Source organism: Medicago sativa, chromosome 7, assembly GCF_051527215.1.
Source record: "Medicago sativa cultivar Bolivia chromosome 7, Bolivia_mono, whole genome shotgun sequence".
In the NCBI taxonomy this organism is placed as follows: domain Eukaryota; kingdom Viridiplantae; phylum Streptophyta; class Magnoliopsida; order Fabales; family Fabaceae; genus Medicago; species Medicago sativa.
In genome coordinates this window covers 51,315,936-51,388,024 of record NC_140755.1, presented here as the reverse complement: position 1 = coordinate 51,388,024, position 72,089 = coordinate 51,315,936, and the positions used below count along the sequence as shown (strand labels likewise).

General features: G+C 37.6%; 3 protein-coding genes and 1 pseudogene across 4 annotated transcripts; 3 read left to right on the top strand and 1 right to left on the bottom strand.

Moving 5' to 3' along the window:
• Positions 1-17,188: 17,188 nt before the first annotated feature.
• Positions 17,189-19,323, top strand: LOC146906568 (hydroquinone glucosyltransferase pseudogene; annotated as a pseudogene). The gene has a single exon (XR_015017696.1). The product of XR_015017696.1 is annotated as a hydroquinone glucosyltransferase pseudogene (transcript).
• A 2,744-nt stretch (positions 19,324-22,067) lies between these two features.
• Positions 22,068-24,606, top strand: LOC146906567 (uncharacterized). The gene is made up of 3 exons (XM_085728881.1): positions 22,068-22,589; positions 22,807-23,574; positions 23,708-24,606. Exons 1-3 carry the CDS (start codon positions 22,068-22,070, stop codon positions 24,482-24,484), a joined length of 2,067 nt encoding a protein of 688 aa, XP_085585007.1. The 3' UTR covers positions 24,485-24,606.
• An 18,128-nt stretch (positions 24,607-42,734) lies between these two features.
• LOC146906566 (uncharacterized) lies at positions 42,735-43,628 on the top strand. The gene has a single exon (XM_085728879.1). It carries the CDS (start codon positions 42,735-42,737, stop codon positions 43,626-43,628), a length of 894 nt encoding a protein of 297 aa, XP_085585005.1.
• A 26,949-nt stretch (positions 43,629-70,577) lies between these two features.
• On the bottom strand, positions 70,578-70,991 carry LOC146906565 (uncharacterized). The gene has a single exon (XM_085728878.1). It carries the CDS (start codon positions 70,989-70,991, stop codon positions 70,578-70,580), a length of 414 nt encoding a protein of 137 aa, XP_085585004.1.
• Positions 70,992-72,089: the final 1,098 nt, after the last annotated feature.

Below are 72,089 nucleotides of genomic sequence, written 5' to 3'. Positions count from 1 at the left end.
TCTGTTGTTGCATTTATTTTGCAACAATTTCAGGTGTGTGTAGATGTTGTCATGTTTGTTGCAACATCTTGATGTTCTTAATGATGATCTGAGAATATGTTCTCAGTATTTTTTTTATTGTACATGTTCCCTGCTGATGTTCTCTAGAATGTTGGAACATGTCTGAGAAGACTTGTGTAGATGTTAGCACTAATGTTGTAACATCTTGATGCTACTCTGAGAATTTATTTTTCTCAGTATTTATGTTGTACATGTTCCCTGCTGCTGCTTTATAGAAAATTGGAACATCTATGTGTGACCTTGATAGGTCTGCTAGCTTAGGTCTGCTAGTTGGTGAATATTCCATGAAAGATCATATGCCCTGAACCTGAAGTATTCATTTATCTATGCATTAGAAATGTATCTTTCATATGCATGTATTCAGGGGGAGTAATGGAATAATTCTGTAAGTAGTCACTCATAGGTTCATATATTCAGAGGGAGTGATACTTCTATGTGTGCTTGCGCTAGTTCAAGCTGTTTGACATGATGTTGAGTCAGATGTTTAAACAATCATGTCTGTCACTTGTAAGTATGGGAATTTATTTTTCCCCTGCTTCTATATGTGGTTGGTGATAGTACTATGTAGACATCCATGTCTGTCATTTTTCCCTTGCTTCTGTGATTGGTTGGTGACAGTACACTGTAGGTATGGGAAATTTATTTTTCCTTGCATCTATGTGTGACAGGTACTCCTGTCTGATGTTACGAAGGATGTTGAAACATCCTATCTTGTGTGGGAATTTATTTTCCCTGAGTGTAGCATAGGAATTTATTTTTCCTCTGCTCTATGTGGTGAAGGATGTTGGAACATCCAATATGTACGGAAACTTATGTTTCCTAGTTGTAGCATAGGAATTTATTTTTCCTCTGCTCTTGTGAAACTATGCTATTTATCTTATCCGCTGCTGCATGTCTCTGATAAGTGTAATACCTCTACAGTTGAAGCTGTGATTGAAGATTATGTGAGGTATTCTTGTATGCACACTTCTGACATCTCTTTAGTGATACTGTTTGCTACTTTTTCTTCTTGAATATGTGTTCGTGATGACTTGAGGAAGTGTATCTAAGGTATCTCTTTAGGCTGTGTGTGCTAGTTGTTTCTTCATAGGTATGTGTTCATGCTCTTGGAGAAATGGTTGTCTTCTGAATCCCTCTATTCTTTTGTATTTGGCCTTAATTTGTTTTAGCCAAAATTTTCCAAAGGGGGAGATTGTTGGGTATTTGTATTGGCTGCATTGTTGCTAAAACAAATATCCTTGTTTGTGTTGTTGGAACCAATGTTCCAACATGTGTTTAGGCATCCCTATAAGATGTTGGATATGATGTTCCAACATCCTGACACGGTTCAGTGTGCTTGGGTTCATGTCTATTTGTACGCGTGCCCTTTATTGTTTAAGGAAACAATATTTCCTTATCTTATTGACCAAGCAACGCACATATCTTTACAGAATCAACTGTGGAATATTTCTAAAGAAGTATTTATATTTTAGGAAATATTTGTTATTGTTTTGGACGATCCTAAAGATGTTTCGACATTTCAGGACTTTCCATATTTGCTTCTGAATTCTGTTTTGCAGATTAGCTGAACCGATCTGCTTTGTGCTGAAGCCCAACAAGAATATTTAGCCCAAGCTGCTTCAGGATATAAGGGAGACTTCAAGACCTAATTGATCATTCAAGCCATCATACTTAAAACACTTTTTGGGATATTATTGAAGCTGATGTTATTCAGAGGGTTCAGGAACTCTTTATCAATTGTATTATCTCGCCTAATATTAATTCCAATATGATTGTTCTTATTCCAAAGGTGACAGGGGCGTAGGCTATAGGGGAGTTCCGACCAATAGCTCTTGCAAATTTTCAATTTAAAATTGTTACTAAGCTTTTGGCAGACAGACTCACTATTATTACTATGTGCATCATTTATCCGGAGCAGCGGGGATTTATTAGAGATCGGAATATTACAGAATGTATTATTCTTGCATCTGAGGCCGTAAATATGCTTGATAAAAGGCATTTTGGCGGTAATGTGGCTTTGAAAATGGATATAAAAAAGGCATTCGGTGCGTTGGACTGGAATTTTTTTGATTGCGGTACTCCAGAAATTTGGTTTCTCTACTGTGTTTACTGCTGGATTCTTACTATTCTGCATTCCGCTAGGCTTTCTATATTGGTGAATGCTAAGGCGGTGGGGTTCTTCTCTTGTTGTCATGGTGTCCGTCAGGGGGATCCTCTATCTCTGCTTCTCTTTTTTATTGTTGAAGAGGTTCTGAGCAGAGCGCTTTCCATGGCGTGCTATGAGGGGAAAATTGAGCCTATGTTTTATTGTAGTGGTGTGTCTATTCCAACGCACATTTTGTATGCGGATGATGTTTTAAAATTTTGTGCATGTACTAAAAAAAATAGTAGGTGCGTGCTGAATATTTTTCATGACTATTCTGAGGTGTGCGGTCAAATTATTAACAATAGCAAGAGTCGTTTTTACTCGGGGGCCATGACTACTTCTCGCTCTCAGATGATTGCGGGGATGCTTGGCTTTAGTGCTGGTACCATTCCTTTTACTTACCTTGGCTGCCCAATTTTTAAAGGCAAGCCGAAGGGTGTGTATTTTTAGTCAATTGTCGACATAATCAAGATGAAGCTCGCTACTGTGGAGTAGATTTTCTTCTTAGACTTGGCTGGGTTTTGATGATAACAAACTCACATCACAAAAGAAGAAAAACTATGAAGGCACAAGATGAAGTTGAAGAATGAAGATTTTTGCTTAGGCTTTATTGTTATATACTTTGTACGTATGACTTGTCTTTTGATTTATCATTCTTAACTTATGAAACAACTTAGAATGCTCATAAAATAATTACAAACATTTTTTTCTAAGTCCCCATATGAAGCAATGCCTAAAAATCTTTTGAAAATAAATCACACATTCAAAATGATTTTCATTTAAATATGATTTTGCATTAAAATGTTTTTGAATGAAAAACAATAATTTATTATGGCAATTTTACAATATATTTTTAACATAAAAATAATGTCTAGCATGCATTGAGAATTATAAAAATGGCACTTAATCTTTTTTGTGACCATTGATTGGCTGTTATAAAGAAAATATTTGGCCTAATAAATCAAAGTGTGGAAACGGCTATTTCTCAGATAATGGCCAACGGCTAGTTACTATATTATTCCAACGTCAACATATTTTGAGTTAGGAGCCAAACAGCTGGTATTTTTCTCAAATGCATTTCATACTTTTTTTATGAATAGGTACCGTTTTAAATATGTGTTTATTTATTGGTAATTCTTTTTTGAAAAGCAACATTGCTTCATAAACATTTTTTGTCTCTATGAATTCAATTGAGAATCAAAGCAATTTACACATAACAACTTTCATTATCTCAATTGACATTTTCAATATCACTTGCATTCAAACTTTCATTCAAATTGTTTGGAAAACTTTGCCTACACTTTAACATTTATTAAAATGTTTTCTGAGCACTAAGTCCATTTTTAAGAGTGATATTGATCAAAGATACAACCATATACATTTGCTATTATTCAATCACTGTATTGTAAAATTTCTCGCCATTGTTGGTGGGAATTGTTGTAAAAGATAGTGGGGTGCTTTCTTGTTTCTTTGTGAGAATTTCATCATAGGTTTGTTGAAGATCCTTGTTGTAAATATAGTGGGGTGCTATCTTGGCGTGTAGAGAAATATTGTTAGGGGGCCTTGGGATTAAGGATGAGTGGAGTACCCTAAGGTTTAGAGGGGAACCACTATAAATTGTCTTGTGTTCTTTTCTTCTTCCCTTACTCTTTTATTTTTTTGCATTCATAACTTCATCATTATTTACCGGAAAAAATTTCAACAACACTAAACTAAGAAAAATTCAATCATGGGCAGGGTGCAATCTGAACTTACAGCTACTTGGAAAGGTGCAATGCTGAACTTACAGCTACTGCTACTTGGAAAGGTGCAATCTGAACTTACAACTACTTGGAAAGGTGCAATGCTCTCAATCATGGGCAGGGTGCAGCTTGTAAAATCCATTATACATTGGATGTTTGTTTATTCTTTTCATATATACATGTGGCCAAGACGTCTTCTCTGTCAGTTAGATACTTGGATCAAGAATTTCATTTGGAGTGGTGATATTGGCACTCGTAAAGTTTGCACTGTTTCTTGGAAGATTATGTGTCGATCATGGGGAGCATGTGGTCTTGATCTTAAGCCGACGCATCTCATAAACGAGTCCTTGATTTTACAGCTTGCTTGCCATTTTTTATCGGATGATTCGCAATGGGCGGGGATGTTAAGAAAGCGGTTTATCAAATATGGCACACTGGTTCAACACTATCTTCAATCTTCGATGTGGGATGGAATTAAAGAGCACATGGCTACAGTTATGTCTCATTCGATTTGGATTGTGGGTTCGGGGGAAATCATTGATTTATGGACAGATAATTGGTTTGGTACTCGCTTGGTTGATTTATTGAACATTCCGTCATCTCTTCACAAGAACCTAATATCTTCGGTGGCAGGTGTTATTGTTGATGGGGGATGGAATCTACCTTCTGTGGTGATGGTTGATCCTGGTGTGGTGGGTCGTATTCATTCTATTGTTCTGCCGACTAATCCTTTATTCGACTCTCTTGTTTGGTCACACTCTTCTGATGGTAAGCTTACTTCGAATCAAGCTTTTGATTTCTTGAGGCTTGTTGATGTTGTTATTCCTTGGGCTGCTATGATTTGGAAGACTTGCATCCCTCCTTCCTACTCTTTTATTTAATGGCACATTTTGCATGGAAAAATTCCCACGGATGAAAATCTTCGTCAGCGTGGTTGTATCATTGTTGCTATTTGCAATCTTTGTTTGAAAACGGATGAATCGTAGGATCATTTATTTCTTTGCTGCTCTTTTGCAAAGGACCTTTGGCTTTGGTTGGGCGGTACCTTGAATATTATTTTGAATCTTGCCTCATTTCAGTCCTTGCTTGATTCTTTACCACTGAATTGCTCTTCCCAAGTTCATGATGTCTTTTTGGCTGCGGTGGTTCACACAATTCATCATATTTGGTTGTCTCGGAATGCCTTGCAGTTTACGTGCTTACGGTTTCTTTGAATTCTTTTCAGGTGCGTATTCATGCTGATATTAGTTTGAGTGGAAAAATTTCTAGTGGCAAATGTGTTGCTTTTGATGCTTCGCTTTTGGATGTTTTTTCGGTCTCCCCCGCATAATTCAACGCGGACGTTCATGCTTTTCTTATTGCTATCGAGTACGCCGATCATAACGGATGGAGACATGTTTGGTTAGAGAGCGATTCGACAAGTGCTTTGATGGTCTTCAAGAATCGATCTTTGGTCCCGGTGATGCTCCGTAATCGACGCATAATGCTTGTAATCATGGGATCCAAATGCTTGTAACCATGGGATCCCAATTATTACATCTCACATTTCCAGGGAAGGTAGTTGTTGTGATGACTTGCTTGCTAATATGGGTCACTCGCTTCAGGGCACAGTTTGGTTCTTGGTGTTGCCTCAAACTCTTCAGAATGACTTCCTCTTGGACCGGAGAGGGTTCCCTCGCGCTAGGTTCCCGTAGTCATCTGTTTTCTGTTTATTGTTTTTTCTTTGTTTTTGTTTTGAGGGTTTTAGCCTAGTCTTCCCTCTTGTACTCTTTTTCCCCTTTTTTAATATAATTTTTCTTTGAGGTTGATGACATAGGATGGGAGTTTTGTGGGGTGGCAACCTATTTGGGATGTCGTTGCTTCCCCTTGATGCCTGTCCAACCTCCTGACTTAGCAAAACAAAAAAAGTAATGGTTTTGTTTTTTAACGTGAAAAGGACAAATGGCTGTAGGAGTTGAAAATAAAAGCGGGTACTTTTTTTTTTTTGAGGGGAATTGGGTTGTCGAAAATGAAATGGGTGTATGGTTGTAGGAGTTGAGAATAAAACTGGGTAGTTTTTTTTTTTTTTTTTTGAGGGGAAGTGGGTAGGTTTTTTTAATCCATTTTTGAAATATATATATATGAATAAATAAATATGTGATTTTTTATTTTAAAAGGTTATACATTAGTTTTTCTTTTTTATTGTTTTTATCTTAGACGTGTTGCATGTTTGAGTAGGAGATATGCTGGAAAATGTTTTTATGTAGGATTATAATTATAAATGATGATGATGGACAATGATTTTTTTAATTGTTTAATTTAATTAAAGAATGATTGTTTTTTCTCATTTTAATTGTTAATTAATTAATTAATATGTGAATTAGTAGAAATAGAGTTGTGGAGGAAAACATGGGTAGTGAGTTTTGTCTTTTCATTTTTTATTTAATTAATTAACATGGGTTGTGGAGGGAAAATTTGGAGGGAACTTATAGGATTATAGTAATTAATCCTTATTTATTAATTTTGTTACGTCTGCAGCAACTTAACCTAATTTTTTCCCGCTCATTTGCTTTATTAGCTTTGCAATTATTTAACCTAACAAATTTCATCTAAAAAAATGCATTGCACACCAATTTCATTCCTATCTGCTTGCCTTTTTTTTTTGGGTTAATTATGTTTCTAGTCCCTATAAAATAGCGACCTTGTAAGTTTAGTCCCTACTTAATTTTAATAGCATTTTTAGTCCCTAATTTTGTTTTTCAGCACTGAGTATTAGTCCCTACTCAATTTAAATTTGTTTAATTTATGCTTAAACTCTTAAATTTTTGAACAATTTTTTGCAGACATGTTTAGAACATTACTAAAAGTTCGTCCGCAAAAAATTATCGCAAAATTTGATTTCTACATCCAGATTTTATTACTTTTTATCTTTAACTTTTGTCGTTTTAAAAAATTCATATTTAATTCATTTCATGTCAGAAAATTCTAAATTTTAGTAAACGAACCTTTCATAGTGTTCTAATCTTGTCTCAAAAAAATCGTTCAAAAATTTAAGAGTTTAAGGATAATTAATCAAACTTTGTTTTAGCAGGGACTAAAATTATAAGTAAATTTTTTTTTATAGGGACTAAAAATGCTATTAAAATTAAGTAGGGACTAAACTTACAAGGTCGCTATTTTATAGGGACTAGAAACATAATTAACCCTTTTTTTTTTGAAGAAAATATTTTCTACCATATCAATGATCTTACGGGTTAAAGATTATTTATTGGTCTCTATTATAGTCGAGAAAACTCGTGCGACGCACGGGTCAAAAGTCTAGTTAATTAATTAATAGGTGAATTAGTAGAAATAGAATTGTGGAGGAAAACATGAGTAGTGAGTTTTTTCTTTTCATTTTTATTTAATTAATTAACATGGGTTGTGGAGGGAAAATTTGGAGGAAATTTTTCTGGAGAGAACTTATAGGATTATGGTTATGAATGATGATTAAGGATCCAAAACACTACAAAAATAAATAAATGAATAAATAAATAAATAAATAAATAAGGATCCAAAGGGCCATGGACGGCTTCACAGCTCACGGTCTTATTTACATCCTCACATACTCTTCCGACTAGTTTGATGACCACTATTGAAGCAAGTACAAAAGACTTGGAATCTTGTTGCAAATCATAAATTTCTTGCATTAATTCATAAATTCTTATCAAATAACCTTGAGCAAAATGTTCTTTGAGATCGTTCCAAACATCCATAGTATTTTTCATGAAAACGATGGATTGGAAAATTGAAGGAGAAACATAATTCAGGATCCATGAATGTATCCAAGTCCATGTACTTTCTTTATATTATAATATAGAAAAAAATGTATTCTGATTTTATATAAAAAAGTAGTATTGCGAATAGACAGACACTAACGTACTCATCTTGACGCTAGTATTATCGAGTAAAAATAGAGTTGTCAAAATAGTCTACCCAACCTGGTTTGAGATGGCCCGTACGAGTGTCATGCTCTATCGGGTCAGACTAAAATGCTCTGTTAAATATACGGGACTTAAAATACAAACCGATCCTGATCGTACGTGGGTTGCGGACTAAACAACGATCCCGACCCATGATACAATATTTTTATTTAAAATAAATTAAGAAAATAATATATTTTTCGTAAAGTTTTAATATTATCGAAGTTTTTCTTGTTTAACATAAATTAGTTATCTCACCCACACATTGTCATGATGAAGCATACATATAAAATTGAGGACAAAAATTGAGACAGGTACTTTCAGTATAAGATAATCATATATATTATGAAGAGTTTTGTTGGAGATTGTTCAAAATCAAATTGCTTTTATATTAGCAGCACTAATGTCATATGAGAGTGGAATGAATTTTGCTCTCCACCCAGCACATTTTGCTCCCACCCTGCAGCCCTTCCATATTTACCCTTACGCATGTTAACTAACGCAAGTGTAAATTCATGCGTTAGTTAACATGCGTTGCGCAACTTAAGTAACGCAAGTGGTAAAACACTGTGTGAGTTAACTTGCGCACCCATTAAGCACTGCGTGAGTTAACTCACGCACCCATCACGCACCCAATTACACATGCGTGAGTTAACTCACGCACACTCTGTGCATACAACCAGAAGAGGCAGAAACCTCTTTTTTCCCTATTTTTTCAATTCTTCTTTCATACATTCATTCAAGAACAGCATTTTCATCATTCATTCAGTAATACATTTAATCAAGAGCAACTCATAATTATATTACGAAAAATAACAAAATAAAATAAGCGAATAACATAACGGATAGTGTCATAAAACCGCTAAAAAGCGCAAGTGTAATAGGATTACAACCAAATCCAACAAAATGCCAAACAAAAAAAAAACAACACAAGTCATAAAAGCTACACAAGTCATGCTGGTCCATCCCGTGGACTCCTACTCCTCCTCGCAGAGTCGGCACCTGCTCCATAATGCTCCACTCAGACTGTATGCCCTGCATGATGCGAAGAACCTCTGGATTACCAAACACATCTGGATGCCCAATTGCACTGTCCACTCTAGCTCTGATGTTGCTGATGATCTTGTATGGGTCGGGAGGATGTCTGGCCCACTGCTGCTCAACAAGAACCTCCTCGTAAGGAGGGACAGGACGAGGAGGGGCATCAGCTGCGTAGTCAGGAATGGCCGCAGGGGGTTGCACAATAGGATGTGATACTCTAACGAACCATTTCATGTACCCCCTAGTATGAGCCCACGGCTCGTTATCCGGAACCGGATGACGCCTATGCTGATGGCCGAGGACATGTAGAGCAAACTCCGTGAAGGCCTGGGCCACGTCATCTGCCGCAAGATCCTCTATGTCTGTAGGAGGCCTGGGAATTCTCTGGACATACCCGTACTGCCTAAGAACCCGCTCTGGCAAGTGACGGACCATCCTGTCTCTGCCGGCCATGATCCATTCGGAGTACCAGCATATATCCTGAATGGGCGTGATGTGTCGTCGTCTCTCGTACGGCCTCCAGGTGACATGAGAAAGGTCCATCGAATCGATGGCAGCTCGGTAGTGTCCCGGATCAGTAAATTCCCTGGGAGGTTTCCATTTACTCACAAGCGGGGAAACAGTAGGGCGTAGGCATCATCATCAATCCTCGGAATGATGTTCGAGAAGTGCGCCAAAGTCCATCCCTGCAAACACAAAGAAACAAATATTTATATCACCGCAAGAATTATACAAACAACTAAACATTTACGATCCAATAAGTAAAAAAGAAGAAAAACAAATATTACCACAAGCAATGTCATGTAACCACCACAGGAGGCCACATATGAGTCGGAGGTAAGAGATAGCTGCTCATATAGGAAAGCAAGTCCCATCCCACCCCATGACCAGCTGTCCAACTCGTCCATATCTTGCAGTGCAAGCAGCCAAAGAAGATTAATGTTTTTGCTGTTCTTGGCGGAAAAATTGTCCAGCCAAGCAAGAGCAACAAAAACACCTCAACACAGGCCAACCTAACTACAGCTCGCTCGTTTTGCTCCTCAACTGTGTTAATCTCAAGAAGCTGATTACACCTATTCAAGAGCTCCTCGTATCGCCTCTTAAGTAAACAGTAGGTCCGCCTGCATCATCTCTATCCCCTCCTCACGGGTTAACTCTCTATCAGGAAGGAGTCTCCCAGTGATGGAGATGCCTAGGACACACGCCACATCATCTAGTGTGATGGTCATCTCTCCAACAGGTAGATGGAAGCTGCTGGTCTCCTCATGCCATCTCTCTGTCATCGCACAAACAAACCCGTGAGATATGTTCTCGTACCCACTAGTCAGGAGGGGAGTCAGACCGGACATATTCACTTCATTCCAAAACCACTCATTTTGTTCCCCCGGAATAGGCAATGCCAATTTTTTAATGCTCAACTTCTTCTCGTGCGAGATACCTTTCACCGTATGTTTTCTTCGAAACTGAAATACAAAAACAAAACACAACAAACAACACCGTTAAATAAATAACAAGTAAAACAAACATTAAATATATGCTAACATAAATGTTAAGTCTAACATTAAATAAATAATTAGAATAAGTTGTATAAATAGTAAAAGAAGTAAAATAAACACTGAGTAAGAATAGCATAGACATTTAACAACATTAATTATTTTAATTGAATTTCAAAACAAAAAAGAAGTAAAATAAACATTAAATTATACTTACATCGGCATCAACCCATATCCTGCATGCCACATGTCCACCAAAGTTAGGTAAAAGCGTGAGATCAGAAGGCCCCCCTGAATAGCCGTCTGGGCTGGTGATGACAGTCAGTCATGCACTATTTTTAGAGTCTTTTTCATGATATTTTTGGGTTCACAAGCAAGTTTAAGCAGCAAAAAGAGCAAAAAAATAGAAGATTTTGAAGAAACAGCTGTGCTGATGTTTTTATTGAGTCTGTAGCAATTTTAGACAGACTGGGGGTGTGAAAAGCAGAAAATCTGGAAGTGCTGGAAAACCAGAAATCGTAGCGCGATTTTCACAACCGTAGCGCGATTTTGGCTTGGCAGAATGCATGTTTTTGAAGCAGTGAGATCGTGGTACGATTTTCACAACCGTAGCGCGATTTTGGGCGATCCAGAAGTTGCCTATTTAAGCTCAACTCACTCTCAAACATAAGGGTGACGATTTTGGAGAGCTAAAGTGCGATTTTAACACCTGAAGACGGCTAGGAGGGCGATTTCATCATCCTTTTACCAATTCATGTATGTTTTGATTTCATTATTGATTATGCTATTTGTAAACTCAATTCTGAGTAGCTAAATCTCTTAGAGATTAGATCCGAGATGAATCTTTGTAACCCTAATTGACACATGTTGCTGTGAAACTCTATTTTGTTTATGAATTCAATTCTAGTTTATTCAATTCAATTGTTCTTAATGCTTTTTATATCTTGATCACATATAACCTGATTTTGCGAGAACGAATGACCACTGACCATGGCTTTCGACTTAGACCTAATTGAATTGTTCTAATAAACAGGGTTAGTCTAGGAATAGATAATCGTTTGTTAGTGATAATAGGTTAACGTTCGGTAAAACCTTCAAGAATTATTAGATCACCTAAGGAATTAGGGGCTGTAGTTTAAGAAGAGGGTCCTAACTCAAGGGATTGATTAGGGCTATTTTGTTAATCATCGTAAATTAGAAGAGGATTTATAACAAATAGGTGCAGTAGACCAATTAGGGGAACTTAGAGGATTCGAAGGATCTGATCTCATCTCTCTTATTTTCTAACCAAATCTTTATTTTATGTTATTTAATTTTATGCAATCAAATCTACTGCCTAGTGGCAAACCAAACAAAATATTTTACATATCCTAAATATTAACCTTATTGCTGAATTGAGATTAACACAGTCCTCGTGGGATCGATATTTTTACTACTTCGATGCATTTTTAGTACACTTGCTAAAAGTCTATCAAGTTTTTGGCGCCGTTGCCGGGGACTGTTAAGTCATTTCAATTTGGCAATTTTTTTTTTATTTAGGATTTCTGTCATTTATATTTTTGTATATATATATTTATATAAAAAAAAGAGATTTATGCTCTTCTTTTTCTTCTCATTGTACTGTGCTACTGAAAAGTTTATCCAAGTTTTGCAGCTATGATAGACAGGGTACTCCTCTATGACACAGAAGAGATTGCTAAGTTGCAGTATGAAAAATATATGCTATCTTTTAAGATCAAAATTTTGGACAACAAAATCTCGAGTTGTGGTCATTATGAGGCGAATCAACCAGATAGTGATGGTGAAGGGAAGAAAGAGGTGATCAACATCGATTACAATACTCAACTTCAAAATATTTTAGATGATCTCTTGGTGTCAAATCAAGTTTCATTTGAGAAGTTTGATGTTCAGTGTGGTGATCTTGTTGAGAAAGCACATGAGTCTCAGAGGAAGCTGGTTCAGATGGAGATTGAGTGTCACAAGGTTGTGGTGGAAGAAAATCCAAAAGTGAGGAGTGCTGACATTTTCCCGAAGTCTGAACAAACAGGGGTTAAGGAAATCACTCGTGTGCAGATGGTTGCATGTCCTTCTCTAAGGTGGGAGAGCTTAAATTCCAAAGGTATAACTGTGAGCGCATGGGAGCATCTACTTCTTTGTTACAAATTCATGGAATTCCTACCAAACAAGAGAAAGAAGAAGGATGATATATTCTTTTTATCATATTTGCCACCCTAACAAGTGGTTGAAGCGTCAAGCTCAATGACGTAAAAGAAAGCGCTTGGTGGGAGGCAACCCATCCTTTTTATTATGTCTTTATTTTCAGTATTTTATTTCTACTGTTGAGTCAAACAATTTGTCTTTAATTTTCATTTTGGTTTAACTCGGTTATACCCCCCGTTTATGTAATTATTCCTGCACTTGTTTATTATTGATGAATTTGCTTGTTTAGTTGACTCTTTACAGTTTAGTAACAAGTGTTTGATCAAAGTGGTATTCCAAAAGTTCAAAAGGAGGAGTGACTTGGTATTTCAAAGGCGAAGTGTACGGCAATAAAGATAGGTAGTCACAACTCCCAGAAATCTCAGCCATAAGGTTCATTGCCAAATTTTGTTTTTCAATTTACATATATTAGAATATTCCATGCATCTACATTTCTAGAACTTGCGATTTTTCTCTATTGTTGATTGATCTTTGTCATTAGCACACTGAGGCAAAAGTGCTTGGTCCTGTGAGCCTTTTGAAGCCTACCCTGATTTTAATTGTTATATATTATCCATTTCTTAGCCAATTTGAGCCGGTAGGATTAGAACTTTTTGTTCGGTGACAAACTACATTACAAGCTTAGAGACTTTTAGGACTTGTCCCTCATTGTTTTTTCTGAGTTAGGCATTGTAGAATGTTGCTAAAGATTAAGTTTGGGGTTGCTATTGGAATTTGCAACCAACTAAGTTTGGGGTGGGGGTACTAGAGAATAATAGAACAAAAGAATGAACTTTATCATGAAAAATACACACAAAAATGGTGTATCAAAAAAAAATGAAAATGAATGATGAAAAGAAAGGGACAAAACATTGAAAATCCGAGTAACTTCAAACTCGATTGTCCCAACTGTTAAACATATTCTCTAGTACCTTTGCATTGATTGTTGTTCCATAAGGTGAATGAATGAAGATTGAATTTTGTGCTTTAACGTCCGTAGGAATGTCTAACTCAAATTTTGTGTAGCCTACTTATCCAAATATTATCCCACCTTCACCTAAGCCCCGTTATAACCTTTAAAGACCTCAAAGTGTGCATTGACATTGATTTTGATTGACGTTTAGAAACTTTTCAAGTGTATGGTAATATGTAGATTGCATGTCGACTGTGAACCCTATTCAATTTGTTGCGTGGAGTTGTGAATTGGTGGATGCAAACAAGTCAAACTAGCTCATCTTTAGCTAGTAAGGTGTTGAACTTTTGGGTACTATCGCTTGATCAGGTAATTGTTATTTTACTGTCGATTGTCAATATTGCAAGTAGATTCCTTGAGGACAAGGAATGGTTTAAGTTTGGGGTTGTGATGACAGTCAGTCATGCACTATTTTTAGAGTCTTTTTCATGATATTTTTGGGTTCACAAGCAAGTTTAAGCAGCAAAAAGAGCAAAAAAATAGAAGATTTTGAAGAAACAGCTGTGCTGATGTTTTTATTGAGTCTGTAGCAATTTTAGACAGACTGGGGGTGTGAAAAGCAGAAAATCTGGAAGTGCTGGAAAACCAGAAATCGTAGCGCGATTTTCACAACCGTAGCGCGATTTTGGCTTGGCAGAATGCATGTTTTTGAAGCAGTGAGATCGTGGTACGATTTTCACAACCGTAGCGCGATTTTGGGCGATCCAGAAGTTGCCTATTTAAGCTCAACTCACTCTCAAACATAAGGGTGACGATTTTGGAGAGCTAAAGTGCGATTTTAACACCTGAAGACGGCTAGGAGGGCGATTTCATCATCTTTTTACCAATTCATGTATGTTTTGATTTCATTATTGATTATGCTATTTGTAAACTCAATTATGAGTAGCTAAATCTCTTAGAGATTAGATCCGAGATGAATCTTTGTAACCCTAATTGACACATGTTGCTGTGAAACTCTATTTTGTTTATGAATTCAATTCTAGTTTATTCAATTCAATTGTTCTTAATGCTTTTTATATCTTGATCACATATAACCTGATTTTGCGAGAACGAATGACCACTGACCATGGCTTTCGACTTAGACCTAATTGAATTGTTCTAATAAACAGGGTTAGTCTAGGAATAGATAATCGTTTGTTAGTGATAATAGGTTAACGTTCGGTAAAACCTTCAAGAATTATTAGATCACCTAAGGAATTAGGGGCTGTAGTTTAAGAAGAGGGTCCTAACTCAAGGGATTGATTAGGGCTATTTTGTTAATCATCGTAAATTAGAAGAGGATTTATAACAAATAGGTGCAGTAGACCAATTAGGGGAACTTAGAGGATTCGAAGGATCTGATCTCATCTCTCTTATTTTCTAACCAAATCTTTATTTTATGTTATTTAATTTTATGCAATCAAATCTACTGCCTAGTGGCAAACCAAACAAAATATTTTACATATCCTAAATATTAACCTTATTGCTGAATTGAGATTAACACAGTCCTCGTGGGATCGATATTTTTACTACTTCGATGCATTTTTAGTACACTTGCTAAAAGTCTATCAGCTGGCCTCGTACACCACCCTCGGCACCCCCTGAAAACGAGGCTCAAGCTGCTTAGGCTGCTCATGCTGCTCAGGCTCATCATTCTGCTGAGGCTCCTCAATAACAGGCGGCTCCTCAAAAGCAGGCTCCGGAATAACAAACTGATACAGCTGCGGCTGAGGCTCCTGAAAATGATAGGCCTGATCATGCGCATGCTCATACACTTGATAATCCTGGTGATACTGTGTCGGGTTCACCGTATGGGATGGACCCGTCTGCGACATTGACCCCCTGCAACATCATCTCTAGCAAGTCTCGTTCCCCCACCTCTCCCTCGACCAGCCATAGGAGGGCGTAATGCTTCTTTCTCCCTCCGTGCACTACTAGTAGGGGCCATCCTCCCTGCCCTAAATCTGTCACTCATATCCTGAGGCGGCTCAGGCGGTATCTGAGACGTATTCCTCCGAGGCATATCTGCACAACATTTAACAAAACACAAATTCAATATACATTTTCACACGCACATTGTGTCATTTCCAACAATTCAACAACAACACTAAAATTCCAACAATGTCATTTCAATCCGTAAACTACCACATTGCAGTCAAACATGTTATAATAAAAATTAACAAACCATATGCTAACTAATTTGATAAGTCACAATCCAAAAAAACAAAATAATTACCATTGAGACATTTTACCAAACACATGGTTTGCAATTTTCAAACAACTACCTTAATCTAACAATTTGTAGACCCTAAACTACCACATTCTGCTCTAAATAACTTCTAAACAACAATTCCTAAGTTAATTCGTCACTAACAATCATCAAAACTAACATGCAAGCCAAATTTATAAAAACCTAAAAATGTTATATTTCTTCAAAAAAAACTAAAATTTCTACAAGTTAAATGCAATTAAGTAGGGTAATCATCACTTACTTGATAATGTGGGAGAAATTGGCTTTGAATGGCGCAAGAATGATGAAAATCGGATATGGGGGGAAAATTTTCGAAGTTGGGAAGTTGGAGAAATGAGGGAAATGTGCTTCTGTGTTAGTGTTATATGACTTAACTAACGCTGCGCAAGTTAACTCACGCAACGCATGTTAAGTCATGCATAAAATATAACTTGCGCAAGTTAAGTTGCGCAGCGTGACTTAACTTGCGCAGGGGTAAAAATGGAAGGGCTGCAGGGTGCGAGTGATTTGTGCTGGGTGGAGAGCGAAATTCGAGTGGAATTGGTTTTGGGCTTTTAAGATAAATTGCTCTGCAGGTCGGCTAAAAAGCCCAATTCAAATTTAAAAGGTTGAATCTTTTAGGAAAAATGATGTTACCAATTCAACCTTTTCTATGAAATACCAGTAAATCACATATTTATTCCCAAATAATGTCACTTCGACAGTTAATGGTCGAGGGGCAAGAAATATCGGCAGTTAGCTGCCACCGTGTGAGTCTTTTAGCAGTCCCAAAAGTGGAAACATTAATTTTCTAAATCTTTTTGAGTTTGAAATTCTATGCTTTATCGGGCTTTTGGGTCAACCCAATCAGGCTAGCCCATTTTATCAGGAATTCTGCTCTTTACCCAACATAAATTGCTCCTCCCAACTGAAAAGACCGAAATGCCCTTGCATGAGTTAACTCACGGTAGTGTCAATCTATGCGTGAGTTAACTCACTCTAGTATAAATCTCTGCGTGAGTTAACTCACGCTAGATCCAAAAATATCTCTGTGTGAGTTAACTCATGCAGCGTGAGTTAAGTCACGCATATTTAACACTAGCGTGAATTAACTCATGCCGAGATATTTTTGGAATTTCAGTTGGGAATGAGTAAAATGTGTTGGGTAAAGAGCAGAATTCTTTTATTAGTTTCAAGTCAAACACATGTAAATTCTACTATGTATGATTATTTTTAAAGTATAAAATTTACATTAATGTAATCCATTAAAATATTCGTGTTAAAAGAAATTATCTTTATACTCCTTTTAAGACGATATTTTGATGGTGATAATTTTTTTTATAACCATTTTGATGATCCATTAAACTTTTAATAATCATTTTGTAACTACCGCATGTATGAGTGATTAATCTTTGTTGAAATATATGTTAGGCACGCAATTTGGATTCTTCCATCAGACATCAAACTACTCTTATTGACTAAGGTGTTTGAATACCTTACGATGACTGACTCGGGTCAACAATCAATTATATTTTACAATTTTTTATGCAAAACAAAATGATAATAAATAGAAAAACCAATGTAATTACATCATATAGTAGAAATCAATGGAAGAAAAACCACACATAGTAGTTGTTCCAAGTGCAGGATTCACCCACCTAGTACCAATCCTTGAATTCTCCAAACGCCTTGTTAATCTCCATCCACAATTTCACATCACATGCATCATCCCTTCAATTGGTTCACCGCCATCTTCCTCAAAATCCTACCTTCAAACACTTCCACCAACCATTTCATCAATTTTTCTTCCACCTATAAACGTTGACCAAGTTCCAGATGCTAAAATTCTTGCAGTTCAAATTTCACTCTCAGTAAAACACTCTCTACCTTATATAAAACAAGAATTAGAGTCCTTATGTTCTAGATCCAAAGTTGTTGCTATAGTTGCTGATGTTTTTGCACATGATGTTTTGGATATAGCTAAGGAATTCAATCTCTTGTGTTATATATATCTTCCACAAGCTGCTATGGTTCTTTCTACTTACTTTTATTCATCAAAGTTAGATGAGATTCTTTCTGATGAGTCTAGAGATCCAAATAAACCTATTAAGGTTCCTGGCTGTGTAGCTTTTGATCTTAAGGATCTTCCTCTTCCTTTTCGATTTCGATCGAATATTGGTTACACAAAATTTCTTGAACGTGCAGAAAAATATCATCTTTTTGATGGGGTTTTTGTTAATAGTTTTCTTGAATTTGAAGAAGGTGCTATAAAGGGTTTGAAAGAAGAGAAGAAGAAGCCTATGGTTTTTCCTGTGGGGCCCATAATTCAAAAGGTGTCAATTGGTGATGAAAATGAGGTAAAATGTTTAACTTGGTTGGATAAACAAGAACCTAAATCTGTTTTGTTTGTGTCTTTTGGAAGTGGTGGAACACTTTCACAAGAGCAATTGAATGAGTTAGCTTATGGGTTAGAATTGAGTGGTAAAAAATTTCTTTGGATTTTGAGATCACCAAGTGGTGTTGCTAATGCTACTTACTTTGTTGGTGAAAATGAAATTGAGGACCCTTTGAGATTTTTACCAAGTGGGTTTTTGGAGAGAACAAAGGAACAAGGATTAGTTGTACCTTGTTGGGGTCCACAAATTCAAGTACTTGAACATAGTTCAACTGGTGGGTTTTTGTCTCACTGTGGTTGGAATTCAGTACTTGAAAGTGTTGTCTATGGTGTGCCTGTAATTGCATGGCCATTGTTTGCTGAACAAGGGATGAATGCTACTATGTTGTGTGATGGTGTGAAAGTGGCTTTGAGACCAAAAGCTAATGATGGTGGGTTGGTTGAAAGAGATGAGATTGGTAAGGTAGTTAGGGAATTGATGGATGGTGAAGAAGGGGTTGAAATTCGTAAGAGAATTGAATATTTGAAAAATGCTGCTAATCACGCTATTGATGAAATGGGATCATCTACTAAGGCATTGTCTGAAGTAGTTGCTATTTGGAATGACATTTAGCAATTAACTCAGTTGGTAGAGACAATGCATAATATATGCAAGGTTCGATGTTCAAATCCCGACCACCACCAAAAAATAAAGAATACTTCTTGATTTTCTTAGATTCTGTTTTTGTTGTTTAATCACAATCTTTTATGTATTTGAATTGAGCAATGCTATGTGCCGCGAACGTTTTTCATCCCGAATTGTCCCGAGATACACGTGTCAAAATCATATAGGCTGGTCAAAATTGAAAGAAGTTTCTTAGCGGAAATCAGGGGTGCACGTGCTTATCATAACCAATGGCTGTCTCTCGCTATGCTTCACGAAGCTGTTTCTCGGGATAAACAACATTTTCCATTTGAATTTACTTGCTTGTGCTAATTTTTAGTAACCTTGAACAGGTGTTCGTTCTGTTCCTTTTTTACAATATGTTAAGCTGGTTTTTATGTTCATCATAATAAATAATGGAAGGAGGAAGGTTTACCTAAGTAAGGATATGTCACTAATTATTCACGGTTTGAAGCAAAAAGTTTAAAGTCACGCAAGTAATGTGAGTAGGTTTTTCTTTTGTTTTTGACTAAAATTTGAGTAGATAGGTATCTTACAAGAGTGGGATACATTATATTAAGACTTAACTTCTGTTTTAATCTTCTATTTTGCAGAATTGATTTATCTGTTTTGAAAATTTGGCAATTTTGGTCCCTCAATCGTATTTTTTAACTAAAAAAGGTGATGGAAAATATTTTAAATGTCGTAATACATGATCCAAAGATGGAAAACAATCAATGTCGATGAAACCTTAAAAAAATTCTCTAAAAATTTCATTTAAAACATGTCATATCACTATATTTTAAAAAAAAATATTTGATGGAGGGTCCAACCTGTCGAATTTTCAAATAGGGGGACCAATTTCACAAAATGTTATAAATAGAGGGCCCAAATTGTAATTAATCCTTATACTAAGGAGAAATCTTGTAAGATGAAAGTTATTTCAACTGCATTGAAAGAGCATCGTCTATGACAACAACATTTACTCCAATATTTATAGTATACTAGATATATTGTATTTTGAATTTTGCTCTCCACCCAGCACAAATCACTCGCACCCTGCAGCCATTCCATTTTTACCCCTGCGCAAGTTAAGTCACGCTGCGCACCTTAACTTGCGCAAGGTATATTTTATGCGTGACTTAACATGCGTTGCGCAAGTTAACTTGCGCGGCGTTAGTTAAGTCATTTATCAGCAACACAGAAACACATTTCCCTCATTTCTCCAACTTCTCAACTTCGAAAATTTTCCCCCCATATCCGATTTTCATCATTCTTGCACCATTCAAAGCCAATTTCTCCCACATTATCAAGTAAGTGATGATTACCCTACTTAATTGCATTTAACTTGTAGAAATTTTAGTTTTTTTTTTAAGAAATATGACATTTTTAGGTTTTTATAGATTTGGTTTGCATGTTAGTTTTGATGATTGTTAGTGACGAATTAACTTAGGAATTGTTGTTTAGAAGTTGTTTAGAGTAGAATGTGGTAGTTTAGGGTCTACAAATTGTTAGATTAAGGTAGTTGTTTGAAAATTGCACACCATGTGTTTGGTAAAATGTCTCAATGGTAATTATTTTGTTGTTTTGGATTGTGACTTAACAAATTAGTTAACACATGATTTGTTAATTTTGATTATAACATGTTTGACTGCAATGTGGTAGTTTACGGATTGAAATGACACTGTCGAAATATTAGTGTTGTTGTTGAATTGTTAGAAATGACACAATGTCCGTGTGAAAATGTGTCATTGATTTTTTGCTTCTTTAAATGTTGTGCATGTAGGAGTAAGCCCTAATAGCCAATCTATATTGATTGGGTTTGGCTTTGTATCATGATATTGATATAAATATATATATTGTGAATATATAAATTATAAGGCATTTCTTTATTGATTTTGTTTTGTTTCAAAATAATAAAGTCCCTAGAATAGTTGGTCTGTTTAATGGAACATTAAGTATAACTTAATTGTGAGACCCCGTTAAACATAAGGAAACTATTCTAAAAGTATCTGTAGTCAAGCTTTATTGAGAAGTGGGATATCATTAAAGCATAGAGACTATTATGTGGGTAGACTGATGATCACATCTCACAGATCATGGATAAGGAGTTATCAAGTCTTCACATAGATATAAATATTAGGAGTAATATTTATATTGGATTGACCCGCCGTGAGAATACTACATAGTAAGTTATGAAATTGTCATAAGATATTCTCACAATGATAATAACGTATATCGCTCTTAGACCTGAAACCACTATGATCCCTAGATGTGGACTCAAGTGCTTTGTTGCCATTTTAACGTTGTCTGTAAAAGGATAACCATAATGTTGGTTGATGGGTACTTGATGAATCATGCTGAGGGACATGAGTGTCCTAGATGGGATTTGTCCCTCCTCATAAACAGGAGATATATCTTTAGGCCTCTTGATGAAATATGACTGTAAAACTGCATGGCCATGCCGAACTAAGTCAATATAAGATATTGGACTTATTCGTTATTCAGTATATTTTGGAATCAAGAAATATAAACATTGATCTATATAAGGGTGACAATATCTATGCTTTGGGATCAATAAAGATATAGAGACAAAGGAGTAATTGTACACACAAGTATTATTATGGAAAGGTTTCGTCAGATCACTTGACATTCTTGTCACTTGGGTAGCAATGATGTGTTGCTAGATACCGCTCATTGTTTATAATATTAAATATTAGATTTAATATTATTGTCAACGTGACTAGAACCTATAGGGTCACACACAAAGAACAGTCAAAAGAGAAATATATAAGTATGACTTATATAAGGGGTGCGTTTAGTAAATATCGCTAATTAGTTAGCAAAATTACTAAACTCGTTGTTGGGCTTACTGAAGCCCAATAGTGACTTCTAACTTGCAGAGCACACTAGAAGTTCTATAAATAGAACTCTAGTGCTGAAGTTTTTGGTTACAGTTTTTTGGAGCAACCCTTTTTCTCTGCAATTCTGATTCCTTGGCTAGCACCGAGTTTTGGAGGAGCACTGTTCGTGCGGACTAACTAGAGGCATCGCTGCTTTGCTTTGCTCGTGATCAGAAGAGGTAAACACATGAATCCTTAAATTGTTTAAGTATGTGTTTGATTTGTGATTAATGATTTAATCAAGATCCGTTTCAATGGGATTTCTTCCGCAAAGAGGATTAAAATTTTGAAAAACCCCTCTTTAAATCCCTTCAGTGCAGATATGTCTCGGAGGAATACGTCTCAGAGGCCGCCTGAGGTGACGAATGACAGACTTAGGTTAGGGAGAGTGCAGAATTCTACTAGTAGTGCACGGAGGGAGAAGCAATCAGTACGCCCTCCTATGGCTGGTCGAGGGAGAGGTGGGGGCACGAGACTTGCTAGAGATGGAGATGACGTTGCAGAGGGGTCAACGTCGCAGACGGGTCCATCCCAGACTATGGACCCGACGCAGTATCAGCCGCATTATGAGGTCTATCAGCAGCCGCATGATGCGTATCAGTTTCAGGAGCCTCAGCCTAACCAGTACCAGTTTGTTATTGAGGAGCCTGCTGTTGAGGAGCCGCCTGTTATTGAGGAGCCTCAGCAGAATGATGAGCCTGAGCAGCCCGAGCCTCGTTTTCAGGGGGTGCCGAGGGTGGTGTACGAGGCCGGTCCGGACGGCTATGCAGGGGGGCCTTCTGAACTCTCGCTTTTACCTAACTTTGGTGGACATGTGGCATGTAGGATACGGGTTGATGCCGATGTAAGTATAATTTAATGTTTATTTTACTTATTTTTTGTTTTGAAATTCAATTAAAATAATTAATGTTGTTTATTTTACTTCTTAGTGTTTATTTTACTTCTTTTACTATTTATACAACTTATTCTAATTATTATTTTACTTATTTAATGTTAGAATTAACATTTATGTTAGCATATATTTAATGTTTGTTTTACTTATTATTTATTTAACGACTTATTGTTTGTTGTGTTTTGTTTTTGTATTTCAGTTTCGAAGAAAACATAGGGTGAAAGGTATCTCCCACGGGAAGAAGTTGAGCATTAAAAATTTGGCATTCCCTATTCCGGGGGAACAAAATGAGTGGTTTTGGAATGAAGTGAATATGTCCAGTCTGACTCCCCTCCTGACTAGTGGGTACGAGAACATATCTCACGGGTTCGTTTGTGCCATGACAGAGAGATGGCATGCGGAGACCAGCAGCTTCCATCTACCGGTTGGAGAGATGACCATCACACTAGATGATGTGGTGTGTCTCCTAGGCATTCCCATCACTGGGAGACTCCTTCCTGATAGAGAGTTAACCCGTGAGGAGGGGTTAGAGATGATGCAGACGGACCTACTGTTTATAGAGGAGGAAGCCGCTAAGGAGCTGATAAAACAGAGTGGTTCTCACATCAGTTTTGGTGTACTGAAGAGCCGATATGAGGAGCTCTTGAATAGGTGTAATCAGCTTCTTGAGGTTGACACAGTTGAGGAGGAGAACGAGCGAGCTGTTGTTAGATTAGCCTGCGTTAAGGCGTTTCTGTTGCTCTTGCTTGGCTGGACCATTTTTTCCGCCAAGAACAGCAAAAACATTAATCTGCTTTGGCTGCTTGCTCTGCAAGATATGGACGAGTTGGACAACTGGTCATGGGGTGGGACGGGACTTGCTTTCCTATATGAGCAGCTATCTCTTACCTCCGACTCAGCTGTGGCCTCCATTGGCGGTTACATGACATTGCTTGTGGTAATAATTGTTTTTCTTCTTTTTTACTTATTGGATATAAATATTTGTGATATAAATATTTGTTTCTTTGTGTTAATAATACTTGTGGTAATAATAGCTTGTGATATAAATATTTGTTTCTTTGTGTTTGCAGGGATGGACTTTGGCGCACTTCTCGAACATCATTCCGAGGATTGATGATGATGCCTACGACCCTACTGTTTCCCCACTTGTGAGTCAATGGAAACCTCCCAGGGGCTTTACTGATCCTCGTCACTACAGAGCTGCCATCGATGCGATGGACCTTTCTCATGTCACCTGGATGCCGTACGAGAGACGACGACACCTCACGCCCTTTCAGGATATATGCTGGTACTCAGGATGGATCATGGCCGGCAGAGACATGATGGTCCGTCACTTGCCAGAGCGGGTTCTTAGGCAGTACGGGTATGTCCAGAGAATTCCCAGGCCTCCTACAGACATAGAGGATCTTGCGGCGGATGATGTGGCCCAGGCCTTCACTGAGTTTGCTCTACATGTCCTCAGCCATCAGCAGAGGGGTCATCCGGTTCCAGATAACCAGCCGTGGTTTCATACTAAGGGGTACATGAAATGGTTTGTTAGAGTATCACATCCTATTGTGAACCCCCCTGCGGCCGTTCCTGACTACGCAGCTGATGCCCCTCCTCGTCCTGTCCCTGCTTACGAGGAGGTTCTTGTTGAGCAGCAGTGGGCCAGACATCCTCCGGACCCATACGAGATCATCAGCAACATCAGGGCTAGAGTGGACAGTGCACTTGGGCATCCAGATGTGTTTGGTAATCCAGAGGTTCTTCGGATCATACAGGGCTTACAGTCTGAGTGGAGCATGCTGGAGCAGATGCCGACACCGCGGAGGAGGAGTAGGAGTCCACGGGATGGACCAGCATGACTTGGCTTTTATGTTTTATGACTTGTGTAGTTTTATTTTTTGTTTGACATTTTGTTGGATTTCGTTGTACTCCTATTACACTTACGCTTTTTAGCGTTTTTATGACATTATCCGTTATCTTATTCGCGTATTTTATCCCGTTATTTTTCGTAATATAATTATGAGTTGATGTTGATTGAATGTATTATTGAATAAATGATGAAAATTCTGTTCTTGAATGAATGTATGAAAGAATGATTGAAAAAACAGGGAAAAAGAAGTTTCTGCCTCTTCTGGTTGTATGCACAGAGTGTGCGTGAGTTAACTCACGCATGTACAATTTGGGTGCGTGAGTTAACTCACGCAGTATTAATGAGTACGCAAGTTAACTCACGCGGTGTTTAACACTTGCGTTATTTAAGTTGCGCAACGCATGTTAACTAACGCATAGTATTACACTTGCGTTAGTTAACATGCGCAAGGGTAAATATGGAAGGGCAGCAGGGTGAGAGCAAAACGTGCTGGGTGGAGAGCAAAATTCTTGTATTTTTACATCACACAATCAAAACACGCCTTAAATATCACGTGCCAAGGGTAGGCTACTAAAGCCCCAAGGAGAGGCTACAAAAGCCCTTAAATTTGACGATTTCTTTTTTCAGCTTATGCTATTCTCACATGCCTTTTTTTTGTTGAAAATATCATTTGCTCAAATTATATAACTCCAAACGCTATTTTTGGATGATATAATCCAAAACTAGTAAAAATTGAAGGTAATGATAGAACTTTGCTAAGGTTTGTCCAAAACTTGTAAATATAAGATGAATTATAGTGTATAAAATGTCACATTTCAGATGATATAATCTGAACTTGTAATATACGAATTAGATTGTGTAATCTAAACCGTGTCAGCATAGAAACAAAATTTGTGATGATTATCTGCCACCATTTTTTTTTTTGGTAAATTGAAGAATAAGACTTTATTTAAACATGTATCAAAACAAATTATAATCAAAATGTTTAATACAAGCATATGAAACAACATGAATGAAGCATACATAAAAAAAGTTGCATCCACAGGGTCCAAACATAAAATTTCAAAACACAAAATTATGATATTATTAATGTATTTTTGGTGATTTGGTCAAAAAAAAATGTATTTTTGGTGATGTATTATGAAACATGTGATATGGCTATTTTGGATATTTTATTTGTTGGTGAAATGTTATTATATTATTCCGCTGCGAGTTTTGGAAAAAAAAAATTATGCATGTTTTGGATTAATTGAAGATGTAGCATCTAAACTCTTTGAATGATTGTATTATTTGCGTGATTTATCGCTTTAAGGGTTTAAGGTGTTACAGGTCACACGGTGATCCTTACGTGTGGGGTCTTACAACCTCAAAGGTAATTGAAAGCATAAACTTAAATTGGTTTTCCAAGATTTCCGAATGCAATGAAGGCTAATGTTCCTGTAGATCTACCCATCTATGAATCGTAGGACACTTATAGAACACTCTCTCTTCCTCTTAGCAGTTCTACAAACGGGCAGCCCCATCAGCGTCTACCTTACCAAGGGTTTAAGAGAATGGTTCTACTAGGCTACGACATATTTCTGTCAAGCAGACACTTGTTTCCTTAATTATTAACTAGTTACCACCTATGTTCAACGGATTTTACTCAATATTAGTAATGTCGCCTCCTAAGTACTTCAACTCATTTTCGGTATCTTTCGCTTGCTATTACTAATCACTTCCTAGACAGATAGATATTAATAGCAAGATATAAATATCAAGATATAAGCATCTGGATGGTAATATCAATATTAGGCCCTGTCACAACCTAAGTACCTAATCTACGGTTGTGCTACTACAGAAATAAACTAAATTCCTAAAAAAAACTTAATAGTGAACAAAAAATAAATAAAATATAAAGGACATTAAATTAAATAAATATGCAACAAAAATAAATAAAGGTTCATCTTAGAACTATAACCTAAAATGATTTAGTTACACATGGTAACTAAAAACAAATTACTAAAGATAAAAACATACCTTAGAAAAATCAGGAGAAGATCGAAACTCCTCCGAAGCTCTAGAATTGCCTTCCTTTTGAATTGCTCCAGTTCTAAACGAGAAATTCTAAATGAGGAATGCTGATATTTATAGCGAGAGTTTCAAAACCGCGAGCTTTACCCGCAAAAAAAAAAAGACACTTTTGCCCCGCACATTTGGATGCACGGGGTGCACAACACATGCCCTAGGTGCATGTGACTTCTGCTTGCACCATGCCCTAGGTGAATGGCATATCATAGGTGCATGAATCATGCCATAGGCGCATGGTTGTGCGTTCTGGGAACAAATTCTCCATTTTTCTGTCGTTTACGTGTTTTCCTCCAAATAACTTGCCTCGGGACCTGAGAACAGAATTCCTCCCACTATAAAGTCTTCTGAGGCCTCTTGAATCTTCATTCTAGGTCTTCCTAAAGTCTTCACGAATTTTCAGATGTTCTTGATTTGCCGATTTGCATGATTTTGACGTGAGTTACTTCAAAAACCCCCTAAAATTGCTATGTTTCGGGAAATCTAAAATTATAGACTCAGATATTGAAAACATTACAAAAGTCCCGAAATCATAGACAATCGCTCTAATACTCCTCCTTTTTGCTGCTAAAACCTATTGAAAATGAGTGAAAAACATGCTAAGAATAACGTAAGATGACATGTCATCAATTTCTTACTAAAAAAACTCAAACCATTGAAAACTCCTCTAAATGACTTCTAATTTTCCTTCAAATGCAAAGAAAATAATTAAAACATAACATAAAATATCATATGATGTTTGATGTCGTAAATCCGCAAGTGCACTGTCTACCGAAGTAGTAATAAAGAGTATCGTTCCGACAGGGAGTTGTGTATTTGATTCACTTTTAAAATAATGATTAGATAAAAGTTTAAAGGTTCAAAAGTTGGGATTTTTGTTTAATTGAAAATAATATAAATAAAAACGCCTTGGGATTATTGGTTCATCTTGGTGACAAATCCTTCACAAACCAAACCCTAAATTTAAATCTTACGTTGGATCTATTTTCTAAAGACAAGTTTCTCCTTTCGGTCTCAATGAATGTATTTCAATAGCAACCACGCCTATTGTAACACCCCGTTTTCCCACATAAAAATTTCACATATAAATCAGAGTCATTCAACATAAACGGAATGCTACACTTCTTAAAAATCATAAATGGAATAAATAACAATTCATCCTTCATAAATTGGTCAACATAAATATTCAAAAACTTCGCAGCGGATTTTAATTCAACAATATAATTAGTCTTGGCACGAAGGCCTCATCAAAACATCTCGTAATAATCCAAAAACTAAATCATAGTCATGTAAAATCATAAGCAGTACGTAAGGAATAGAAAATAGCCACAAAAGTTACCATCCCGTTATGTATCAGAGCACCTAAAGACATAGTGAGAGATAGCCACTCACGACACCAATCAACAGCTACTTATTCTCGATCACCTGCAAGTTACTCATACGACGAGCAATATTTTCAATTTGAAGGGTTGAGATTCACAAACAATAATGTTAAGCATATAGTTCAACAGTTATATTTAACAACATAAACATCATCAACATATCATAACAATGGTCATATAGCATCATTATCATCATCATAATCAACATCCTAATCAACATCAATATCAACTTCATAAATCAAATTAACAATTTCACTCGACAATGCAACTTAACTCGACTATGCAACTCTATCATTTTACTCATGCATGTGGTACCATTCTAGGGCATAAGCCCTCGTCTCTTTTGAGCATAAATATACTCCTAGGGCATGAGCCCTCATCGCTATTGAGCAAAAGCTCCTAGGGCATGACCCCTCGTCTTTATTGAGCAAAAGCTCCTAGGGAATAAGCCCTCGTCTTTAAGGGTGATTGACTAGCATTCTAGGGCATTTGCCCTCTTCTCTGACATTGATGATGCATGGACTCAACAACAATACTTTGACGACCAACAACTTCGACGACATCGACAAACAACTTACAACTTTAACGAAATCGACAAACAACTTACAACTTTAACGACATTGACGACAACAGTGGTGACGACAACGAAAACGACTTCGCATCATAATCTCATGTTCATCAATCATAAACAACATCATATAACATCGTATCAAATATCAACAATTCATCATGCATCTTTGTAAAAACATAATAAATTATTAACAACATATTTTCATGTCAAACCAAGGTTACTGGAAAGATATCACAATTATCAATGACTTTCATGTTTACAACAAAGATCAATTTAAAACAGAAACATATGAACAAAACGCAAAAACATGAAATAGAGAATGCTGTCACTGTAAAATTTCGCTAAGACCTCCTTGGAGTAATTTCATCATAACTCAAAGACCAAACATTATTTTCTTGTCAAACCAAAGCCACTGGAAAGTTAACAAAATTATCTAAAACTTTCATGTTTACACCTAAGACCAATTCTGTACCGATCAATACCAGTTTTCATTTCAAATTCGGAAAAAGTTATGCTGAAAGTCCATAAAAATTCACTGTAACCTACGTACAGTAATTTGACCATAACTCAAGTTCTATAAATCCTATTGAAGTCAAGCCAACGGCATTAGAAAGCTAACATCCATACCTACAACTTTCATGTTTACACCTAAGACCAATTCTGTACCGATCAAACCCAGTTTTCATTTCAAATTAGGAAAAGTTGTGCTGAAAGTCCATAAAAATTCACTGTGACCTACGTGCAGTAATTTGACCATAACTCAAGTTCTATAAATCCTTTTGAAGTCAAACTAACGGCATTAGAAAGCTAAGATCCATACCTACAACTTTCGTGTTTACACCTAAGACCAATTCTGTACCGATCAAAACCAGTTTCTATTTCAAAATTCGGGGCAGAGATAAGAAAAAATCAGGAAAAGCAACTTATATTATTCAAACTTCACATTCGTTCAAAATCATCACAATCAACAACAACAACTCAACATAATTCATACCCAATTCATAATATGACATTAACAACAACAATCATCAATAACCACAAATCAACAACAACATAACATAAATCATCAATTATCACTCTTGACCCTAATTCTCCAATTCTCAAAAACTAAACCTACAACATGTTAAATGAAATTTCCTGAATCATAGACTGAAGATTATTGAATGATAGTCTCACCCTTATCTTAGATTGATTGATTGCAAGGATTCTACAGACTTCTCTTCTCTGGTTCTTCTCTTCTCTAGGTTTCTCCTCTTTCTCTAGGTTTCTCCTCTTTCTCCCAAAAACAGTTTGCACGTAATCCTTATTTTCTAACTTTGACTCTCCTCTTTATATAAACCTTAACCTATTAATTTTCTCTTAATTCCAATTCTTCCCCAAAGCATCATTATTCTAAATAATTATATTTCTCCACTAAATATATACTTCCACTAAATATATTCTTCCACTAAATATACTTCTTCACTAAATATATACTTCCACTAAATATATTCTTCCACTAAATATATTCTAATAAATAATAAAATAAAGCCACTCAATAAAATATCAACATATCACATAATTAAATAAATCTCAAGAAAAATAATTAGATAACAAGGAGGGCGTTACAACTCTCCCCAACTTAAAAGAATTTCGTCCTCGAAATTCAGAGCACAGGAGAAAATGAATTTAATTATTGCCTAAATATCTTAAACTATATATAACAAAATAGAAACTTCAAACAATACACAAACCATATTAAAGTTAGTCAGTTAAACATGATCACATAATAAAACATAACCATTAATTAGAAACTACAACGACAGTATTCAACCGTCACACGACACAACGACTCATCTACTTGGCCGGACGGACCGAACTGCTCTGATACCAATTGTAACACCCCGTTTTCCCAACATAAAAGTTTCACATATAAATCAGAGTCATTCAACATAAACGGAATGCTACATTTCTTAAAAATCATAAATGGAATAAATAGCAATTCATCCTTCATAAATTGGTCAACATAAATATTCAGAAACTTCGCAGCGGATTTTAATTCAACAATATAATTAGTCTTGGCACGAAGGCCTCATTAAAACATCTCGTAATAATCCAAAAACTAAATCATAGTCATGTAAAATCATAAGCAGTACGTAAGGAATAGAAAATAGCCACAAAAGTTCCCATCCCGTTACGTATCAGGGCATTTAAAGACACAATGAGAGATAGCCACTCACGACAGCAATCAACAGCTACTTATTCTCGATCACCTGCAAGTTACTCATACGAAGAGCAACATTTTCAAGTAGAAGGGGTGAGATACACAAACAATAATGTTAAGCATATAATTCAACAATCATATTTAACAACATAAACATCATCAACATATCATAACAATGGTCATGTAGCATCATTACCATCATCATAATCAGCTTCATAATCAACATCAATATCAACTTCATAAATCAACTTAACAACTTGACTCGACAATGCAACTTAACTCGACTATGCAACTCTATCATTTTACTCATGCATGTGGTACCGTTCTAGGGCATAAGCCCTCGTCGCTTTTGAGCATAAATATACTCCTAGGGCATGAGCCCTTGTCGCTATTGAGCAAAAGCTCCTAGGGCATGACCCCTCGTCTTTATTGAGAAAAAGCTCCTAGGGCATAAGCCCTCGTCTTTAAGGGTGAATGACTAGCATTCCAGGGCATGAACCCTCTTCTCTGACAATGATGATGCATGGACTCAACAACAATACTTTGACGACCAACGACTTCGACGACATCGACAAACAACTTACAACTTTAACGACATCGACAAACAACTTACAACTTTAACGACATTGACGACAACAGTGGTGACGACAAAGACAACGACTTCACATCATAATCTCATGTTCATCAATCATAAACAACATCATATAACATCGTATCAAATATCAACAATTCATCATGCATCTTTGTAAAAACATTATAAATTATTAACAACATATTTTCATGTCAAACCAAGGCTACTGGAAAGATATCACAATTATCAACGACTTTCATGTTTACAACAAAGATCAATTTAAAACAGAAACATATGAACAAAACGCAAAAACATGAAACAGAGAATGTTGTCACTGTAAAATTTCGCTAAGACCTCCTTGGAGTATTTTCATCATAACTCAAAGACCAAATATCATTTTCTTGTCAAACCAAAGCCACTGGAAATTTAACAAAATTATCTAAAACTTTCATGTTTACACCTAAGACCAATTCTGTATCGATCAATACCAGTTTTCATTTCAAATTCGGAAAAGTTATGCTGAAGTCCATAAAAATTCACTGTGACCTACGTGCAGTAATTTGACCATAACTCAAGTTTTATAAATCCTTTTGAAGTCAAGCCAACGGCATTAGAAAGCTAACATCCATACCTACAACTTTCATGTTTACACCTAAGACCAATTCTGTACCGATCAATACCAGTTTCTATTTCAAAATTCAGGGCAGAGATAAGAAAAAATTAGGAAAAGCAACTTACATTATTCAAACTTCACATTCATTCAAAATCATCACAATAAACAACAACAACTCAACATAATTCATACCCAATTCATAATATGACATTAACAACAACAATAATCAATAACCACAAATCAACAACAACATAACATAAATCATCAATTATCACTCTTAGCCCTAATTCTCCAATTCTCAAAAACTAAACCTACAACATGTTAAATGAAATTTTGTGAATCATAGACTCAACATTATTGAATGATAGTCCCACCCTTACCATAGATTGATTGATTGCAAGTATTCCACATACTTCTCTTCTCTGGTTCTTCTCTTCTCGAGGTTTCTCCTCTTTCTCTAGGTTTCTCCTCTTTCTCCCAAAAACAGCTTGCACGTAATCCTTATTTTCTAACTTTGACTCTCCTCTTTATATAAACCTTAACCTATTAATTTTCTCTTAATTCCAATTCTGCCCCAAAGCATCATTATTCTAAATAATTATATTTCTCCACTAAATATATACTTCCACTAAATATATTCTTCCACTAAATATATTTCTACACTAAATATATACTTCCACTAAATATATTCTTCCACTAAATATATTCTAATAAATAATAAAATAAAGCCACTCAATAAAATATCAACATATCACATAATTAAATAAATCATATAATTCGACTCTATCTCAAGAAAAATAATTAAATAACAAGGAGGGCGTTACACCTATTCTCATGGTTGATTGCTATTGAAACCCTTTAAGAACGAAACTTTAATGTCACACGGTTTGCTAGATTATTCTCATGTTTCACAATCCTTGTCTAATGATGAGTCAATAATTAGCTAGTTTTAGTATAATATTTAGTTTCGTTTTAATTAGATTTTATTTTATTTTATTTTAATATTGTTTCCTTTTTGAGCTATTTTACTTCAATTGCATATATTTATATTTCAGGAATAAATATTTGATGGATTGAGTCTTGGAGCAAAAGAAAGGAGTCTGGAGCTGATTCGGAGCAAAAATACGAAGATTCCGGAACAAAAATATAATACCTTCAAGTCAGAAGCTTGGCACGACCCGTGCCAACATGTGGCACGGCCGTGCCACCCCCTAGAACACCCTTTTGCTGCTTTTGCTTAGGACTTAAGCTACTCTGTTTTAGTTTTACCGAAAAGCCCATGTAGGTGCTTAGATTTTAAGTCAAATGTAAACTATAAATAGAGTGCCCTCCTATCACAAACAATCATCTTTATTTCTTGGAATTCAATAAGTGACAATTGTCTTTCTCAATAAAGTCCATCCTTTTATCTCTTTACTTTCTTATTATTTACTTTATGCTTTCTCTCTTCTTCTCTATGTCTACGATGAACATGAGTGAGTAGACTTCTCTTGTCTTGGGTTTGTTGGATAAGTCTAATGACATAATCCTAATCGAACCAAGCTTTAACCCTAACAAGTGCACATTTGGTGTAAGATCGGGAAAGTTGCTAGGCTTCATCGTCAGTCAAATTGGCATTGAAGTTGATCCTGACAAAGTCCGAGCTATCAGAGAGATGCCGGCCCTTCAAACTGAAAAGCAAGTCAGAGGTTTCCTCGGACGCCTGAATTATATTTCAAGATTTATATCTCACATGACTACTACCTGTGGACCAATTTTCAAATTGCTCAGAAAGAATCAGCCTGTTGTATGGAATGACGAATGCCAGGAAGCTTTTGATAGCATTAAAGAGTACTTGTTGGAACCACCTATCCTTGTCCCGCCAGTGGAAGGAAAGCCTTTGATTATGTACCTGTCAAAGTTAGATGATTCCGTGGGTTGTGTTCTCGGTCAACAAGACGAAACTGGAAAGAGAGAACATGCTATCTACTATCTGAGCAAGAAGTTCACCGACTGTGAGACTCGGTATACAATGCTTGAAAAGACTTGTTGTGCTTTAGTTTGGGATGCTAAACGCCTGCGTCATTATATGGTGAATCATACAACTTGGTTGATATCCCGAATGGATCCAATCAAGTACATCTTTGAGAAGCCTGCTGTTACTGGAAAGATTGCACGTTGGCAAATGTTGTTGTCTGAATATGATATTGTGTACAAAGCTCAGAAAGCAATCAAATGAAGTATCCTTGCTGAGCATCTTGCTTGTCAACCTCTTGATGATTACCAGCCGATTAAGTTTAATTTCCCTGATGAAGAGATTATGTATCTAAAAGCAAAAGACTGTGAAGAACCACTGATCAATGAAGGGCCGGATCCCAATAGCAAATGGAGATTAGTCTTCGATGGTGCTGTTAATGCTTATGGTAAAGGGATTGGAGCTATTATTGTAACTCCGCAAGGACACCACATTCCTTTCACCGCACGAATAACTTTTGAGTGCACGAACAATGTGGCTGAATACGAAGCATGCATCTTGGGCATTGAAGAAGCCATTGATATGAGAATTAAGCACCTTGACATCTATGAAGATTCTGCACTCGTCATTAATCAGATAAAGGGTGAATGGGAGACTCATCATGAGAAGCTGATCCCTTACCGTGACTATGCAAGACGTCTGTTGACATACTTTACAAAGGTTGAGCTACACCATATCCCTCGGGATGAAAACCAGATGGCTGATGCTCTTGCTACTTTGTCTTCCATGTTTCGTGTGAATCACTGGAATGATGTGCCCGTAATCAAAGTGCAGCGTCTTGATAGACCCGCTCATGTGTTTACTATTGAAAATATGCCAGGTCAGGCTGATAAAGATGTGAATGATGGAAATCCTTTGGTACTATAATATCAAACAGTTCTTGCAGAATCATGAATATCCACCTGGTGCTTCCAACAGGGATAAAAAGACCCTGAGGAGATGGGCTAGCAGATTCCTTCTGGACGGAGAAATCCTATACAAGAGGAACTATGACATGGTCTTGTTGAGATGTGTTGATAAACAAGAAGCTGAGAAATTGATGCATGATGTACATGACGGTACCTTTGGGACCCATGCTACAGGTCACACTATGTCAAGAAAATTGTTAAGAGTCGGCTATTATTGGATAACTATGGAGCGTGACTGCCACAGACATGCCAAGAGATGCCACAAGTGTCAAATCTATGCTGACAAGATTCATGTGCCTCCACATGCTCTCAATGTTATATCTTCCCCATGGCCTTTCTCTATGTGGGGCATTGACATGATCGGAAGAATTGAACCAAAAGCTTCTAACGGACATCGTTTCATTCTGGTGGCAATCGATTATTTCACCAAGTGGGTTGAAGCTGCTTCCTATGCAAATGTAACCAAGCAAGTGGTAGTAAGGTTTATCAAGAATAACATCATCTGTCGATATGGTGTTCCCAACAAGATCATCACTGACAATGGTTCCAATCTGAACAATAGCATGATGCAAGCTTTATGTGAGGAATTCAAGATTGAACATCACAACTCTTCTCCTTATAGACCTCAGATGAATGGTGCAGTTGAGGCCGCTAACAAGAATATCAAGAAGATTGTTCAGAAAATGGTCACTACTTACAAAGACTGGCATGAGATGCTACCTTTTGCCTTGCATGGTTACAGTACTACAGTGCGCAGTTTAACTGGGGCAACCCCTTTCTCTTTGGTATATGGTATGGAAGCAGTTCTCCCTCTGGAAGTGGAGATTCCATCTCTTCGAGTGATCATGGAAGCGAAATTAACTGAGGCTGAATGGTGTCAAAGTCGGTACGATCAATTGAATTTGATTGAAGAGAAACATATGGATGGCTCACTGACAGTTGTATCAAGTACGAATGAAGAATGCCTTTGACAAGAAAGTCCGACCTCGAGAATTCAAGGAAGGAGAACTTGTATTGAAAAGAAGAATAAGCCAGCAACCCGACCCAAGGGGCAAATGGACACCTAACTATGAAGGTCCTTATGTTGTCAAGAAGGCTTTCTCTGGTGGTGCTTTGATCCTTACACACATGGATGGTGTTGAACTTCCAAATCTTGTAAATGCCGATATAGTCAAGAAATACTTTGTCTAAAAAAGAAAAGAACAGCGTGGTAGGTCGAAAACCTGAAAGAGCGGCCTAGGCAAAAATGCGCTTCCCGGTGGATCGAAAACCCGAAAGGGCGATCCAGGCAAAAGTTAGGGACAAAAAAAAAATATATGAAAAAGCTCGCTGAGATTGTACGCAACTCAGGCAAGAATGAGCGTCTCGATGAGCCGAAAACCCGAAAGGGCGGTTCATGCAAAAATGAGATTGACAATAAAAGACAAGTAACTATATCTGGAAAATCACCATCACCTATTGGGACATCTGCAGCTGTCAATGTTCGTCTTCATCAGAAGCTTTTATACTTGTGAATTCAAAATTTCTATGAAACTCTGTGGGAGTTAGGCCTTTGGCTAACTCTCACTCTTCTACATCAATTTGAGCCTGTGCTATTGTTTGAAACTCTACTTTCTTTCTACTTTCAATGCTATATATAAAATATTTTCTTTCTATTTGATAATGTCAATGTCTGAAACAAACACTTTCGAAAATTGAAGAAAATCTTTTCCATCTATTTTGAAAACAAACCTGAGCAATAGGGTACGTTCCAGTGAAACATGCATGAATAAATGAGTGTCAATGTCTATTCCAATACGTGTTACAAGCAGGTTGTTCCCCAGGATGATCTGTGGTCAATGGCAAGAATGAAAAAACAGAATGAAAATGTGAAAAAAATGCAAATAAAAAGCTCGCTAAGTTGAAAACCCGAAAGGGCGGCTTAGGCAAAAATGAGCACCCCGCTGATTGACAACCTATGAAGGCAATTCAGGCAAAAATGGGGCAATGAAAAGAATTTATTCCCGGTGAATCGAAAACCCGAAAGGGCGGTTCAGGCAAAAATGGGATTGAAGAATAAAAAATGAAAGAATGAAAGAATGAAAAGCATTGACCACAGATGCGAACATCCAATGTTTACCCAGCACTGACACGCCTAACAATGGCGACCTATATCAAAGAATCTTCCAAGGTCCCTCTTCTACAAGTCTTGTATGTGATGTGATATATTGCCCTCTGCCATGGCTTCGATACGTCTCTCAACGACGGTCTCTCCGAAGAGGATTTCCATGTGAATATGTTATAGCACGAGCCACTACGTGCCCAATCTTCCAATGTTTCGTCTATCTCTGTGAAACTTCTCTGTCAAACTACAAACCAATCATGCATTTCAAGCATTCATACATGCATAATCATGCATTTTATGTGTTCATACATTTAATGATCTTGTTATACCATACATACATGTTGCATTTCCAATTTCAATTTCCAATTCAACTCAATCTCAACTTTCAATTCAACTCAATCTCCACTTTCAATTCAGTTCAATCTCAATTTTCAATTCAATTCAATTTCAATTTCCAATTCAACTCAATTTCAACTTTCCAATTCAATGTCTATGTCTCTGTGAAACTCTCAATTCAATTCAATGTCTATGTCTATGTCTCTGAATGTTTTCAAATTTCAATGTCTCTTTCAATATCAAACTTCTAATTCAATTCAAATCAATATTAATTCACTCTCAACTTGCTCTTGGGCCAACAATAATGGTCATGTCTATTTTCAAATCGAGTCAATGTCAACTTACCCTCAACTTGTATCTTGCTAAATCAAACTCCAATGTATCTTGCTATATGTCTTGTTATTGGTCAAGTGGCTAGTTCGATCCAAAGAACAGCTTGTACCTGTTTATATGCCTATACTTCCGGTCAAACGACAAGTTCGATCCAAAGAACAGTTTGTACCTTACTTATGTTTTGTTATCGGTTAAACGACAAGTTCGATCCAAAGAACAGTTTGCACCAACTTACATGTTGTGATATTGATCAAGCCGCAAGTTCGATCCAAAGAACAGCTTGTATCAACTTTTTGTCTATGTCTCCAGGTCAAATAGCAAGTTCGATCCAAAGAACAGTTTGTACCTGTCTATCTGTTTGTGTTATTGATCAAGTAGCAAGTTCGATCCAAAGAACAGCTTGTATCTTCCTATATGTCTATGTCTTCGGTCAAGTGACAAGTTCGATCCAAAGAACAGCTTGAACCTGTCCTGTGTTTCTATTCCCAGTCAAGCAGCAAGTTCGATCCAAAGAACAACTTGTACTCACCTTTTGTTTGTATTACTTGGTCAAGTGGCTAGTTCAATCCAAAGAACAGCTTGTACCTACCTTCTGTCAATATCAGATTGTCTACCCTGTCAATATCTACCAAAATCCCCAATGATATGACATGCTTTGTAGGCTCCAGTTTGTTTGTCTTGCATTCATAATCGAAATGTTGCGTGGCACTCATGTTTTTGAAAATAAGAGAGCGTATTTTTATGTCCAAAAACAGTGCAAATGTTAAATATTTAAGTATCTTCGTCCCGTCAAGTCAAAGACTTTGTCTCTTGACCCTCCGGACGAAGAAACTTAAATAGGGGCAGCTGTCATACCCTAATTTTGGACCTAAAAATACTTGCTGAAAATGTTTTTCTATCTTTAATATGTGTCTATTACTCTTGAAGGATTGCCAATTTGCTATTATTTTACACTGATATTTTACCCTGCTTTATCTTCCAATTTTTGCCCCAAAAATCTTTTCAAACTGTGAATTTGTCCATGTCTTCTTAATTTAAAACCATCCAAATGTTTTTCTTGCATATCAAGTCATGTTGAAGTTGTCTCTGATCAGTTGCATGTTTCTCTGCACTTTATTTCAATATTATTTGCAAAATTCATAACAAAGGGGTATTTTAGTCATTTCATGTGTCCAACTTCATTTTTAATCTCTGAAATTGCCTCTGAGTCTTTTCAAGTTGTTTGTATAGGTCCTTGATCTAATTCATGTCAAAATCCATTTTAAAAATTGCATCTGAGGCATTTGGAGTCAGTTTAGTCCCTAGGGGCATTTTGGTCATTTCACACAAAATTTTGACAGAGAGAGGTTACTTTAAAGTACCTCATTTATGTAGCTAGTTCATTTTAGTCCATTTTGTGTTTTTTATTGGTTTCACTTTACGTTTTTTCCAATTTACCAATTTTATTCCAATTTTATTATTAATTGCATTTCAGTCCTTCAAGATTTTAAAATTGCACTTTAGTCCTTTCTTCCATTTTATTTTCCTTTTAAAAGTCTCTTTCAATTTACGTTTTAGCCCTTTTTCTTAAAATTGCAGTCCAGTCCCATTATTTCTAACAATTGCAGAATGGTCCTTATTTTGTATCAAGTTTGTTTTTGTCTTTTTTTAGTTTTGCAGGTTGGTCCTTTAACTTTCAAGAATTGCAAAAGAGTCCCAAGTCCAAAATTAGTCCAAGGCCGAGCCAAACGAGCCCAGTCCAGGTGTCACGAATCCATTGGTCAAGGCAATACACATGTCAGCTATAAATAGGCCACATCACCAATGCACAGAATAAGAACCATTCATTCAGTGCCAACTCACAAAAACACCAATTCCATTCTCTCTCCAGAATCAAACAAATCAAACCCAGAAAATTCACCAAGAACGCGATGAAGTTCATGAAGAATTTCATCCCCAAATCATGAACCCTAATTTTCCAGAACACTAATCCACACCAATTCATCACAAATCCTTATCAATTTCATCACACAAAACTCAATCCAACAACTACATAATAAAATCAGTTCGAATTAAAACAATTTGTTTCGCAGTTCTCAGAGATTCAAAGTGAATCTTCATCATCGAACTACGATCTCTGCAATTCCAACACTGATCCATCTCAAGGACGAATCAGTGTGATCACAGAGACTAAGAAGTGAGAAGAAGAGGAATCGAAGAAAAGAACCAGTTCGATCAATTCACAGAGAAGAAGCATAAGACGAAGAGTGAGAAGACGAAGAAAACTTCGATTTATTTTCGAAGTTTGAATCAAAATATTCATCAAAGACGAAAAGGAAGCTTCGATATCCTTCTGACCGTTCTCTTTGTTCGAATCTCCAATTTCCAACAGGTAAACTCATAAAACCTTCTCGTTTCTATTCAAATCTTCATCGAAGGCTCATAAACATAAATAAACGGTGAAACGAAGTAGATCAACAAATTCCAGAAATTGTTCTTTCAAAAAAAGTTGAAAAAGATTGAAAAAGATTCGAAACCGAAACATCAAACGTAGATCTACAGAGTTCCACCGTTTATTTCTCAAATCTAAGCTCGTATTCGAAATCAGCATGAAAAATAGAGTAGTTTAGGGTTTAGATCCATGTAGATCGGAGAAGATTAGGGTTCCGTCACCGGAATCTTCGCCGGCGGTGGTCAAACCCGCCGGAGAAGACGACGGAGTTTAGAGAGAAGGGAGAGAAGTCTGAGGCGTAGAGAGAGAAAGAAAAGAGTGAAATGACTTTAGACCGGTCTGTTACACTTATATAGGTGTATGAACCAGACCGGTTCGTTTGAACCAGTCTGGTTCACCCCTGGACCTTGAATCTCCACCGTTAGATCTAGGGTTAGCTTTCCTGGATCAATCCTACGTTCCACAAGCTCCCTTGTGATCCAGAATCCATATGTGTGTGGGCTTGGGCCTACTTTCTGTACTGGATTTCGTTTTTGCCTATTTTCTTGCTATTTTAATACTGCATATTGTTGTTTACACCACTGTTTCACTTGAAAATTTTGTTAAACTTCCTAAAAATTTCCTAGTTGTTTTCTTGTATTTTTTTTTGTAATTCTTGATCTGTTTTACATGATAAATCCTGATTAAAAATATGTGTGGTATTTCTTGTTAGTTGTGTACTATTTCTTGTTAAAATTTGTGAAGTTTTGCATGTTCTTGAGCCTAAAAATCCTTTAAAAATTCTAGAAAATTTCATACATGTTTCTTATCCATTTTTTGATGTTTTTGGGGTGATTTTGCATATCAAAAGTTAATAAAAATAATGTGATGATTTTCTTGTTTCTTTGTGATGTTTAGTGTTAGAACTTGTGAAAATATGCATAATTTTGATTCCAATTTTTAGTGTATGCTTGTGAGTTGGGATGTGTGGATTGGGGATTGATTTTTCACTGTTTAGATGTGCTTCTTGCTGTATGTGAATATGTGTGGTTAATTACTTGCTTTACAAGGCAACTTAATGTTTGTTTGTGAAGATAAAGTGCCAAATATGTCTAAACATATCATAATTGTTGACTTGAATGTGTTCTTATAATCCTCACATCATTGACTGTAATAAAACTTTTAGAAAATTGTCATGGTGTGAGAATTATAGGTCATATACTTGTTTTGATGTTATGATAAACTTTAGGCATATGTTGCTACTTTTAGGGTAAGGATCTTATCACTTTTTGTCAAGTTTTTAGTGGTTTTTTTGCTTATAATTTCTATTCTATTATGCCTTATGCTACTAACCACTTTACTTCATGTTTCATGCATTCTATAAAGCATCTCATCCTCCATCTTATATTCTTGGTCTTTATTTTCTTACACTTTAAAATTCATGCAAAAGTTAGAATGTAAAACCTAGGAATTCTTGTACTTTACCTTATGCCTTTAATTTCTTGCAAGACCATAGAATGTAAACTAGGGCATATGTAAAGGACCATGGATTCTAATGATGTACACCAACACAATCACCGACACATGCACACACATCACATGGTTGCTTTAGATGAATGTTTAGGGAATGTATGCTTAGGAATCGCGATACTTAGAAAAATTCTCTTTTCCAAAAAATGTGAACAACTGCACTCAAATAATTTTCTAAATAAACTTTGGGATCAAAATCCCATTGATTTTCCCTTTATTTTCTTAAACAAAATCTTAATGAATTCTAACCATACTTAGACCTTTTCTTTGCAAAATAACTAATTTCACCGCACATTTTTCCAAATCTTATGCCCTTGAGGCCTCTCCCTCTCATTCTTCAAAAATCCATTTTCAAACTTAAAATCAATTAACAAAAAAACAAAAAACATTTTTGGAAGAGAACTACGGTGGATTTGATCCCTTAAAAGGGTACGTAGGCAAGGAACCAATATTTCTTCAATTCAAATAAAATAAAAAATCAAACACATCTCTTCTCCCTCCAATTCTTGACTTAGTAAACCGTAGGTGTAAATATCACTTTTCAAATAACATCTAAAAATAAAGCGCGCGCGTAGAAAGTAAAGACGGTTCCTATAGGATACTATAGTCGTTATGGGTGCCTAACACCTTCCCGTAGCGAAAACAACTCCCGGACCACGATTCTCAAGGGTTTTTCTTATTTTTTCCCTTCCCAAGAAAAAATGAGATATCAAAGGTTAGAAAGGTTCAAACTTAATCAATGTTTGACACCCGAAAAACCAAGATAAAACACCGTGCCCGATATCTCACCCCTATAACCACAAAAATTTTCTTTCTTCTTCCTCATTCTCAACCACAAACATCTCTCTACCTTCAAACTTCTCTCTAAAACCTCCATAACCAACAACCTTCAAACCTTCATATCTCCATCCAATCTTCACCAATTCAACCAATTTCTTCCCCAAAACAATTCCAAACATCATTCTAAACAAAACCCACCAATCAAAAACAACTTTCATCCACCCAAACCCATAATTCATCAAATCCTTATTCCCTTTACCCTAACCTAAAAACCACAAATTCTTAACCAATCTCCACACCCAAACTCATAAACCTTAATAAAACATCAACCACAAACCTAAACCAACCTTTTCCACCAAAACTCTTTCCAAACCCTAACCTTCACCAAAACACAAAGTCAACCCAAGGTAAAGGTCAATGGCTTCAAGAAGAAGTGAAAAGGAACCGACAAGCTCTTCAGGAGGACCTCCATCAAAGAGGCAAGCACAGGAAAAGAATCAAGGAATCAAATTCAAAGACAACAAGCAAAGGGATAGGTATAAAATTCTAATCTCTAAACCCTTGCATCCTTCTAGATATCCTGATTCTCATAGTTTGAATATGCTAGGCATTAGAGATGATGTTTATAGGTTGCTAGGAAACCTAGTTTGGACTGATTTGCTGAGACCTATGAAAGGTTATGAAAATTTCACCTATGAGTTCTTAAGTTCAATTGCTTTTACAAAGGATAGGTTGAATTTTGATAACCCTAACCATAGAGTCACCTTCCGGCTTCTGAACATTGATTATGACATGTCTCTTCAGCACTTTTGTGATGCATTAGGGTTTGTAAACGAGGGGTATATCCATGATTCTTGGGACCAAAGTTTAAAGTCGGTTGACTATCAACCCGCTGTCTTTTGGGAACGTATCACCAGCCTTAGGCAATTTGTCACAAGATCCAACAAAGCTAGTAACATTCACAACCCCGTGCTTAGGTACCTTCAGAGGGTTATGACTTGCACTATTTGGGGTAGAACCGAGTTAGGGAACACTAGGACAGATGAGCTCTTCATGTTGTGGGCAATGCTTTATAACCACCCCGTGAACACTTGTTTCTACTTGCTTGATTATCTTGACCATGTAGGTAATAGGCCTGCCGAAAAGGGAGAGATAATGGTTGGGGGAATCATCACATACATAGCTAGGCAATTTGGAGTGGGTGAAGATAAGGGGATAAAACCAATTGAGGGAAACAATAGGCTAAACATAGACACCCTCATTGCTATAAATTTCATAAAACATCGTCCAAAGGGGCAAACAGAACAATGAAATGCCCGCCGACCATTAGGTTACCTTCATCTCTGTGTCCTCCTTGCTGACCTCATTGAAATTGCGAGCTTTCCTCTTCCTCTCTTCTTATCTCTTCTCTCTTTCCTCTTCCTTCTTCCGCTTCTTCTCGCCGCTTCTTCTTCTTCTTCTTCTTCTTCTTCTTCTTCTTCTTCTTCTTCTTCTTCTTCTTCTTCTTCTTCTTCTTCTTCTTCTTCTTCTTCTTCTTCTTCTTCTTCTTCTTCTTCTTCTTCTTCTTCTTCTTCTTCTTCTTCTTCTTCTTCTTCTTCTTCTTCTTCTTCTTCTTCTTCTTCTTCTTCTTCTTCTTCTTCTTCTTCTTCTTCTTCTTCTTCTTCTTCTTCTTCTTCTTCTTCTTCTTCTTCTTCTTCTTCTTCTTCTTCTTCTTCTTCTTCTTCTTCTTCTTCTTCTTCTTCTTCTTCTTCTTCTTCTTCTTCTTCTTCTTCTTCTTCTTCTTCTTCTTCTTCTTCTTCTTCTTCTTCTTCTTCTTCTTCTTCTTCTTCTTCTTCTTCTTCTTCTTCTTCTTCTTCTTCTTCTTCTTCTTCTTCTTCTTCTTCTTCTTCTTCTTCTTCTTCTTCTTCTTCTTCTTCTTCTTCTTCTTCTTCTTCTTCTTCTTCTTCTTCTTCTTCTTCTTCTCTTCTTCTTCTTCTTCTTCTTCTTCTTCTTCTTCTTCTTCTTCTTCTTCTTCTTCTTCTTCTTCTTCTTCTTCTTCTTCTTCTTCTTCTTCTTCTTCTTCTTCTTCTTCTTCTTCTTCTTCTTCTTCTTCTTCTTCTTCTTCTTCTTCTTCTTCTTCTTCTTCTTCTTCTTCTTCTTCTTCTTCTTCTTCTTCTTCTTCTTCTTCTTCTTCTTCTTCTTCTTCTTCTTCTTCTTCTTCTTCTTCTTCTTCTTCTTCTTCTTCTTCTTCTTCTTCTTCTTCTTCTTCTTCTTCTTCTTCTTCTTCTTCTTCTTCTTCTTCTTCTTCTTCTTCTTCTTCTTCTTCTTCTTCTTCTTCTTCTTCTTCTTCTTCTTCTTCTTCTTCTTCTTCTTCTTCTTCTTCTTCTTCTTCTTCTTCTTCTTCTTCTTCTTCTTCTTCTTCTTCTTCTTCTTCTTCTTCTTCTTCTTCTTCTTCTTCTTCTTCTTCTTCTTCTTCTTCTTCTTCTTCTTCTTCTTCTTCTTCTTCTTCTTCTTCTTCTTCTTCTTCTTCTCCTTCTTCTTCTTCTTCTTCTTCTTCTTCTTCTTCCTTCTCCTTCTTCTAATTCTTCTTCTTCTTCTTCTTCTCCTTCTCCTTCTCCTCCTTCTTCTTCTTCTTCTTCTTCTTCTTCTTCTTCTTCTTCTTCTTCTTCTTCTTCTTCTTCTTCTTCTTCTTCTTCTTCTTCTTCTTCTTCTTCTTCTTCTTCTTCTTCTTCTTCTTCTTCTTCTTCTTCTTCTTCTTCTTCTTCTTCTTCTTCTTCTTCTTCTTCTTCTTCTTCTTCTTCTTCTTCTTCTTCTTCTTCTTCTTCTTCTTCTTCTTCTTCTTCTTCTTCTTCTTCTTCTTCTTCTTCTTCTTCTTCTTCTTCTTCTTCTTCTTCTTCTTCTTCTTCTTCTTCTTCTTCTTCTTCTTCTTCTTCTTCTTCTTCTTCTTCTTCTTCTTCTTCTTCTTCTTCTTCTTCTTCTTCTTCTTCTTCTTCTTCTTCTTCTTCTTCTTCTTCTTCTTCTTCTTCTTCTTCTTCTTCTTCTTCTTCTTCTTCTTCTTCTTCTTCTTCTTCTTCTTCTTCTTCTTCTTCTTCTTCTTCTTCTTCTTCTTCTTCTTCTTCTTCTTCTTCTTCTTCTTCTTCTTCTTCTTCTTCTTCTTCTTCTTCTTCTTCTTCTTCTTCTTCTTCTTCTTCTTCTTCTTCTTCTTCTTCCTTCTTCTGCTGCTTCTCCTTCTTCTGCTGCTTCTCCTTCTTCTTCTTCTTCTTCTTCCTCCTCTTCTTCTTCTTCTTCTGCTCCTCCTCCTCCTCCTCCTCCTCCTCCTTCTTCTCTTTTCTTTTATTTTGAATCATTGAGGACAATGCTTCTCCTAAGTGTGGAGGGAGCCTAATAAAGTGTCTTGAGTCGTAGTGTTTCCAAGCTCCCTTGAACTTTATTCTTTTGTTTTGTTTTTATGGCGAAAGGCATGATTAAGCAGCTTGTTTTTATTGGAAATTATGGCATAAAATTTTTTGTTGTCTCTTCTTAAAAGGTTGTTCCTTGTACATGTAAGTGATTTCTTGTGTTTTAGTGTTCTTGCTATACCCACATCTTGTTTTATTGTGAAAAAATTCTCCAATGAGAAAAGCACTTAGTTGCAATCCTTGAGTAAGTGTATGAGTAGGTATTTTAAGGAACACGTTCTAACTTTAATGGTAACTTAGACCCTTAAAAGTCTTCAGAGTAAAAGTAGTATAAGTTTATGTAGGAAATAATGTGCTATATTGTTATATTGTGTTATAATGTGTTAAACTATTGTGGGGCGGGAGAATGGCACCAACATGTGGAGGAAAGGACACCTCTCTCTGACTTCCTAAATGTGGTGGTGACTCCCCAAATCAAACTTAAGTCTAAATCCCTCAAAAGAGGAAATAAATTCATCAAAGCTAGGAGGAAAGGACACCCTCTCCATAAAGACTTCCTACGCGGAGATGAAAAACTGCAGCACTACTTAGGGTGATCATGGAATCTAGAGGAAAGGACACCCTCTCCATAAAGACTTCCTATGAGAAAATGATAGCCCCTAAGCAATCTGCAGCCCCAAGTGCTTAATTTGTTAATTTAATTCTAACTAAATTCCCATCTCTATTATATGAAATTAAGAAAGGACTTTTCTCGGTACTTTATTATTAAGGATAGAACTGTTCCTCATAATATCTGTCTTATACAGGAGCAAGAAAAGGGTTGGACTGCACACACACACTCACTTGAGACTTGTTGTTGGGTTGAATAGGTTCACAAGGAATACTTGAGGTTGTGATTAGTGTACATTGGAATAAAACCTTAAGAGAGACATGAGTTTTTCAATTGTGTTTCCATTGCTTAAATATTTTTGTTGCTACTATGTCCATTGCCTTTTGCTTGAGGACAAGCAAGAGATTCAAGTGTGGGGGAGTTTGATGAGTCAATAATTAGCTAGTTTGTAGTATAATATTTAGTTTCGTTTTAATTAGATTTGATTTTATTTTATTTTAATATTGTTTCCTTTTTGAGCTATTTTACTTCAATTGCATATATTTATATTACAGGAATAAATATTTGATGGATTGAGTCTTGGAGCAACAGAAAGGAGTCTGGAGCTGATTCGGAGCAAAAATACGAAGATTTGGGAACAAAAATATAATACCCCCAAGTCAGAAGCTCGGCACGGCCCGTGCCAACATGTGGCACGGCCGTGCCACCCCCCAGAACACCCTTTTGCTGCTTTTACTTAGGACTTAAGCTACTCTGTTTTAGTTTTACCGAAAAGCCCATGTAGTTGCTTAGATTTTAAGTCAAATGTAAACTATAAATAGAGTAGCCTCCCATCACAAACAATCATCTTTATTTCTTGGAATTCAATAAGTGAAAATTGTCTTTCTCAATAAAGACTAGGCGTAACTCTCGAATCTCCCCAGTGAAGTCGCCAGCTGTTTTATCTTGGTTTTTCGGGTGTCAAACATTGATTGCGTTTGAACCTTTTAAACCGGTGATATCTTATTTTTTCTTGGGAAGGGAAAAAGTAAGCAAAACCCTTGAGAATCGAGGTCCGGGAGTTGTTTTCGCTACGGGAAGGTGTTAGGCACCCATAACGACTATAGTATCCTATAGGAACCGTCTTTAATTTCTACGCGCGCGCTTTATTTTTAAATGCTATTTGAAAGTGTTTATTTAACCCTAAGAGTTTCTAAGTGAAGAATTGGAGGGAGAAGAATGTTTTTGGATTTTTATTTTAGTTGAATTGAAGGAATTTTGTTCCTTGCCTACGTACCCGTTTAAGGGATCAAATCCACCGTAGTTCTCTCTCAAAAATGTTTTTGTTTTTTTTTTTTGGTTGATTTTAAGTTTGAAAATGGAATTTGAAGAATAGAAAGAGGCCTCAAGGGCATGAGATTTAGAAAAGGTGAGGTTGGATTAGTGTTTTGCAAAAGAAGTCAAAGTATGATTAAAGTTTATTGAAATTTGATTAAGAAAATGAAAAGAAAAATCAATGGGGTTTTGACCCCAAGGTTTATTGTGAAAAAGATTTGGGTGAAGTTTGTTCATATCTTTTGAAAAATGGTTTTTCTAAGTGTAAAGCCTAAACATACATCTAAACATACAATCCTAAACATACATCTAAACATGCATATTCTAACTATATAGTGCATGTGTAGGTGCTTGTGTCGGTGTACATCATTAGAGTCCATTGTCCTTTACATCATACCCTAGATACATTCTATGGCCTCTTTGCCAAGAAATTAAAAGTGCATAAAGGAAAGTATTACAAAACTCCTAAGTGTTTACATTCTAACTTTGGTACAAATTAAATTGCAAGAAAGAAATAGAGATGAATATGGGATGAAATGGAGATGCTTATGATGAATATGAAACATGAAATGAAAAGGTTAGTAGCATAAGGCAATATCAAAAGAAGTAAAGCAAGAAAGACACTACAACATAAAGGATGGAAAACAAACCAAAATAAAGGCAAAATGAGTGCAAACATGACTAAAGTTTGTTCATAAAGTGCAAGGCTCATGTGACTTATAATTCTCACATTCCAATGCATTTTTAAAGGTTTAGAAACAAGTCTTGGGATGGGAATTAAGGCAACATGATTTACTTGGCATTTTAGAACAAATTTTAAGCATATTTACATTATTTAACTACACAATTAACTTGTAAGCTAAGTAACCTACCAAGATTCACAATTATGCAACAATATTAAACACAAACAGTAGCTAAAACCCTATGAAATCAAGTGGTATAGGTCACAATTATTCACTAAGCAATTTGGATTAAAATCAAACAAATTTTCATTCATTTTTGGCACAAAATATCTCAAAAATAGTAGGAAAATTAGCCACATTATGTTCATCAAGTTTTGATATGCAAGATTATTACAAGAACACCACAAAATTATCAAGAAATGTGTATGCAAATTTTTAGAATTTTAAGACATTTTTAAGACACAAAAACATATAAAATTTCACAATTTTTAACCAAAATAGTAAATAATTGTCAAAGAAAATATCACACATTTTTTAACCAAGATTCAATATATGAAAATATCACAAAAAAAAAGTCAAGAAAAATGATCAAGAACACGTAAAGAAAAATTTTAAGACTCTTATCATGAAAATCTAACACAACAGGGGGTACGAATAGCAGAAATAGCAAGAAATACGCAGGGATGGGAGGCGCAAAGAGCAGCATATGCACAGTTATGACAATTGGGCCTCAAAGAGGCGGGTTGTGGGTCGATCCGACGGGCTGAACCGGTTCCCAGGCCTATATAAGGCCTTGAACCGGTTCCTTGAACCATTCCTAACCCTAACTTCTCTCTCTACGTTGTGGTTTAGTGAGAGAAGCTCTCACCCAACCTTCATCTTCAACCTCATGACTTCCTGGAAAAACAAGAACATCGATGAAGTTTCCGGCGACGGTTAGGTTTCCGGTGACGGAACCACCGTGCCGGAACTTCATACTTGACTGTTTTTGAAAGCTTTTTACACTGGTGTGTTTGTTTTTCCTTCCTGAGTTTGAAGATCTACTTCGTTTTTTCTAAAACTTATTGAAACTTTGTAGATCTACAATTCAAACTTACGGTTTCAGGCTTTTCAAATCCTTTCGAAATCTCTTGAAACGAGGCTCTGATCTGGACTATTTCCTCTACTGATTATGAATATGAACTCGTATTTGTAAAATAAACCGTGAATCTTCGTGGATTTGTACTTTAGGGCTTCGATTTCAAGTTTTTTGAACTTCTTTCAACCTTTTTCAAATGAACGAGTCTCAAGACTTGTTAATCCACTTGATTCACCGTTTATTTTTTTGTTTATGGACCTTTGATGAAGATTTGAGGTGAAACGAAAAGGTCTTTTCGAAATTACCTGGATTTTTAGTGGAGATTCGAACACAGATCCTTGAGAAAGCTTTTGAGTCCTCTGGTTCCTTTTCACCGTTTCAGGATTCACTTCGTTCTTTCTTCTTCTCTTCGCACTATCAAGTCTTCGTGATCGTGCTTGAATTCGTCACCGTAGGTGGTGGATTCGCACCAGAATTGCGAAGCACGGTTCAATGATGAGAATCCAGCAATGGATCACTGAGAATCGTAACGAAATCCACAAGTCTGCCTTGAATTGTTGATTCTGGAAAATTAGGGTTCCTATGTGATTTTGTGCATTCTTGTGTTCTTTGTGAAATTGGAACTGTTTTGAGGATTGTAAGGATTCTGTGGAAATGAATTGCGTATGAATTGAAGGATTTGATGGAGAATTGAAGGGATTAGGGTTCGGAGAAGATGAATTTCATGCGAAGTTCTTGATGAACTTCGAAGGTTTTCTTCAAATTTCTGAACCTTGATCCAACTGACAAGAGAGAGAAAATTGTGATGTGTTTGTGTGAGTTGGCACCGAATCCCTGGATCTAGCAATGATTGGGACTCCTTATATAGCTGACATGTGTACTGATGCCCCAATAGAAAGTTGACATGTGGACTTTGGCCCTAACTGATTCGGCCTTGGCATAATCTTGGACATTTGGGCCTTCCTGCAAATTTTAAGACCTTGGGGACCTTCCTGCAAATCTTGAAAATTCATGGACTATTCTTATAAAAAGAAAAAAGGACTGGACTGTAAAAAAGGACTAATCTGCAAAATGATGAAAAATAAGGACGAAAAAAGACAAAGGAAAAAATGACACAAGGACTAAAATGCAAAATTAGAAACTTTAGGACTTAGAAAAAAAACTAAAAATAAAATTGGAATAAAAAATGGTAATTTGACTAAACGTAAAGTGAAAAAATTAAAACTGACAAAACGGACTAAAACGGACCAATGGCCTAAATGAGGTACTTTAAAGTAACCTCTCTCTGCCGAAATTTCGTGTGAAATGACCAAAATGCCCCTGGGGCTAAAACAACTGTAAATGACTCAGATGCAAATTTAGAATGGATTTTTAACAGAGAAATGAGACAACAGTTTATTTAAACCAACTTGAAAGACTCAGAGACAATTTTAAGGGTTTAAACAGAGCTTTAACACATGAAAAGACTAAAATGCCCCTAGGGGCAAAACTGACTCAAAATGACTTCAAATGCAATTTTTGAACTGGATTTTGACATAGACTTGAAATGAAGACTTATTCACACTACTTGAAAGGAATCAACCAAAATTTTGAAGGACTGAGAGAAATTTGACATAGGAAATGACTAAAATACCCTTGTGTGTGAACTTTGCAAATAACATTGAAATAAAATGCAGAGAAAGATGCAATTGATCAGAGACAGTTCAAATGACTTATAATGCAAGACAAGAATTGAGTTGGTATTTTTAGGTCCAAAATTAGGGTATAACAGCTGCCCCTATTTAAGTTTCTTTGTCCGGAGAGTCAAGAGACGAAGTCTTTGATTTGACGGGACGAAGATACTTAAATATTAACATTTGCACTGCTTTTGGACATAAAAATACACTTTCAGAGTTTCACAAGTATGAATGCCATGCAATACTTTTATTATGAATGCAAGACAAACAACTGGAGTCTATGGAACCCGTCATGTCACTGGGGATTCAGGTGAACATTGACAGGGTAGACAAACCAGGGAGTAGAAAATAAGGTACAAGTTGTTCTTTGGGTCGAACTAGCCACTTGACCGAGGAATACAAAACAAGAGATAGGTACAAGTTGTTCTTTGGGATCAGACTTGGCACTTGACCGGAAACATAGACATATAGGCAGATACGAGCTGTTCTTTGGATCGAACTTGACACTTGGTTGAAGATACAAACAGACAGGCAGACACAAACTGTTCTTTGGATTGAACTGGCCGTTTGGATGGAGACATAGACAAAAGGGTTGATACAAGCTGTTTCTTTGGATCGAACTTGCTTGTTGGATTATCACCACGTCATGTGGGAAGGTGCAGACTGTCCTCTTAGATCGAACTTGTCGTTTGACCGATAACAAAGCATAAGCTGGGTACAAACTGTTCTTCAGATTGAACTCACCGTCTGACTGGTAACAAAGCATGAGCTGGGTACAAACTGTTCTTTTTAGATCGAACTTGTCGTTTGTCCGGAAGCATAGGTACATAAGCAGGTACAAGTGGTTCTTTTTGGATCGAACCTGGTACTTGACCAGTATTGAAAGTCTGGTTTTAACAAGATACCCATTGAAGGTAAATTGTCATTGACTTGGTTTGAAAATAGATATGGCCATTTTTGTTGGCCCAAAAGCAAATTGAGAGAGCAAATTGAGATAGAATTGACATTGATTTGAATTGAAAGTTGACATTGAAAGAGAGATTGAAAATTGAGATTGAACAGAGACATAGACATTGGATTGGAGAGTTGCAATTGACATCGAGATTGGATTGGAATTGAATTGAAAGTTGAAATTGACATTGACATTGGATATTGGAATTGAATTGAAAATTGACATTGACATTGACATTGACATTGACATTGGCATTGGATATTGACATTGACATTGACATTGAAATTGGAATTGAAATTGGAGATTGGAAATTGCTTCGAATTGACATTGAATTGAGATTGCTTCGAATTTGACAGTTGACATGATTGGAATTGAGATTGGAAATTGCTTCGAATTTGACAGTTGAAATTGGATTTGACAGCTGGGATTGAAATTGACAGTTGGAATTGAGTTTGACAGTTGAAACTTGGATTGAATTTGACAGGATGTGCAACATGTATGTATGGGATAGCAAGATTATTGGATGTATGAGCACATAAAATGCATGATTATGCATGTATGAATGCTTGAAATGCATGATTGATTAGCAGTTGGACAGAGAAGCTTCACAAAGGCAGACGAAACATTGGAAGATTGGGCACGTAGTGGCTCGTGCTGCAACATATTCACAGGGGAAAACCTCTTTGGAGAGACCGTCGTTGAGAGACGTATCAAAACCATGGCTGAGGGCAATAAAACTTGTAAAGGAGGGACCCTTGGAATGCCCTTAGATACAGGTCGCCGTTGCTAGGCGTGTCAGTGCTGAGTAAACATTGGATGTTCGCATCTGTGGTCAATGCTTTTCAATATTTTATTCTTTCATTTTTTCATTTTCAAACCCCATTTTTGCCTGAACCGCCCTTTCGGGTTTTCGATTCACCGGGGAATAGATTCTTTTCATTGCCCCATTTTTGCCTGAATTGCCTTCATAGGTTGTCAATCAGCGGGGTGCTCATTTTTGCCTAAGCCGCCCTTTCGGGTTTTCAACTTAGCGAGCTTTTCATTTGTATTTTTTCATTTTTTCATTTCATTCTGTTTTTTCATTCTTGCCATTGACCACAGATCATCTTAGGGAGTAACCTGCTTGTAACATGTATTGAAATAGACATTGACATTCATTTATTCATGCATGTTTCATTGAAATGTACCTCATTGCTCAGGTTTGCTTTCAAAATAGACAGAAAAAGATGTTTCAATTTTCAAAAGATGTTTGTTTCAGACATTAACATTATCAAATAGAAAGAAAATATTTTGTATATAGCATTGAAAGTGGAAAGAAGAATAGAGTTTCGAACAATAGCACAGGCTCAAATTGATGTAGAAGAGTGAGAGTCAGCCAAAGGCATGACTTCACGGATTTACAAAGCTTGGAAAATGGTAATTTTATTGGTTGGTGATACATTGAACACGATGACCGCTACATTTCATAGAAATTTTGAATTCACAAATACAGAAGCCTCTGATGAAGACGATCGTTGGCAGTTGCAGATGCCCCAAGGGGTGATGGTAATTTGCCAGATATAGTTACTTGCCTTTCATCAACCTCATTTTTGCATGAACCGCCCTTTCGGGTTTTCGGCCCATCGAGGCGCTCATTTTTGCCTGAGTTGCGTACAATCTCAGCGAGCTTTTTCATATTCATTTTTTTTTGTCCCTAACTTTTGCCTGGATCGCCCTTTCGGGTTCTCGATCCACCGGGAAGCGCATTCTTGCCTAGGCCGCCCTTTCGGGTTTTCGACCTACCACGCTGTTCTTTTCTTTCTAGACAAAGTATTTCTTGACTATATCGGCATTAACAGGATTTGGGAGTTCAACACCATCCATGTGTGTAAGAATCAAAGCACCACCAGAGAAAGCCTTCTTGACAACATAAGGACCTTCATAGTTAGGTGTCCATTTGCCCCTTGGGTCGGGTTGCTGACTTATCCTTCTTTTCAATACAAGTTCGCCTTCCTTGAATTCTCGAGGTCGGACTTTCTTGTCAAAAGCATTCTTCATTCGCACTTGATACAACTGTCCATGAGTCATAGCATCCATACGTTTCTCTTCAATCAGATTCAATTGATCATACCGACTTTGACACCATTCAGCCTCAGTTAATTTTGCTTCCATGATCACTCGAAGAGATGGAATCTCCACTTCCAGAGGGAGAACTGCTTCCATGCCATACACAAGGGAGAAAGGGGTTGCCCCGGTTGAACTGCGCACTGTAGTACGGTAACCATGCAAGGCAAAAGGTAGCATTTCATGCCAGTCTTTGTAAGTAGTGACCATCTTCTGAACAATCTTCTTGATGTTCTTGTTAGCGGCCTCAACTGCACCATTCATCTGAGGTCTATAAGGAGAAGAGTTGTGATGTTCAATTTTGAATTCTTCACATAAGGCTTGCATCATGCTATTGTTCAGATTGGATCCATTGTCAGTGATGATCTTGTTGGGAACACCATATCGACAGATGATGTTATTCTTGATAAACTTGACAACCACTTGCTTGGTCACATTTGCATAGGAAGTAGCTTCAACCCACTTGGTGAAATAGTCAATTGCCACTAGAATGAAACGATGTCCATTGGAAGCTTTTGGCTCAATTCTTCCGATCATGTCAATGCCCCACATAGAGAAAGGCCATGGGGAAGAGATAACATTGAGAGCATGTGGAGGCACATGAATCTTGTCGGCATAAATTTGACATTTGTGGCATCTCTTAGCATGTTTGTGGCAGTCACGTTCCATAGTTATCCAGTAATAGCTGGCTCTTAGCAGCTTTCTTGACATGGTATGACCCGAAGCGTGGGTCCCAAAAGTACCGTCATGTACATCATGCATCAACTTCTCAGCTTCTTGTTTATCAACACATCTCAACAAGACCATGTCATAGTTCCTCTTGTATAGGATTTCTCCGTCCAGAAGGAATCTACTAGCCCATCGTCTCAAAGTCTTTTTATCCCTGTTGGAAGCACCAGGTGGATATTCATGATTCTGCAAGAATTGTTTGATGTTGTAATACCAAGGCCTTTTGTCATTCACACCTTCATCAGCTTGATCTGGCATATTCTCAATAGTAAACACATGAGCGGGTCTATCAAGACGTTGCACCTTGATCACGGGCACATCATTCCAATGATTGACGCGAAACATGGAAGACAAAGTAGCAAGAGCGTCAGCCATCTGATTTTCATCCCGAGGGATGTGGTGCAGCTCAACCTTTGTAAAGTATGTCAACAGACGTCTTGCATAGTCACGATAAGGGATCAGCTTCTCATGATGAGTCTCCCATTCACCCTTTATCTGATTAATAACAAGTGCAGAATCTCCATAGATGTCAAGGTGCTTAATTCTCAGATCCAGGGCTTCTTCGATACCCAAGATACATGCTTCATATTCAGCTATGTTGTTTGTGCATTCAAAAGTTATTCGAGCATTGAAAGGAATGTGGTGCCCTTGCGGAGTTACAATGATGGCCCCAATTCCTTTACCATAAGCATTAACAGCACCATCAAACACCAATCCCCATTTGCTATTGGGATCCGGCCCTTCATTGATCAGTGGTTCTTCACAGTCTTTCGCTTTCAAATACATAATCTCTTCATCAGGGAAATCAAACTTAATTGGCTGGTAATCATCAAGAGGTTGACAAGCAAGATGCTCAGCAAGGACACTTCCTTTGATTGCTTTCTGAGCTTTGTACACAATATCGATTCAGACAACAACATTTGCCAACGTGCGATCTTTCCAGTAACAGCAGGCTTCTCAAAGATGTACTTGATTGGATCCATTTGGGATATCAACCAAGTTGTATGATTTACCATATAATGACGCAGGCGTTTGGCAGCCCAAGCTAAAGCACAACAAGTCTTTTCAAGCATTGTATACCGAGTCTCACAGTCGGTGAACTTCTTACTCAGATAGTAGACAGCATGCTCTTTCTTACCAGTCTCATCTTGTTGACCGAGAACACAACCCACTGAATCATCTAACACTGATAGATACATAATCAAAGGCCTTCCTTCCACTGGTGGGACAAGGATAGGTGGCTCCAACAGGTATTCTTTGATGCTATCGAAGGCTTCCTGGCATTCATCATTCCATACAACAGGCTGATTCTTTCTGAGCAATTTGAAAATTGGTCCACAGGTAGTAGTCATATGAGATATGAATCTTGAAATATAATTCAGGCGTCCGAGGAAACCTCTGACTTGCTTCTCAGTTTGAGGGGCCGGCATCTCTCTGATGGCTCAGACTTTGTCAGGATCAACTTCAATGCCTCTTTGACTGAAAATGAAGCCGAGCAACTTCCCAGATCGTACACCGAATGTGCATTTATTAGGATTCAATCTCAGCTTGTACTTTCTCAATCTTTCGAACATCTTTTTCAAATACACAACATGCTGCTCTTCATCACTTGACTTCACAATCATATCATCAACATATACTTCAATCTCTTTGTGAATCATATCATGAAATAGAGTTGTCATACCTCTTTGATAGGTAGCACCAGCATTTATCAAGCCGAACGGCATCACTTTATAACAGAACGTTCCCCACGGAGTGATGAAGGACGTCTTTTCTCTATCTTCAGGAGACATCCGTATCTGGTTATAGCCAGAGAAACCATCCATAAAGGAGAACACTTTGGATTGGGCAGTACTGTCAACAAGCACATCAATATGAGGCAATGGGAAATTATCTTTCGGACTGGCTTTATTCAAATCTCTGTAATCAACACACATTCGAACTTTCCCATCTTTCTTTGGTACTGGTACGATGTTGGCAATCCACTCAGGATATTCAGCTGTCATGAGGAATCCCGCATCAATCTGCTTTTGCACCTCAGCTTTGATCTTGAAAGCCATGTCTGGACGAGACCTTCTCAATTTCTGTTTGACAGGAGGACATTCAGGTCTTGTCGGTATCCGATGTTCCACAATCTGGGGATCTAGACCCGGCATATCTTCATAAGACCATGCAAAGACATCTGGATAGTCGTGGAGAAGCTGAGTAATCTTCCTTTTCACTTCTGGCTCAAGTGCAGCACCAATCTTGATCTCTCGCTTGTTCTCTTCAGTACCCAGGTTGATAAGCTCAATCTCTTCCTGGTGAGGCTGAATGGCTCTTCTTTCTTGCTCAAGCAGTCGAGTGATCTCATACGGTATCTCTTCATCATCATCCTCATCCTCAGCTTCATATACAGGGAATTCAAAATTTGGAGGAACCATAGGGTCACTGTGTTCAACGGGTTTATTATGGTTCAATCTGCATAATATGATTGGGATGATTTTTAGAAAAATGTTTTTCATGCAGATTTTTGAAATTAATAAGAAAAATACAGATATTTTGGTTTTTTCTGGCATTACCATTATTTCCAAGAAAAAGGCACTAAAAAGTAAAAAGCAAAGAGTCGTGAGAAAGACGACAACTTTTATTGAAAACGGCAATGCCGAAACAAACAGCCCTTACAATGATATCACTTTCGCCTTGGGCAGAGCGAAAGGATTGTTATTTTGAAAACAGAAAAACATGAGCAACACGACACATTACATGGAAGCATGCATGACTAAAGGAACATCAATGGCCTCCCAATTTCTCACAGTGCCTCCTGGTATAACAAATGTAGGCACGTGACTTCCTCCAGCAGCATCTTCAGTAATAGCATTGATGAACCCAGCACTGTAGAAGGTTCCTGTTGAAACACCCGATGTTGGAGAGAATCCAAGGCCCTCTTTACGCTTGTTTTCCAGAATCTGAATTACTTTGCCCCAGCCGGCAGCTTGCCCTTCCCGAACAGCCTTCTGGGCATCTTTCAATGAAGCCATGCTAGTACCAGCCCTTCGGGGTTCTGCACCCTCAACGGTCAAGCCTTGAAACGACGTCCCTTCAGCGGACCCTGCTTCAACACAAGAGAAAGATGACACTTGGCTAACCAGATATGCTTCTTCACCATGCACAGTGACAATCTTACCATTCCTCATGAACTTGAGCTTCTGATGCAAAGTGGACGTGACTGCTCCAGCGTCATGGATCCATGGTCTTCCGAGGAGACAGCTGTAAGAAGCATTGATATCCATGACTTGGAAAGTAATCTGAAATGTCTCGGGACCAATGGTAATTGGCAAGTCCACTTCCCCGAGAACATCCTTGCGGGATCCATCAAAAGCTTTAACCAGATAGCTGCTACCCCTCAGAGAAATTCCATGATGGCTCAATTGCCTTAGTGTGGACTCAGGCATTACATTCAACGATGATCCAGTGTCCACCAACACATTGGATATCATGTCAGATCCACAATGTACTGAGATATGCAGAGCCAAGTTGTGGTGTTTCCCTGCTTCGGGGAGTTCATCGTCACCAAACCCCAAGTTGTTGCAGGCAGTAATATTACTCACTATCCCATCGAACTGATCCACAGAGACTTCGTGGTCAACATAAGCTTGCTCCAGTATCTTCATTAACACTTTCCTATGAGCCTCTGAGCTCATGAGCAGAGACAGGATGGATATCTTTGACGGGGTTTGCAGCAGCTGGTCAACAATCTTATAGTCACTTTTCTTGATAAGCCTCAGGATTTCGTCCAGATTGGACTCTTCGATAGATTGGCCTGCTGGGCCGGGATTCCTGTCAACAGGAGGAGCGACTGGTGGTGTTATTGTGGCAATGGGTGTCACCACCTTCTTTTGAAACAAGGGTGGACGGACTTTCCCGCTTCTGAGAGCTGTAACTTCACTAGCAACATTATCAACTGTAGCTGGGGATACCAGAGGTACTTCCACTCCATTCTTGATCATGGTTGCATTGTATTTGTAGGGAATTGCTTTGGTAGAGGTATAAGATACCCGGCCAGGTAGCCTGATCACCAAAGGCTCAACCTTCTTTGCCTGAGATGCAGTTTCAACAGGAGTATCATGGAACACTGGCACAATCACACATACATCACTGACGATCAAGTATTTGTCATCCATCAGACCCTGGATATCATCTTGCACAACACAACAGCCCATAGGATTCTGAAGACATTCCGGACAAGAAGCATGATCATGTTTGAACAGAGAAGCCTGGCAAAGTTTGACATGTAATGGCACCAAGGGAGTAACGACATTGCGGACATCCAACATGGGACCCTCTTGAGGAACGGGAACCCTTTCAAAGGCCTCAATCATGTTAACAGCAGCATGGTTTGGGAGCGGATTGTCAAGGACATGAGGAACACTATTCTCAAAAGTCAACCGTCCCTTTTCTATCAGGTCTTTCACAATATATTTCAGAGCAAAGCAACCTTCAACATCGTGGCCTTGAGCACCCTGATGGAATTCACATGTCAGATCCTGTCGGAACCTGGGAGGCAATGGATTAGGCGGAGGCTTACCTGGTCTAGTAACACAGTGTCCCTTGGCAAGTAGGGTTGGGAGCAGCTCACCATACCGCATTGGTATTGGTGGAAAAGAAGGTTTGGGTCGGGGACCCTGTTGTTGCTGCCGTTGCTGTTGAGCGGGAGGCTGTTGTTGTGCTTGCTGAGGAATGGCATTGATGGGCATTGGTGGTTGACCCGGTGGCAGAGGATATTGCTGGTAAAATGGTGGAAAGAAAGGATGTTGAGAGTACTGCATGTAGTGATAGGGCAGAGGTAGTTGTGTAGCAGCTGCAGATGGGTTACCAGATACCATCCCTACGTCAGATTCTTTCCTCTTGTGGTGACCATTACCATACTTCTTTGGCGCACTGTTTGAAGATTCACCTTTCTCAAGGACAATAATACCATCTCGGACAGCCTCCTCTAGACGAGTTCCCATTGTAACCATATCAGAGAAGTTGTTTGGGGCAGAGACTATCATTCTCTCCTTATATTCCTTCTTCAGAGTCTTCAGGAATGTCTGTGTTAACTCTTCCTCATCAAGTCGAGGAGAAACACGGGCAGCTGCCCCTCTCCACCTCTGAGCGTACTCACGGAAGGTTTCATCCGACTTCTGAGACAGAGCCTTAAGAGAGTCCCTATTTGGCTTCAGACGGGTATTGAATTCATATTGGCCTTCAAAAGCAGCAGCGAGTTCCTCAAAAGTATGGATGTTATCTTTGCTCAAACTAGTGTACCAATCTGCTGCATCATCTGTCAAGCTACTCTGGAAGCAATGGATCATCAGTGCATCATTATCTGCGTAATTAGCCATCTTTCGGACATACCGGATGACATGGTTGTGTGGGCAAGAAGTCCCATTGTATTTGTCAAATTCTGGCTCTTTGAATTTCTTGGGAACCTCAAACCGGGATACCAAGCACAGATCACGAGCTTTAGCAGGAGCACCATTGTTTCCTCGGCTAGCCTTGACCTCACGGAGTTCTCCAGCCAACTCCCTCAACTGTCTTTTCATAGATTCCATTGCGGGATCTTGTCCACGCGGAGTATCAACATCAATCACCTGTTGCACGGTGTGGACAATAGGGTCGGTAACAACAGTAGTCACCTGAGGCATAGCAGTAGACACCGGAATCTGTCCTTGACCAGCAAAACCAGAGACACCAGCAGCAGTATTAGGAGAGTAGTAAGCTGAGAGGCCATAAGGACGGCCGTTGGGCATAACAAAGCGAGCATCAGTAGCCACAGTAGACAGTGGGATAGAGGGAATCACCTCAGCAGTAACTGGAACAGAAGTGGCTGGTTGTTCCTGTGCAGCCATCATAGCAGACATAGCGTCATGTGCCTTGGCCAAATCTTCTTTCATAGCAGCCAATTCGGCACGGAGCTGAGCATTTTCCTCTTCAAAGTTAGCCATCATTCTTCTCTTGTGAAATCTTCTTTGATGAATTCTGTCTGGTTGGTAGACTTTGCGAACACGAGCCACTTTTCAGACTGCGGCGGACAAAACCAGGAGGCGATGAGCACGAGGGAAGTTTTTTTTGTGACCAATGAATGCATATGATGCATGAAATGTGTTAATGCGTATGCAAAAAGACTCTTCTTGTGTTATCGAAGGGTTTTAGACAAATTATAAACTTGTAAACATTACTAAACAGCAATTAACATAAACGGGAAACAAACAACCAACATATAGTTTTACGAAACAATTTCAACATAAGCAAATGGAAATAACAACAGGAAAAAGAAACCCTCAAGCATAGGAAGTGGAAGCATCATAATAGCATTCATGTCCACGAAGCCATCGAGATTCGGAAAGAGAATAAGCCCATAGATGAGAAGTGCAAGAATAGCCTCGAGAGTGTCCTGACAAGTGGTATTGAGGTTGGCTTTCCCAAGAAGATACTCTGAAGTGAACCCTCGGATACGTGCCTTAGTGACAAGATTCTTGGAGACATCGGTGGTCCTGAGATAGAGATCCTTGGCAATAACCAATGGAGTAAGAGGAGGCTCAAGTCCTGAGAAAGGTACCCCCTTAGCAATAGACAGATCCATCAAGGAAGAATAAGCCTCTAGAGTAGGCACCAGCTGAAAGTCCGGAAAAGTGAAGCACCGATAGTCCCGATCATAGAATTGCACTAGAGTGTGCACAAGCTTCTCATCCACATTAGTATGAAGAATAGGAAGTAAAGCCCCGTAGCGACGTCGGAAACCAGTCGGATCCTCAATCTTGAGTGCCAAATCTCTCAAACTAGCCAAATCCACTTCCTTGAACTTGTAGGAATTAGTCCTCTTCATTCCTACAATGTTTACAAATTCAACTTGTCTAAGCCCTTCGATAACAATGCATGGAAAAAAGTTTATGCATGTATGCATGTATGCATGAATGCATGATTATGTTCAAGTTCGGAGAAAACATGGTGGGTTGAAGTTCAAAGTCAAGGAGTCATGGGTGGACACGGCGTCCGGTGAAACTAGGGCTTTAGGAGATAGTAACCGGGTTCTAAAAAGGTTCCCAAGTTGCAACCTCTCCGACGTATATCACGGTGTCACGAGACAACACTCGCTCCATGATTATACGTGGAAGGTCTAACCTGAGTGTAGTATCGCGTGACGACTAAAACTCGAGATAACACTCGGTTTAGCCTCCGCACTACGTCCTAGAAAATGGCCATGGATGGGTTTGGTTATCTACGGTTCATAGCGTCATAGAACAATTAGAAGTAAAGTGCCTAAACGCAACAACACGCGCCGACAACATCACCCCCAAAATGCCTCAGCTATGTGGGATTGATCGCATAATCCAAAACACGAGGCAACCCCCGGAATGAATTGTCGATTATATCCCTCCTAAATCCTAAGTTCACTCAGCCCGGGTGCAGGACTTTTGATATTCTCACCCCACACGTTTGCAAGAATTTAAACATTTATTCACATAGGAAAGCAGGTAAAAGAAGCAAGTAAAAATACAAGCGCAAGCGTGGAAATAAAGACTAGGCGTAACTCTCGAATCTCCCCAGTGAAGTCGCCAGCTGTTTTATCTTGGTTTTTCGGGTGTCAAACATTGATTGCGTTTGAACCTTTTAAACCGGTGATATCTTATTTTTTCTTGGGAAGGGAAAAAGTAAGCAAAACCCTTGAGAATCGAGGTCCGGGAGTTGTTTTCGCTACGGGAAGGTGTTAGGCACCCATAACGACTATAGTATCCTATAGGAACCGTCTTTAATTTCTACGCGCGCGCTTTATTTTTAAATGCTATTTGAAAGTGTTTATTTAACCCTAAGAGTTTCTAAGTGAAGAATTGGAGGGAGAAGAATGTTTTTGGATTTTTATTTTAGTTGAATTGAAGGAATTTTGTTCCTTGCCTACGTACCCGTTTAAGGGATCAAATCCACCGTAGTTCTCTCTCAAAAATGTTTTTGTTTTTTTGGTTGGTTGATTTTAAGTTTGAAAATGGAATTTGAAGAATAGAAAGAGGCCTCAAGGGCATGAGATTTAGAAAAGGTGAGGTTGGATTAGTGTTTTGCAAAATAAGTCAAAGTATGATTAAAGTTTATTGAAATTTGATTAAGAAAATGAAAAGAAAAATCAATGGGGTTTTGACCCCAAGGTTTATTGTGAAAAAGATTTGGGTGAAGTTTGTTCATATCTTTTGGAAAATGGTTTTTCTAAGTGTAAAGCCTAAACATACATCTAAACATACAATCCTAAACATACATCTAAACAGGCATATTCTAACTATATAGTGATGTGTGTGCATGTGTAGGTGCTTGTGTCGGTGTACATCATTAGAGTCCATTGTCCTTTACATCATACCCTAGATACATTCTATGGCCTCTTTGCCAAGAAATTAAAAGTGCATAAAGGAAAGTATTACAAAACTCCTAAGTGTTTACATTCTAACTTTGGTACAAATTAAATTGCAAGAAAGAAATAGAGATGAATATGGGATGAAATGGAGATGCTTATGATGAATATGAAACATGAAATGAAAAGGTTAGTAGCATAAGGCAATATCAAAAGAAGTAAAGAAAGAAAGACACTACAACATAAAGGATGGAAAACAAACCAAAATAAAGGCAAAATGAGTGCAAACATGACTAAAGTTTGTTCATAAAGTGCAAGGCTCATGTGACTTATAATTCTCACATTCCAATGCATTTTTAAAGGTTTAGAAACAAGTCTTGGGATGGGAATTAAGGCAACATGATTTACTTGGCATTTTAGAACAAATTTTAAGCATATTTACATTATTTAACTACACAATTAACTTGTAAGCTAAGTAACCTACCAAGATTCACAATTATGCAACAATATTAAACACAAACAGTAGCTAAAACCCTATGAAATCAAGTGGTATAGGTCACAATTATTCACTAAGCAATTTGGATTAAAATCAAACAAATTTTCATTCATTTTTGGCACAAAATATCTCAAAAATAGTAGGAAAATTAGCCACATTATGTTCATCAAGTTTTGATATGCAAGATTATTACAAGAACACCACAAAATTATCAAGAAATGTGTATGCAAATTTTTAGAATTTTAAGACATTTTTAAGACACAAAAACATATAAAATTTCACAATTTTTAACCAAAATAGTAAATAATTGTCAAAGAAAATATCACACATTTTTTAACCAAGATTCAATATATGAAAATATCACAAAAAAAAAGTCAAGAAAAATGATCAAGAACACGTAAAGAAAAATTTTAAGACTCTTATCATGAAAATCTAACACAACAGGGGGTACGAATAGCAGAAATAGCAAGAAATACGCAGGGATGGGAGGCGCAAAGAGCAGCATATGCACAGTTATGACAATTGGGCCTCAAAGAGGCGGGTTGTGGGTCGATCCGACGGGCTGAACCGGTTCCCAGGCCTATATAAGGCCTTGAACCGGTTCCTTGAACCATTCCTAACCCTAACTTCTCTCTCTACGTTGTGGTTTAGTGAGAGAAGCTCTCACCCAACCTTCATCTTCAACCTCATGACTTCCTGGAAAAACAAGAACATCGATGAAGTTTCCGGCGATGGTTAGGTTTCCGGTGACGGAACCACCGTGCCGGAACTTCATACTTGACTGTTTTTGAAAGCTTTTTACACTGGTGTGTTTGTTTTTCCTTCCTGAGTTTGAAGATCTACTTCGTTTTTTCTAAAACTTATTGAAACTTTGTAGATCTACAATTCAAACTTACGGTTTCAGGCTTTTCAAATCCTTTTGAAATCTCTTGAAACGAGGCTCTGATCTGGACTATTTCCTCTACTGATTATGAATATGAACTCGTATTTGTAAAATAAACCGTGAATCTTCGTGGATTTGTACTTTAGGGCTTCGATTTCAAGTTTTTTGAACTTCTTTCAACCTTTTTCAAATGAACGAGTCTCAAGACTTGTTAATCCACTTGATTCACCGTTTATTTTTTTGTTTATGGACCTTTGATGAAGATTTGAGGTGAAACGAAAAGGTCTTTTCGAAATTACCTGGATTTTTAGTGGAGATTCGAACACAGATCCTTGAGAAAGCTTTTGAGTCCTCTGGTTCCTTTTCACCGTTTCAGGATTCACTTCGTTCTTTCTTCTTCTCTTCGCACTATCAAGTCTTCGTGATCGTGCTTGAATTCGTCACCGTAGGTGGTGGATTCGCACCAGAATTGCGAAGCACGGTTCAATGATGAGAATCCAGCAATGGATCACTGAGAATCGTAACGAAATCCACAAGTCTGCCTTGAATTGTTGATTCTGGAAAATTAGGGTTCCTATGTGATTTTGTGCATTCTTGTGTTCTTTGTGAAATTGAAACTGTTTTGAGGATTGTAAGGATTCTGTGGAATTAAATTGCGTATGAATTGAAGGATTTGATGGAGAATTGAAGGGATTAGGGTTCGGAGAAGATGAATTTCATGCGAAGTTCTTGATGAACTTCGAAGGTTTTCTTCAAATTTCTGAACCTTGATCCAACTGACAAGAGAGAGAAAATTGTGATGTGTTTGTGTGAGTTGGCACCGAATCCCTGGATCTAGCAATGATTGGGACTCCTTATATAGCTGACATGTGTACTGATGCCCCAATAGAAAGTTGACATGTGGACTTAGGCCCTAACTGATTCGGCCTTGGCATAATCTTGGACATTTGGGCCTTCCTGCAAATTTTAAGACCTTGGGGACCTTCCTGCAAATCTTGAAAATTCATGGACTATTCTTATAAAAAGAAAAAAGGACTGGACTGTAAAAAAGGACTAATCTGCAAAATGATGAAAAATAAGGACGAAAAAAGACAAAGGAAAAAATGACACAAGGACTAAAATGCAAAATTAGAAACTTTAGGACTTAGAAAAAAAACTAAAAATAAAATTGGAATAAAAAATGGTAATTTGACTAAACGTAAAGTGAAACAATTAAAACTGACAAAACGGACTAAAACGGACCAATGGCCTAAATGAGGTACTTTAAAGTAACCTCTCTCTGCCGAAATTTCGTGTGAAATGACCAAAATGCCCCTGGGGCTAAAACAACTGTAAATGACTCAGATGCAAATTTAGAATGGATTTTTAACAGAGAAATGAGACAACAGTTTATTTAAACCAACTTGAAAGACTCAGAGACAATTTTAAGGGTTTAAACAGAGCTTTAGCACATGAAAAGACTAAAATGCCCCTAGGGGCAAAACTGACTCAAAATGACTTCAAATGCAATTTTTGAACTGGATTTTGACATAGACTTGAAATGAAGACTTATTCACACTACTTGAAAGGACTCAACCAAACTTTTGAAAGACTGAGAGAAATTTGACATAGGAAATGACTAAAATACCCTTGTGTGTGAACTTTGCAAATAACATTGAAATAAAATGCAGAGAAAGTTGCAATTGATCAGAGACAGTTCAAATGACTTATAATGCAAGACAAGAATTGAGTTGGTATTTTTAGGTCCAAAATTAGGGTATAACAACAAGTCTCAAGTGAGTGTGCGTGTGTGTGTAGTTTAGCTTTTTCTTGCTCCTGTGTAAGAGATATTATGAGGAAACATGTTCTAACCTTAACACTAAACCAACTGAGAAAAGTCATTTCTTTATTTCATATAGGAGAGGAGGTGGGAATTATTGGATCATTTGACATTTTGAGTAAGAAGGAATTACAGAAGCTACTTTTAGTTTTCAGGATGACAACATATTCACGTGGGAAGTCAGGTAGTGCGGCTCCTGCCCCCCCAGAGTCAATGATGTACCCTTATAAATATTTTTGCTTCCGACCCCCTTTAATAATCAACCTAGTTTTAGGCATTTGATCATTTTAATGTCTTGGTGACCAACCATTACCAGTTTCTTTACGGTCACTTATTTTTTTCTTCAAGTCTTTTCTTCCCCACACAAACTTATACTACTGTTACTCTGAAAACTTATAAGGGTCAAATTACCACTAAAGTTAGAACGTGCTCCTTAAAATACCTACCTACACACTTACTCAAAGACTGCAACTATGTGCTTTTCTCAAAGAGACTTTTCACAGTAAAACAAGATGTGGATATAGCAAGACCACTCAAAACACAAGAAATCATTTTCATGTACAAAAAGAAACAGCCATTCACAAGAAACTTAACAAAAAAATTATTTCATATTTCACAATAAAAAAAAGCTGCTTTACATGCCTTTCACAACAAAACAAAAAATAATAATTCAAGGGAGCTTGAAACACTACGACACTTAGACATTTTATTGACTCCCCCCATACTTGGGTAAAACATTGTCCTCAATAATTTAAAAAGAAAGAAAATTGCAAAAATAAAAGAAAATGGAAAAGGGAGACCTCACAATTTATTGGGGACCATGTAGAGGATCCTAGATGTTAAAGTGTTGCATCATTCTCAAGAGCATGTGGTTATTTTGCTCATGCATATGGTTGCCTCTTTGGACATCATTACGCATCCCTGAGATTTTAACCCCTTGCCTTTGTTGCTTGGTGCTTATCCTTTGAATTTCAGTTTGCATCCATGCCCACCGATCATTGTCATATTGCCCACCGGCTTCTTGGTCATGGTGCACTGGATCATCTTGCAAGTGCTCACCTTCCTCCTCCTCATCATCACCATCATCACCATGGTTTTCTTGTACCTTTGGGTTAGTACCAACATAAAGCATATTTTCCACCACCCCCGTGTCAGTCCTAGCCGGGTTAGGCAGAATAAACAGTCATTGAGCCCTATTGAGTTTCAGCTCATATTGGTAATTTTGAGGCGGGTCATAAGGCCTAACAAAGAACATAGTGGTGAGGGCATCTAAATCCAGTCGACTATTTCCTTCAATCCTATTGATCCCGCTCTCTTCACCCACACCCATCTTCCTACCAATAAAGGTGATGATTCCACCCACCACAATCTCACTTTTTTTATCCGGTTTCTTTTTAGCAACAGAAACAAGATAATCAAGCAAGTAGTAGCTAGTGTTCACAGGGCGATTGTTAAGCATTGCCCACAGCATAAAGAGCTCATCGGTCCTAGTGGTCCCTACTTCCTTCCTACCCCAAATGGTGCAAGCCATAACCCTTTGAAGGTACCTAAGCACGTGGGTTGTGGATATTACTAGCCTTATTGGAACGGGAATTATATTGTGAAGGTGAGAAAAACAAAAGAAGGGGTGTTGAATTGTGTTAGATTTTTCTTCGTTTTCTCCTACTGAAGTCACTGATCAGAAGCAGATAGAGTTCAGCTTCTGAAGAGATGTTCATATTCAAAATGCAACGGATAAAAATAAAGAGAGAGAGAGAGAGAGAGGGGGGGGAGAGAGAAGAAAGACACAAAGCAATTATACAGGTTCCTTCCACAAACTGGAAGTAGTCCTGTCCCCCTTGCACTTCCAAGAAGAGTTCACTAAAATGTAATATCTGATTACAAATGCTCACTGCTAAAACTAGCAAGAGACATCAAACTTACTCAAGCACAACTGCAAGAGATTTCCTATGCTCCTGAACACAGTCAAGAGACTTCCTATGCTCAAGCACACAAGGAAGAGACTTCTATTCAAACAGAATTACAGAGAAATTTGTTTGAGGTTGAACACTTGATATACAATTAGTGGTGTTCACAATACAAATCAGATACAAACTCTTAAAACTCTAGAATTTCTAAAATATGAAAGTGGTTAAGAAATTCTAAGTGAACTTTTGATGCAGAACAATTTCAGCAGAGTTTTGGCGCTTGTAAATTGTTGTTGAGTCACTTCAATTCTCTAAGTCTTCACTCCTTTATATAGAGGTGTGAAAGAGACGTTATCAAATTGCCAGCACATCAAAAAGAGTCGTTTGAAGCTTGATCAAATCACCAATGATCTTTTGCCTGATATGGTTATTGTCCTATGAAGGATCAATTTCAAATCCATTCCAAGTCTGGAGGAACACTGGTGCAGGCATAGTTGTTGTATTTGTCTTGTTGCAGAGACAAAACAGAGTAGTGGAGGTAGTGGTTGTACAATTTGTACAATTGTCCTTTTTCAACGCTCTTTAAGAAACCAGCATCCAATGCCTTCAAATCCTTTTGAATTAACCGTTGCTTCACTCTTCTGGTCATTTGTAATACTAGGCGTGATTAAACCTTTTAAACAGCATTTTGAAGCTTTGATTCTTCCAAGCTTCTGGTGATCTTCAGCTCCTGATGATCTTCAGAGCTTCTGAGGAAAATGTGCTTCTAGTGAACTTGTTTCTCATGAGGTGCTTCTGATGACGTCATCACTTCAGGATCACTTGTCTTCAGAACCTCTTTTCTTCAGATGCTTCAAGCTTCATTCTTGTTGATTTCATTTCTCTCTTTTGTTCTTCCAGAACCTAATAAAGATGCCAAATTTTTTGTCTATGGTCCTGTACACTTGAACAAATATTAACATATCCAATTGACAATTTTTTAATATCTTGTTATCATCAAAACTCTAAAGGTTAATGTTAAACACATTTTGTTCCAACATATTGCGCTAGTTCAGTGATACTCTTCCAAAAGACAATAGGGTCATAGTCGGACGACATTAAAGTATGATCCCAAGAGTCATGAATGAACCCTGCATTAGCGAAGCCCATCTCTAAGCAAAAGTTTTCCAAAGACATCACATAATCAATATTTAAAAGCCGAAAAGAGACTCAATGATTGGGGTTATCCGACTTCGACCTATCTTTAGTGAAGGAAAGTGAGCTCAAAAACTCATAGGTGAAATTTTCAAACCCCTTCATAGGTCTCAGCATCTCGACCCAACCTAAGGTGTCTAACAGCCTAACCATATTGTCTCTAATACCTAGTGTTATCATAACATTACTATCATGGTACCTGCAAGCAGAAATAGGTTTAGAGACAAGAATTTTATACCTATCTCGTTGTTTGGCATCCTTGAAATCGATGCCATGGTTCCTGACTGCTGCTTGCCTTTTTCCTGCACCCCTTCCTGAGCTTTTAACCTCCTTTCCTTTTCTTTTTGAAGCCATTGACCTAGTTTGACTTGGGTTGGTTTGCGTGAAGGTTAGATTTTAGTAAGATTTTGTGTGGGAAAGGTGGTTTTAGCAATGGGTTTGGGTTTTAAGTAAGAAATTTGAGTGTTGGGGTGAGAATTGATGAAGATTTTGGGGTCTTTGGGTTAGGGTTAGGGTGAATACAAATTTGGTGATTTTTGGATTTGGGTGGATAATTATTGTTTTTGATGGGTGGATTGGGTTTAGAATGAAGTTTAGAGTTGTTTTGGTTTAGAAATTGTGTGATTTGGTGATGTTTTGAGAGAGGTATGAAGGTTTGAAGGTTGAGGTTATGGAGGTTTAAAGAGAGAAGTTGAAGGATGAGAGAGGTTGTGTTGTTGAGAATGAAGGAAGAAGAAGGAAAAAAATGTTATAAGAGGGAGAGGGGTCGCGCAAGGTCGTGTCCTCGCAGGCATGGGCCGTGCCAAGGCTTCTGGAAAATTGGGCTTTGGCTGGCTATGGGTTGCGCATGGCCGTGCCGCCACAGGCACGGGCCGTGTGCATGCTTCTGGTTACAGGCTCAAAATTTTTTTTTCGTTTTTTCTCCTCATTTTTGGGCAATTACCTACAAAACAAATTAAAAGAACACAAAACAAACAAAATAAAGCAATTAAACTCGTGGGTTGCCTCCCACGAAGTGCTCGTTTAAAATCATTTGCTTGACGGTTAGAAGCACCTTCAAAAAGGATCAAAAAGATCATATTATGCTGATGACGCTAGGAAACGTTCTTTCACACTATGATCATCAATCATGCAACAAGAATAAACAGCAGGGTCCTCAATAAGACTGGCCATTTCAAATCCTATCCTCTCATCACTCACTTGAAAAACAATCCTACCACCTTTAACATCAATAATAGCTCCCGCAGTAGCGAGGAAAGGCCTTTCTAGGAGGATAGGAACTTGGGGATCCTCACCAATGTCTACTACCATAAAATCAATCGGGATATATATTCCTTCTATTTTAACGGGGATGTCCTCAACAAATCCGACCGGGCGGATAGTGGTACGATCAGCTAATTTCAAGGTCATCTCGGTAGGTTTCAACTCACCTATACCCATCCTCTTATAGAGGGATAAGGGCAATAAGCTAAAACTAGCCCCTAGTTCATACATGGCATTCTCAATGGTTTCACTCCCAATCACACAAGGGATGGAAAAACTACCTGGATCTCCGAGCTTGGGAGGCAATTTCTTTATGACAGCACTACACTCTCTTGTTAAAGCTATTGCCCGTAAGCCTCTATCGTTATTTTCTTTAATAAAATATCTTTCACAAATTTTGCATAGAGAGGCATCTGAGACAAAGCTTCAGTAAAAGGAATATTGATGTATATTTTTTTCAGCATGTCAATAAACTTCTTAAACTATGCCTCCAAGTTAGGCTTGGCAAGCCTTTGTAGAAAAGGAATTTTGAGTTTATGAGGTGGTGAATCAAGTGGTTTTTCATTCTCTCCTATGGCTTCCTCACTTTGCGAATTATCACTCTCTATCTCTCCCTCAATTGTTTTGGTTTTCACAACTGGGTCCTCTAACTGTTTACCATCCCTAAGTGTAGTAGCATTTATGTGGGCTTTGGGGTTGACTTCAGTTTGACCTGGAAAGATTCTAGGGGTTTGAGAGGAATCAACCACTTGTTGGGCCACTCTAGAGATTTGAGTCTCCAACATTTTATTGTGAGTAACAATGGAGTCTACTTTAGATGTGAGTTTGACAAGTGAGTCATTCAAAAACCCTGTTTGAGTTTTAAGCTCTTGAATCTGCTTGGATTGATTCATAACATAATTTTCCATTAAAAGTTCCAAGCTGGATTTTTGAGGGACTCTTTGGTTGTTTGCATAACCGGGTGGTGCTGTTTGTCCAAAGGGATTTTGAGGAGTTTTATTATAAATTTTTTGATTTGGCCTCATCCCTTGGTTATATTAAGCATAATTCAATTGCTCATTACTTTCAACAACACTACCTAGTTGGCATTCAACGCCAGTATGGTCAAATATACCACAGACTTCACATGGAGGTGAAACAGGAGTAGGTGTGACAACACTAACACTCATTTTATCAAATTTTTGAAAGAGCATGTCCACTTTAGCAGATAGATGATCAAGGAAAGAGACTTCGTACATACCTGCCTCTTTTTTAGAGGGTGAAGGAGCAACATCAGTGATGGCTCTTTCACTCGTCCATTGGTAGTGGTTTTTTGCCATGTCCTTGATC

Coding starts and splice junctions, on each gene's coding strand:
- LOC146906567 (XM_085728881.1), top strand. CDS start 22,068: ATGTCTCGGAGGAATACGTCTCAGAGGCCGCCTGAGGTGACGAATGAC. Junction 22,590..22,806: donor GGATACGGGTTGATGCCGAT/GTAAGTATAATT, acceptor TTAACGACTTAT/TGTTTGTTGTGTTTTGTTTT. Junction 23,575..23,707: donor GTTACATGACATTGCTTGTG/GTAATAATTGTT, acceptor TTGTGTTTGCAG/GGATGGACTTTGGCGCACTT.
- LOC146906566 (XM_085728879.1), top strand. CDS start 42,735: ATGGCTTCAAGAAGAAGTGAAAAGGAACCGACAAGCTCTTCAGGAGGA.
- LOC146906565 (XM_085728878.1), bottom strand. CDS start 70,991: ATGTATGAACTAGGGGCTAGTTTTAGCTTATTGCCCTTATCCCTCTAT.